This window comes from Corvus cornix, chromosome 4A (genome assembly GCF_000738735.6).
Source record: "Corvus cornix cornix isolate S_Up_H32 chromosome 4A, ASM73873v5, whole genome shotgun sequence".
NCBI lineage: Eukaryota > Metazoa > Chordata > Aves > Passeriformes > Corvidae > Corvus > Corvus cornix.
Genome location: NC_047058.1, coordinates 5649125 through 5721213, shown reverse-complemented (window position 1 = coordinate 5721213; position 72089 = coordinate 5649125). Strand labels below are relative to the sequence as shown.

Here is a 72089-nt window from a genome sequence, read left to right as displayed (position 1 = left end):
AAAAAAGGACATTTTATAAGGCACTGAAATGAAGTTATTCATTGCCACTGCAGCTGTTGTGCATGTAGTAAAAGAGTTGATTAACATAATGAGATTAAACGAAGAGAAATCGCTTTTAACCTGTGCTTAGCTTGAGTAGTTGTTTAGTTACCAGAGATGATAAAAGACTGTACCCAAAGATTGTCTAAACTTTCCAAATGTCAGCTGTTCTATAAAGGATGCGGGGTTTTTCTTCTCTGCTGTGTAGATCAGGCTTCTGTGTACAGAGGGAAGTTAAAATCAGTCTGAAAAATGAAGTGATTATAAGAGGGGTGAGTAGGTGGGGGGAAAGGTGAATACTTTCGGAAAAAAAACCTCTAAAGACACAGGCAAGCAGGAAAAATGAGCAATTTTCCAGCTAACAGATTCACTGGGCTGTCTGCAGACCTGCAGTGCAATGCTAATTTTGTTCATTAGCATTTTATAGATATGTGAAATTTTAGGTTTGCATAGAAATATCTGTTAAAATCAATATAATCAAGGCCTGTAATGACAAAGGAGACCTACTTGGAATACTTTGAGGCCTATTTAAAAAGGCTCTTTCCCCAGGAAATCTTACAGGCTCATTTCTAGAAAATATAAAGGGGCTCTTGCTGTTGCTGTGCAAAAGCAAATGCTTTCAAGTGATTCGAACTGGAGAGACCAGCATGGAGCAGAATGGTTTAAAAACTGAAATTCGATGAAAAAAGAAAGATATATAGTCAATCTACCTATAAACACAGACATTCCAAATTTAATTATCATTGTTTTCAAAGCTCATCTCTGTATGAGAGACAAATGCCAGCACTGGGTGTCACACTAATTACGATATATAATCTAGAAATATTCATCACTTTGTGGAGGTGTGCACAAAGTCAGAGTTTCCTGTCTTGGCAGATCCAAGCTGATGTTTGTTCGTTTTAATTGCAGCAGAGACATTTAGCACCGTGCCTGCCTGGTAATGCAGGAAATGTAGTGCAAGGCCTTGACATCTGAGAAGTAAAGACTGACTGAGCTGACTGGCTCATAAAAGTGATTCGGGGGAAATTGGCAAAGAAAACAAGTCTCTGAAATTCTAAACAAGCGTTTTAAATGCAGGAAAAAATAATCTAAAGGGTCACATTTGCAGCTTATGTGCTGCAGATAATGTGCTGCACAGCTCCTTCCCTATAAAGCAAAATTGTCACCATGAGGCAGGGTAAGATTGAGCCTTTTTGTTAGCTGGAGTCACTCTCCTGCAATGATTGCATGCATTCAATCTACTTGGGTTTTTAAATGCTTTTTATCAGATTTCAGCCTATTGACTCAACAATGTGTTTCTTGTCAGTGTAAAACTACTGAATATTTAAGAAAAGATAAAATTTTCCAACCCCAAAGCTGTCACTTCAGTCTACAAAAGGCAGTTATTGAAGCCTATTACTGTTTTGGCAGAGCTTGTCTGAAATTCCCTCAAAATATGCCACTAAAATTCAAAGAAAGGACTAGAAAAACACTAATATTGAAGATTTATGCTGTAAAATTTGAGTAAATTTGCATATAAATGATTCATTGAATATAAGAGATGTAATGAAAATTCAGGAATCTTAGTGTTTACTCTTTTTTAGAACATCTGATGTGAGTACCTGAATCTAATTACAATGAAAGTAAATCTACCCAGCAGGCTGAACACAAACAAATAAATAAATACACATTTGCCTATTACAAATTGGGAGAAAAAAAATCTCTGCGCTTCTAATTAGACACAAGACCCAAGGACAGCTACGTCACCCGTAATTTTAGGGAGCTTTTTTGTCAAAGTTCATTGTCTAAAGCATCCCTAAGCTGGGGGTGGGGGGAAAGGAACCTGCAGGGGTAATTCCTTCACTTGTAAAATTTCAGAATCTGCACGTGTCCACCTGAGGATGGAGAGAAGCTGGAAAAGTGAGATTACACATCTGCCTTTTAGATGGCTAAAATCAAATGAATCCAAACCCAGTATTTGCATAAAGGTTTCTATTCTAAGGATGAAAAGGAGTGTGATGAGTGAATACCAAACATGAGAAGCCCAACCCCTCTTCTCCAGCAAGCACGACCTCCCCTCTCAGGATAGTTTTCCTGCCAGGATGCACCTGGGTGTGTTTTGTGCTCGTGCCAGGTTCCTGTCAGAGGGGTGCAAGAGGCTGACATTTGATGTGTGCAAAAGAACAAAGAATAGGATTTGTGCTAAAGCCAAATTGGCAAATATTTTTGTTTTCTGTGACAAGTTTTGCTTAACTAGCACAAGAGGCAGCCGAGCAGAGAAGTGTGCTCCCATGGTGAGAAACAGAATCTGTTTAAGAAGCTGAGTGCAGTTGCTGGGTTGCCACTTCCCTTTCTTCACCCCTTTGCTCAGTGCTGTGCTGGCACATCGCTCTCTGTTCTGTGGCATTTGGAAAGCCCACTGTGCTTGGGCATGTGCACCTGTACCATAGAGGAACCAAACAAAAATATTAAATAATCTTTCTCTTTGTGCAGGGGAAATAGCAAGAGGGAAAAAGAAATCTGCGAGAAGTATTGCCTTCATGCCGGGAAATCAGTACATGGTCTTGACTCTCCAGGAAATAAAGCAAGCTCTTCTGAAGTGGGAAAATGTATTTTTATGAGTTTACCTGCTTGCTAACTGCTTAAATTTGAGCCAGCTGTGGCTTCAAGAAGGCAAGAAAAGTGTTATGTCAATGAAATTGCTTTCCCACAGCATCATTTGTCACCTGGACAGAGGTCACATGCAGAGGAAGAGCCCTGCAGTGAGGAAGTCATGTTGGACTGACCCAGGTGGTGTCACCAAGTCTTCTTAGCCTGGGAATCTCTTGGAATACCATCATCCACACTGCACAGCAGCACAGCTCTGACAGTGCCATTTTTAACAGGAAAAGTACTAAAATCCAGTTATCCATTAAATCCTTTCGGTATCCAGCAGCTCCTTCTGGGCACATCTCAAACTCCTTCTCACTGGAGTTTCCCAAGTTTACTTGGACAAACTCTGCACCATTAGTTTTAACTTTTTTTTTGCTAATTATTAATTCATTACTTGCTGGACTGTGTCAACACTACATGTTCTCCACATGGTCAGGAATGAGCTGCCAAAAGCCTGTAGCTCTATAGCAGCTGCCTTATTCAACGGGTATGTCTCACATGCTGCAGCACGTGGCACTAAAATTGGGATTTGTTGCCAAATTTGGCAAATTTCTGCTTCCCAGAAAGGCTCTCAGCTCATGAGATTGCCAGAAACACCTATTAGATAAGGTCATATTTGGCTGTGGTTGGCAAAAACTTAATTAAAGTAACACCAGCTGTAGTTATACCAGAGGTAGGGAGTTTGTGGCAGATGCAATGAGGATTTTAGTCCAAAAAACTTCTTTAGTAGTGTTCTCCAAGTCAATTCTTCAAGGATAAATAACCTGAGATATAAGTTTAAGATGGGAAATGTGCACAGACAGTAAAAGTCTGGGTGTTGGTATGAAAGAAATAATGTCAGAGTTACATTTACCTGGTTCTCAGCTCAGCTGGGCATAAATATGCACAGTAAAGTAAATGTGCACTCTGTATTTTTTTATATCTCTAAATCATTTTCCCTCAACTTTATTCTTTGTATCCTAAACCTTTTTAACTACCCCAAAATTTTCTTACTGTGAGTTATCCACCTTCTGAAGGAATTTTCCCCAAATCTTTAGTTGCTCAGCCATAGCTACCTTCACAGACCAGGTGTGACATGAAAATATCATAAGAATAGATATAAATTCAAAGAACTTCTACTTGGGGTTTCAGCACCACTTTCTGTGGTGCAGAAAGTTCATCTCCAGAGTAGGAAAATTATTCTTTTATACAACTACATTACACTTCTTACCTTGAAGTGCAGGTACTTGATAAAGTTACATATTCCTGTTGTAGTTCATGCAGACTTTATAACTTGATTTGGCATTTTCCAAAGTGGAGTCTGTGGCAGCTGTAATAACCAAGGGCTCACAGATTATTCTGCACAGGAATGTGCCCATTTTCGCTCAGTTTATGAACACTAATTTAAACAGGCTGAGTTTGTGACTATTGATTCCATAACTTTCAGTTACCATAAAGGGTTTAAAATTAAGTGATCAGTTGAATGCTGACCCTCTAGAGAAGCTTTGGCTATTCAGCATAAGTCTAAGAAGTTTTACATAAGTAGATTTTAACTATATTGCTTGATAAAAGAGCTGAATTAATCAAGGTTATTGTAACCTTGTTTATTTAAATTAAAAAAGAAAAAAAGCTGGGTGTTTATCACAGTAGATGGTGTAGTAAAATTGCATTTTACTCCTGAAGTTTGTTAATTTATAGTAGTACTATTACAATGGAAAATAATATGTGTTGAAATAACACTGACAGAGATGATTTGTACAAACCAGCGTTGCATCCCACACTTCTGTCCTTAAGAAGCAGAGGTAAAAAAAGATGGAGAATATCATAAATTCTGGGTAATATCTTTGAATACTGTGGCAGTTTGTTCCCTCCTGGCCTTTCCATGCAACTATCACAATTTCAGCAACAAATAAAACTATTTTAGCAAAAATGGAAACAGATGTACCTCTCAATTTCTATTTAAGGGCAATTGCATTCTGGAGTAATTTAAATTGGGTGCTAGAAATTAGGATAGCAAAAGTAATTGAGCCTTTCTAATTTTAATGTAATTATCAACAAGTGAAATTAAGAGAAACCAGTTAAGCTGAGTGCTCAGTGAAATGTAGTCAGTAGGGAAACTGTCAACAAAGCACATCCTGGTTTGTAAAGCTGTCATGAAGTTTTAGGGGTTGAATTCCATAATAGAATGAAATTAGCATTAAAATTTCTATTAACATGATAACTTTTACGGTTAAGTTACACTGTCCAGCTGTCCCTACCAGAGCTTCCATCTCCTCTGAATGCAAGCTTTAAAGTCCTCAGACTTTGCAGATGTGATTTATTTTTCATTTGCCGTTGCTAACATTACTACTTGTCCCAATAATTTTATTTGGCCTTTCCCCACGGCAATTTTCCAACAGTATTTGATAATCCTTGTGCTACTGCATAAGAATAGCTGAAGATTTTCTCCAGAGAGATACTCATCCCTGAGAATGCAGAGAACACGAGTGTCTGACTGTCATTTATTGCTCAGAAAGCAGTGCTGTAATTCTCTGTCGTTGCATCATCTGTTCAACCCAGGTTATTCACTCTTCTGCATTATCGAGATTGCATTTTTCCTCCCTGAGAAATAGCAGTTGTAACAGACTATTTCCAAAATGACAGCTTAAGTGACTCCATGGTTCTTTAATATCTATTCAGAACTCTTGTCTCCTTGCAAATTTTCATTGCTTTCTTTAAAAGCAGCCTGTGAGAAAGGTAATACATTATTAATGCTACATGTCATAAAATAAAATAAATACTTACCTTTCGAAGAACCTGATCCACTAATCAAGAGTAAATGAATGCACCTGAATTATTCAGAGAACCTCAAACAGTGCAACTTGTACTCAAATTGAATATTGTGAATAGAATATTCACAACATAACAAAAAGACTTTCCAGTCACATTAACTCCTCCATTTTCATAACAGGAAATGGGATTTTTATTCTTCTTTTTAATCACTGTAAATATTTTGCCCACCTTGCAAAGGCAAAAAGGTCCAGGGCAGGTTTCTGCACTTTGTTACCTTTAAGCAGCCTCCTAAAGTAATGTTTATGTTGATGAGAACAGTTGTTGGGGCAGGTGTTCCATGTTTCAAAGGAAGCAGGTGGGACTCTGTTCCTGAGCAGCAGAGTTATGTCTCAGCTACTGGGAGCTGCAGGCTGGCACTCGCTGAGCAGCTGTGCAAAGAACAGGGGAAATGCCACCACTTGTTGGGAGAAAGGGAGCACTGCTGAGCTGGCAGCATTTCCAGCCGGTGAGTGGCAGCATCAAGGGCAACACAGGAATGAGATCTCAGGCAATTAATTAAGAGCAGCTCCTGCAGCCAGAATTTGTTTCCTCCCTATTACAATCCATTCATGTCAATGAAGTTTCTGGCACTGCTTCAGGAATTTTTCACTACAGCACCCTGTTTTTCACACTGTGGTGTTTCTACCATACCCCTCACAGATATTTGCATTCCCCAGCAGTTTTCTTTGGGAAAAATAACCCCCCAAAAGTAGCTGCGCCACATTTCTCAATGTATCTGCAAAATCTTGTCCTTACAAATGGAAGGGACCCAAGTTCTGGGTCATGCTCATGTTGTCATTTCCTTTAGATGCTTTTATTGAATAGATTCTCCCGGATTCAAACAGACCTGCCCAGAAACAATTAGGAATGTCAGATTGGTAAAAGCAATGATATCCTTCACAAAGAAGTAAAGCAAAGTCAAGTCTAGGAGAATCGAGTTTGTGATTCTATTCCTTGATGGTTCTGTGGTCCAGTCTTGAATCCTTGGGATAATTGTCTCCCTTCTCAATTCACTTTGCCCATTCAGTAAATTCCTGATTTCCCAGTATTTCACAAACAAAATTTTCTCAGGGAGAAGACAGGTAGGAGGGGAGAAAGACATCTTCAAGAAGACACATATTACATCTCAAAATCTAAAAAATAACAGTATGGTGCTTCACACCCACAGTGTCTGTCCTCATTCCTTGGGGCTGGAGAGCTGCTGGAATAGTTTGGAACAGCCTTTATGTGAGACTGAAACCAATGCTGATATTTTCTGTATTCTAATACCAATGTAACCTCTGTGCTGCTCAATAAATCACACAGATATGTTTAATTTAAATAACCTGGAAGTGCTACACTTCTGAACAGGATTTGAAATTGCAGCTGCCATTTGGAATTTGAGATTTGGCAGGCATTCCTCGACCCGTGATCCTATTACCAGAGATTCCAAATCAATGCTTAAATCAAGTAGCAAGTTTGAGACCTCAAACCTGATCCAATTCCTGTTAGAATCAATGGGTTTTTTCCATGGAATTCACTGGCCATCTGTTGAAACCAAATGTGCTCTGTATTTTGTAACAAAAAAGAGTAAAAAGGAAGAGAATTTTTTCATCTCAGACAGTATTTTCCCTAGAGAAAAGCCACAATCTGGAGCTATGGGATTCACAAACCCCTTTTGTTCCATCCTGAAGGAACAAAATGTCTCCAAATACCAATATTCCCATTAGCTTTATGTGCCATGTCTCTGGAATAAAGATATTTTTTTCTGGTTGTGATTCAAAAACATTGCAAAAATCTGCAATAATCTTGAAGAAAAGCGACTTCTGCCTGGAGAATATGCCAGTTTCCTTCAGAACTTAGCATTAATCTAAGAACATTAAGTACACACTGAGATCTTTCTATCAGATTTAATTGAAATGTAAGACAGAGTCACTTAAGTGCAATTATATTTTTCTACTCAACTTTGATCATGTTCACATGCCTACAGAGGTGCCTTTACAAACTGTTTTAAGCTATAAACTCCGTAAGTGGTGTACTATCTGTATATTTATACACATAGAGACAAGCTGGTTTTCAATACAGAGTGAGCAGGTCAAAGCAGAGGCAGAGAGAATGTATTTGTCGCATCTTCTCCTCAATCTCATTTGTTTTTCCATCTACATGTATTCATCATAAATCTACTAAAACATGCTGCAATGCACTGGAAGGGCAGCCTCAATAATGTCAGGAGATTTATGTTAGCAAGACTAGATTTTAACAGCAGTATCACTTCCCATTTCAAGCCTGTGATAAAACCTCTGCTGCTCTTTGAGAGCTGTCTGACAAAACATTTCCTTGTTTCAAACATGGCAGGGAGATGAATGATTGGCTTGGCAGAATGCTGTAGATAAAAGGTTAGGAACATTCTTTATCCAGATTATTTTCTGAGTATAACTTGGAGTGAAATATAGATTATCCCATTTAAATCTTGACTCCTTATTCATATGTTTTGCTGGGTGTTGGAATTTTTGGGACCTGAGCAATCAGAACCAATATCCCGTGAAGCTTTCTAAAATATTTTCATCAGCCTTTAGTGGACCTTGAATCATGTACTAAATAAATAAGGTTTCTCTTACAGCATTGAAATTATGTATTTTCTTAATTTATTTTATATATTTTATTTAATATATCTCTCTCTACACAAGAAAATGTGTTTACTATTCGTTAGTAAAATTAATGGTTACTTTGAAGATTAACCACCTTTCTTCCTGTCCTCAGTAGTCTGAGTATGCCTTGCCCTGCTGTTAATGTCCTTCACACCACCTTTTTCCTGTCAGAATATTCAGGCTGAATATTAAACTAATCACTTTCTTTATTTGTAGTGTATTTTTCATACAAGAACACCTCTGGACAAATAATTACAATTTTTTTACGGTTCTATGCTCTCTTGGTGTGCTTTGATTTTGAGATCAGTGTCTGGCAAGCGTTGATCTAATCTCTGATAAGGCTGAATCTGGCAGCTGTACAGAAGGAGCTCTGCCTGGATGAAGGAAGGGCTGCCTGGCAGAGAACCCCCTTTTCAGGATGAGTTTGGTGTATCCTGATTGTGCTATCTGGGAGGGATTCAAAACCTAATAAAAATCCTTTGTAAAAAATGGTTTAAATATGATATAGAGAGCAAAAAGCATTGACAATTCTGGGGAAAAAGATCTCACTTTCCTGTCTTATCAGTCAGTCATAAAATCTAACTGGCCCAGCTGTACAACATGGCACGAGTCATTAGGGTGACATTATCCTGTCCTCACTCATTTCTTTTCCCCTCTATCTCCCAGGGTTGAGGTGGACAGCTATTTCTGGTTCTGGGAGCTCTCATATGCCAGGTCCCACATGAATGGATGCTGTCCTCAGTCTCACTCAACATCTGTCACGTCAGCAGCAGGCAGCAGGCGATGTTCCACACTCAAAAGCCAGCGACACCTGGCAATGCAGCTCATTTTTCAGGAGCAGCATCACCCAGCTCCTTGGGTGACCAGATGAGGAGCAGCTGTCTTGGGGCTTTCAGAAGAGTGAAAAACTGGGATCTTTCCTCATAAGCAGACTCAGCTGAAGCACAAGTTTCTCCAACCAAGCTTAAATCAATTCACGACCTACATCCAGCCTGCAGCCACAGGTTCTTTGGGTCCTGTCACTCTGTAATGGCATGGGCAGAGTGGCAGTAAACTCAAAAGTGGAGTGATTAGAAGTATATTAGAAAAATACTAGAAAATGATGAGTGGTGTCTGACAGGTGAAGGGGAATTAATTGCCCATCAAAGAACTAGAACAAAACGAGCAAAGAGTTCAAAGCATGGCAGAAAAGGTGACTCTTCAGAAGGCTGCAGTTCATGTCTGGCATTCCTGGCCGTAGCTGCTGACACTGCTTAGGGCTTAATGTGTTCAAGAGGACACACAACAAATCCTCAGAGAAACCCTCTGGTTTTTATTAAATATAGGAACGATGTCAGCTCAGCAGATGCTGAAGCTCTGAATGGTTGGATCCTGAGAGAGATGCAGGAGGGAGCACTGTACCCACGTTAGCATTTTCTTAGTGCCTCGTCAAGCTGTACCTCCCCTGGGGCAGTGAGGTTGTGGTTTGTAGCCACTACAGCCTCCCTAGTGGGCCTTGTTCACAGCCACCCCATCCCTCCCATCCCATCCCATTCCCATCCCATCCCATCCCCATCCCATCCCATGCATTCGGGTTATTGAGCTCAGGTCTGGGTGCCGGTGAAGGTGGCCCTGCTGAACCTGTGTGCTTGCACTGGCATAAAACAAAGGATGCTTTATGTTAGAAGGAACATCCAGAGTCCATCTGGCCCATCCCACCATCTTTGGCAGAGCTAAGGTTTGATTGGGTTGTATGGGGCTTGCCTTCCTCAGCTCCTGTTCCAGCATCTCATGCCCCTCCCTCTGAATTATTTTTCATTTGTAGCTAATCAGAACTTGCTCATTTAGTCACTTGTTTGCTTCTGGTTCTGTGTTTTCACCGTGTCTGCTTTCCTGAGAACAAGGCTGCTCTTTCAGTTGCTTCTGGGAGCTTCCAGGAGGTTCTGCAGCCCCCGGGTGGGCTGTGAGTGGCTGGCTGTGGTCACTGGGTGACTCCTGAGGGGGGCTTGAATAAAAGGGGCTGCAGGGCCAGCTGGGCTCCTGGTGCTGTGAGAGCTGTGCCCTGGCAGGTGAGTGGTGCCCACCTGGCAGGTGGGTGATGGGGATGCCCAGGAAGGTGTGGGAGAGCTCAGATGGGGAGGTGTGGGGTGGGAGGCAGGGCCTGGAGCATACCCCAGAACACCTGAGCTGAGTTTCCTTCAGCTCAGGTGTGTCTTCCAGGCACACAATAGCAACAAATAGATATGAAATTTTGGGCAGTTCTTCTTTCTCTGATTTTGACTTTGTTCTGTACCTTACAAGCTGGGCTGAACTGTGCTTCTATCACAAAGCCTTATCAAGGATCCAAGCCCGCATAAACAGAAGGATCACCCTGAAGGAGTGACACTTAATTGTGGTCATGGGTGTTCTTTGGCCATTGTAGCCTTCATTCTGTCTTTGGGAGAGTCAGAGAAATCAGTTTGTTCAGCATTTGGAGGGGAAAACAAATGGGTGATTTTATTGCTGTCAGCAGCTGCTTGATGGGAAGGTCTAGAGCAGAGAGAGCCAGAGTCTCCTTGGAAATGCAGATGGGAAAAAGCTGAGACACAGCAGACAATAAACCCAAGGATATTCCTGTTAGATACAAGAATTTTTTTTGCCATGTGAGTGGTCAGACCCTGGAACGAGGTGTCACAGGGGTTGTGGAATCTCTGTCCTAGGAGAGACTGAGGACCCAGCTGGGCAGCCTGATCCTCTCACCCTGTTCTGCTGCACGGCTGAGCTGCAGGAGCTCCAGAGGTCCCTCCCAACCCGAATTATTCTGTGATTTTATGAATCCTATTGGTAAGCCTATAATACATCTCTTCATTACTACACATGCAGTAGATTTGAATAAAAGTGTTAACAGAAATAGGCTGTGTGAAATTTGAATATCCTACTTAGCACTTCCCTATGTCTTTCTGCATGTTTTTGCTGTTCATGATTCCCCTTACTGAAGAGGAAATACTTTCTTGTAAGAATTTCTGAATACTCCTGCCAGAAGAAAAGTCCCTGTCCAAGACCCCCAAACTGATCTTAATTTGAAATTATGTTTAGTAAAGTTAATTATTCTGATTTGCTTTTTTTTTTCTTTATGATCAGTGCTGAGGGTTCAACATTCACATTGTGAATAAAAGGGATTAGTGAGAGGGATTGTTTAGGTTATGTCCTGGGAAAGCAAGAGAATGGAGATCAGCTTGGGGTGGTATCATTGCAATTCTGCTCTGTTTCTGATGCAGCAGCTGACATGGTGAATAGACAATATGGAATCTAGGAGTAGATTTATTATAAAATATAAGTTTCCTGCCATGAGCTCCTCAACACTTGCATTGACATAAAGTCTCAAAATCACATTAGAAAGATCTTTGCCAAAAAAAATGAATGGAAGAGCTTTGGAAAGACAAAAAGAGCCTTGGATCAGTCTTCTGGGATGTTATATTTTCTCTAAGATTAATTTAATACAACATATGTCTGAGGGAAGAGCCTGGAATAGGGTAAATAGTAGTCTCACAGAAGGAGCTACCCACTCACTGTGTAGGTGTTCCTAAAAATTTATAGGGCATTTTTACTTATTTAATCACTTTCTTTTCCAGCTTTTATTCAGAGGGATTGTTACTAAAAGAAAATAGAAGTGGCTGTATAAAGTGTCTTTTTTCATTAGTCTTTGCTATCAGGCCCTGTAATATACAGAAATTCTCCCTTCACTTTGTGCCAGTCCCCAGAACACCTCTGTGCATTAGAAAAAAAGAAATACAATAGAGATATCTGTTGCAGAAAGGCAGTGAATTTTATGACACGGTTAGGAGACAAAGAGGAGAAGATGGCAAACTGATCCAAAGCCACCTCCTCTGTGCCACTCACAGATCTCTGCTGCATCCAAAGGATATACAGGAGTCTTCCCTCACTTGATCATTTCTCAGAGGAAGCCTTTTCCCAGCTTTGATCATGCTTGTGGCCCTCCTTGGAACCTTTTCACGTCTAGCCTATTCTTTGAGGTGAAGGATCAGAAATGGGTGCAAAAAGCAAGATATCCATGAATCGAGGTTTGCTTGTGGTGTTTTATCTTGTTATAAAATGATTCACTTCTGCTTGGTCTTTCACACTGATCCTGAGCTGGTGTTTTCGTGGAACTATTTATTACACCCCCAGCATCTTGGTCCTCAACTAAAATAGTCACCCCAGAGCCTGGTTTGTTTGTATAAGAAGTCAGGATTGCTCTGCTTAGCCAACATGCACACATTGTGGGGTTTGTCACTGGGTGCAGCTGCTCTAACTCCTCCTGCTGCTCCTCATGGCTGCTTTTTGTCCTTGCTCCTTCAGGTGACTTTCTATTGTTGAACTGCCACCCACCTGCCTGACATCTCTGTCCCTTTTCCAGCCTGTAAATGTTCTCACCTCCCTGCAGAACACCATTAGTGACCTCCCTCCTTCAGGAGGGCAGATCAGTTATTCCTGCATTTTGTTGCCCATCTTTTAAGCCTTCATTTATCCCTGACATTCCCTCTTATGGCACAGCTTCTCAGCTCCTTGCAAAGCCTCAATGGAGAAATCTGTTGAAAGCCTTTTGGAAATACAGATAAACTTTTATTAACTGGATCACTTTAACTGCACAGATGTGATCTTTGGGGAGAATTTTTGTGTTTGTAAGGGGCAATTTCCTGTAGGAGAAGGCAGGTAGACTGTCTCAAAGTACATTATTGCTGTCAAGATGCCTGTTAATTTGTTTTTCCTTACGGTTTCTATAGAAGTCTGACTTCCAGGCGAGTTATTTCTCTACATCTATCCTGGTATCCAGGAATTTGGCACCATATTTGTCCCTTCCCAGTGCTCAGTGATTTTGAGTCAATGGTTGTTCACTGCTGTGAGTGATTTTTCTATTTGACTTCCACTAGAAGTGGTAGATGAATGTGGTTTACTTCTTGTAATTTGATATTGTTCATAATGTAAAAGTGTCCTGGAATGTCCTCTATAGCCATTTCAGCTTCAGACAGGTTTGGGGGTTTTTTTGAATCCTTTTTTTTTGAGGATTCTGCAGTAAGAATTGCCTCTCTTTCTTACACAGGGACCATGTATAAAGAATTCGGCTTCTCTGAATCCTTCTCTTGGAGTACACGTATTGACATTATAGATTTTTATAGGGTTTTCTGCTTTGTGCTTGTTGTTTCTTAAATTCTTCTTTGGTTGACTTATTGTGTTCAAACTACCAAAGCTTTATCAGCACCTTGTTTTTAATGGGATGCCTTACTCTGTCCAACAAGCTTTAGGGAAGGCTAAAACATTTTTAAGTTCTTCAAGGAAATGGAAACATGTTTGAATATAGTAAAATATGCTTATTTCCCCTTTGCTATTTAATTTGATTTCCCTAAAAGGTCACTTTTTCAATTTTTTTTCTTTACAATAGTCCATATTCTTTACAATAGTCAGGCACTTTGCTGAATAGGGAAAGATTTAATTAGAGACTTAAATATTCTGCTGAATCGGGCCTTCGTAACTCCAACTTCCCTGCAGTCTAAGTGATATTTAATATATTGACTAAGAAGAATAAAATTTACCCCCAAACACCTTGACAATTAGTTAAAGCTAGTCAAAGAGATCAAAGCTCAATTTAGGAACTTTCACTGCATTTTATCCCCTCGTCTTCCTTTAACTAATTCTTAAGTAGTTAGGCACACTTTCCTTTTCTTTCCAATATAGCATACAACATAAAATTGACCCTGAAAGCAGTTTTCTCCATTTCTGGTGAGTTATGAGTCGAGGGATTTGAAGTGGTTATCATAGTCTTCCCTTCCTTATTGTTTGTTAATTATAACAGTGCTGTTCAGATAGAGATTTATCAACTAAACTGAAACTCTCGCTTTCATTTTGGATGACTGGTTTTAGATTTCCTGAAGCTTATCTTGATCTCAGGTCTTCCTTTTAAATTAGTTTCCCTGGGGTTCTGAAGTTTTATCAGATAGGGGAATAGTAAACAGTTGTTCAGACTTCAAGCCTTAATGTTTCAGATTAAAGCCAGGAAAGATTTGCTTTCCTGCTATAAGTTCCAATTGAAGCAAAAATGCCAGTTCAGGATTTTCTTCACAAAGAGATTCTTCTTTATCGAAAGAAAAAAAAAAAAACCCCTATATTTATTCTTTGCTTTAAATAAAGATTAAATGAACTTGGAATAAAAACTGCTTACTTCACAGCTGTTTATTTGCTGTAATGCACCAAATCTTTCTAACATACTGTCCATATCTCCAGTCAGACCATACCCAAAATAGCTCTTCAGGCATTCAGCTTTATGGTATTTTGGTTAACTACCTCTATATCCCAAACCCACATACCTAGACAGAAATAACAGTTGAACATTGGTTTTGACATAAAACAAACTAGCCAGCTGGGGAAAATTTAATTCTGAATGCCTTCTTGCTACCAGGAGGGATTGGCTCACTGGTGAAGGATAGACTGGATTAGTGATCGCTGATGCTTTTGCTGGGGATGACTTTGGCATTGCTGCAAAGGGTGCAGGAGTAGCTTGTTACTGATCTCCTCCATGGAGGGAAGGATATGTTGGTGATATATGTGAGGTTCCAGTATTTGTGTATTAAAAGGGAACACTCAAGGATTAGGACGAAGGATTAAGCCAGGGTTAGGAAGAGAGACTCTGAAGTAAGATTACAGGTGGATTAAGTAATGCTAAAACTCTACAGAGCTCAGGTGATTATTTTTTGGGTCATTTCTTGATCTCTTCGTAGCTTATTTGTGCAAAACTCTGATATATGATTTTGTCTTTTAGTTACAGTCCTAAAACCGCTTCCTTCAAAAGGCAAAGAGCTTAATTTGGTAGATAGAGCTTCCAGGCCCCAGTGGACCAGCATTGGCTTCAAATTGGTAGGAATCATTCAACATTCTTGAAACTTCTCTAAATGTCACCTTATCTTTGCACTTTGTGTGTGTACAAACATGTATGTGCCAGTCTCTGTATTCCAAATAAATGATTGCAGTCCGTCTCTTATCAAATCTAATATCCTTGAGCCCATCAAAATGTTCAGCACCATCCTGCTGCCAGTTCATTTCCCCCATCCCAGACTATGTGTTCATTTCCCACAAAACACTGACCAAAGCAGTTGGAGAGTTTGGCCTGCAGGCGAGGCTTTGTCAGCCTCATTTTAGTGCTAACCCTGATTTTCGTTTCCAAATTAGAGGTTATGTGTTCTCATTGCCTCCTGACTCCTGCCGAGTTTCCTCCTCAGGAACCAAGAAGCCACCGATTTCTTCCTGAATGCAGAGGTGGCACTGCCAACAGCACTCTTCCAAATGGTTTGGGATGGGGGGGAGCCAAAAGCTGCGAGGGCTTGTCTCTCACAAATGCATTCAGCGTGCCATGGCTCCTGGCTGCCTGTGCTGTGGCAGGCTGATATGGGCTGCTGCAGTTTCCCACACCATAAATTTCTCTCCTGTCCTCTGGGCAGTGGCCAGTTTGAAAAGACTATTTTTGTTTTAAAAACATTTCACCAAAATGTTAAATTCTGTTTCATCTCAGTTCAGACTATGCACTAGCAATACCTGAATACCTGCTTCTTTTTTTTCCTTTTTTTTTTTAATTGCCTTTTTGCTGCAGAGTCAGAGTCATTTCAGGTGCAGGCAAAGATAAGAAAACATCAATCTTTATTTTCCTCTTAAAGAAAAAAAAAGTCAGATTAGCAAATTTGAGATTTTCTTTTGCACCCACCAGTTATGGGATTTCATTAAGTGTTTTTTGCCAAATAAAAAGTTTTGCTTGGTGTCTCCAAGCTTTAAAGGTTCTAATAGGAGGTTAGTAACTCTCATTTGTAGACATATTCTTTATACAATAAAGAATAAAATATAAGGCAATATAATTAATGAGAGAAAAAATAGTGAGAAATTAGTGACAAGCCCATGACAGCTGAATACAATTCATATAAACGTGTCTGGTACTGAGAGCCTCAATCAGCAAATAAATCTGAACTTCCTGAAGTGTTCCCTTTTATTTCTGCTCTTCCTTCATATGTATCTTATTCCAGTCAGGAAAGCCTTTGCTCTTCCAACAGTTCTACAGAAGATGTTAAAAACTGCAGTAAATGAGCAGACATGTACAGTAACTTCCTTACAGTCTTTAAAAAAAAAAAAAAAAAAATTAAAAATTGGTGGTGCCATCTGGAGCCTTGGAAAGATTAAAGAATTTGCTTTACAAAAATGTGTTTGCATGCTTAAAGGTGTTTCATTGTATTATCATCATAATATTAAATCCCCCAACAGCAAACAGAATAGGTGAAGGAAGTTTTAATTTTTTGATTACTTGAAGAGTATGCAGGTAGGGCTCTATAAATGTGCTCTGAAAGGAGCAAATCGTGCATTTTAGGGTTTTTTCTGACTGGAGTCTGGTATTTCTCTGTGGCAGCAGTTGCAGTCATCTTTAATGCCATTCTGCAGCTCTGCACATCACTTATGAACAAAACAATGGGCTGGAAGGTATTAAATAAGCTTAAGCATGGCATGAGGAATGCTGAAACGGGGGAATGTTGGGGTATTGCTGCAGCAATGCAACTCTCAGTGTCAACACATTGTTTCAGGGTTTACAGCAGCATTCAGAGAGTTATTTGGGTCTCCTTGGAAGAGGTTCAGTTTTGGCAAAGCCACCCAAAATATTAAAACAAGAAGAGAGAAAATGAAAGAAACAACAACTAAATTCCAAAGATGGCGTCTTCTACTGACAGAGAGAGTGGTACAATTCTATGGGTTTGAGTACAACAATACATTTTCCCTGATAGTCATTCTTTAATCATATCTTGGAATTTCTATTGATTTTTTTCTCCTTACCAGCGGCCAAAACAGGATTGAATGTAACCTCTCATTTATGTAGCAGTGCCCTGGAATGGCACTTAGGTGTATCAGCTCAGCCCTCAGTGACACACAAAGTCTGACCCCAAATTTCCAACAGCAGCAAAATGAATAATTAACTTTTCCTCTCCGAGGGAAGTAACAAGGCATCGACCAGTCCTTCGGGATCCTGCCACACCTTACATCTTACATCTTGCCTTTCCTTCACAGAGGTGTCTTGGAATAGAATGAATTTAAAATACTTTCTCTCAGCAGTAGAAGTAACAGCATCTGCTTTTCTTTTTCCCACATAAACCTGTGCAACTACAACTGCAGTTAAAAAAAAAAAAAAATATATATATATATATGTGTGTATGAACCTGAGTAAGTACTTGCAGAAATCCTAATGGTCACAAAACCCATCTGCAAGCCTGCATTTGTATCTATGTCTGTAAATTAATGGGAGGATTTGTGTGTGTGGAACATTTTATTCTAAACAAACATTCTGTGTTTCCATAATATTTTTGTACTAAAACCCTTGGTTTCTGCCATACCACCTCCCTCAACTCTCCTACTCAAGAAAGCCACTGCTGTCTTTTATTAAAGTCTACAGGACTAGTATGTCATCAAGTGGTTAAGAAAGGGAAGTACTCTGTGTTCTAGCAGAAGTAAAACACAAAATGGTCTGAATTTGAAACTAAAAAATACTGATAAGTTGTTAAAAATTTTAGGAAAGGTCTGAAACATGTCTTGTATTCCAATTTTCTGCCTTTTAAAGGTCTTGCATTAAGTCAGGGATTATTTTATAATCCATTATGCGTGGTGCCTATTAAAATAAAGGAGGCTGTTTTTCTTCCATTTAAAATTGGCAAATCAATATTTCAGGTTTCTCCCTCAATGAAGCAGGGTGAGAGCCGGCACCATTCCTGTGAGTTCAGCTTTGCCTTGAATGTCAGGAAATGCTGCATCCCTCTTTGCATTAGTCCTGAGCTCTACCCAGTCCCCAGCCCCGCTCCTGCCAGCAGTGAGGCCAATCCTCACTCTGCAAAAGGAAGAGTTGATGAGGAGCCTTTGCCTCTTTGTTCCTGATTCTTTCTCTGCCTGCTTCTTACATCTTCTCCCTGGGATCATCCCTGTGCTGCTCAGCAGAGCTCTGTTTTGGCTGTCCAGGGATGATGCCAGAGCAGCAATGAAGACAAGCAGCAATTTGACCCCCTCGCTGGTGCACTGTGTTGTCTAAGAAGGCCATGAAAGCCCAGAACATGTGGGAGGCTACAATTTGTGTTTATCATTCATATTTTATGGGTAACAACTTTGATTTTCAGTTGTGAAAGCAATAGCGAGTGATAGCTGGGAAGCTGTCAAAATCACTGAAGTGTTTAGCAGTGTTATTCCAGTGACTATGCTGAAGACTATCTGTGGAATTCAAAGCCATAAAACATAACTGAAGTCAGGTCCCTTGCTTATCTATTTAAAATGGTTGAATTCTTTCTCTGGAGACAAGTGTGAAGGAAGAAGTAAAAAAGAAAAGGATATCTGAAGACTGAAAATATATATATTTTCCAATACTTTGTTTATTTGGTATTTAATGCCAAAATAGAAAAAAAAGCTGTGACACAATGATAGAGAAATTTGTCTGGAAAAGCTCAATAAGTCACAAGGACCATCCCTCTCCTGTAAGTACTATCAGCTCTGTGTCCAGGCACCCGTCTCTGTTGTTGCAAAGCTTTTGGTGATGTCTGACTGGAGTCTGTCTGGCTGCAGTACTGAGCGATCTGCTGCTGTTTATTGTGATATTGTGAGTGTGGGGAGCACCACCTCCTCCTCTGCAGTGCCTGTTTGCACCACCTGCACTGCCGTGGCTTCTGCTCCACTCTTTCTCTCAGCTTGTCTTGGATAAGGAAGGAGTCCTCAGACTCACAGGAGCAGGGACCTGCTATCTCCTTCCTGCTGAGCAGGACTCGTGTCCCTAACACTGAAGGCTCTGCAGCTGAACTGCACAGGCGCCCACAGACTGGCTGTTAGAACAGAATTCTTGACAAGTTGAGAATCTTAATGTTGGTGTTCCCTAATCAAGTAAAATGGCTTCATTCTGTGTGAAATTTTCCTCCTGGAGTAATGCTGAATACTGAGCAGCCCTGTGAATTTATCAGAGATAATCTATTCCCAAATCAGACTGTGGGTTATCCAGGCATGGTGGAATATTTCTTTGCAGAGAACATAGGAGGAGTCCTATCTTGAATATATCTCAGAGCTGCAGTAAATCTTCAAAGCTCAATGTCATGAGGCTCTGGATAAAACATTTCTTGGGGAGAAACACTAAAAGGATTGGTGGAAGATGATGGTGCCAGGATGTCTTTGGAACCAGTAGGAGCAGAAATGGAGGTATGGCTTGGACAGATAAATTGCTGTTAGGGAGTAGTAGTTGGGTAAATAGTATGGAACAGGGCAAGGAGCATTTAAGCATTACAGAAAACAAATGTTTGTGTTATAGCACAATGATTGTGCCAATAATCTCATCTAGTTTAAGAGTTCACTGTAGTCTAAAGTCTGTGAAACACCAAAAGAATTTAGGAGCCAGCTTTAGGGTCTGTATGGCATGACAAGCTGTGTGCCTGGAAAGATTTAACTATCCTAATACCACAAGTGAGGTAGCCAGCCTTTGAGAAGCACAAAGAATGAGAATGTTGCATTGTCTTCCTCTCAAAGGATTTGTTGTCCACCCTGCTATAGCAATGCACTTTGCTGCTCCTTTATTTGACTGTGTTGTCAGATATTAACAAATTTGAACCTGTGAATTTTGCAGCTGGTGTCAAATGCACTCTGCTGCGAAAAGAATTTTATTTCTCCAGGAGAATGGATATTCTGCTTTATTTTATGCAAGAAAAAGGTATAGAAAGATGAGCAAGACTTAAGAATAAGGAAACGTAATAGTTGTATTGAATGGATGTATTTCATCCTTCTCTGGCAGTTCCCCAATTCTGATTTAACTGTCAGCCTACACCTGGAAATTCTTATAGTAGCTTGGGAAGATGAACAGAGACAAAAACCCAGAAGCTGGAAAGAAAAAGGGTGAGAAAATGAATTCTAGACCATGCCTTCAACAAATGTCTTAATTTAGGAGAAAGAAAAGTCTTGTTTACCAGCTAAAACGGGCCACTGCCACTTTGGCTAGTGTGCTCTCCAATTCCACCCTGTGTCATCTGTGACCTAAAGAATGTATGCTAGCATTATCTGCAGAAGCTGACCACTGAATTTTGGTTGTGCCTACCCTGACAAGACCATATTTTTATTTTATGTAGTAAAATTGGCTGGATTGCTGAGATGTGCACTCAGAGAGGAAAGCCCTGTTTTAAAACGCTTTAGAGATGTCAAACTTCAGGGCTTTATCTGCACATCCTGAGAGTGTCTTTGCTCCCTCCAGGGAAGCAGAATGTTTGTCATGACATTGGGGCACTTCCCCGTGCCTCCCACCCGGGACCTGTGCACAGACAATGCCCTGTAAGTATTGACCTGGTCAGAGCTTCGCTCCTGCAGTGCTGCTGCCTTGGGATAGACCCAAAGGCTTGTCCTGCTCCAGGCACACTGCTCTGCCCCTCAGCCACAGCTAAGCTGCCCCAAATGAGAAAATTCTCTGATATTTAGACCAGCTGGAGTAAATAATCCCAGAGAAGCAACTGGTAAGGTCAAGGCCAGGATCCGCTTCACTTCACTTTCAATAAATTCAGGTTTATTACCCATCGCCATTGAGGCTGGAGTTTCATAAGTGCTACAGATCTGGCAGGAAAGCTGTTTTCTATCAGATTTAACACTGCTAAAGGCTGACTAAATCCATGAGTTAGTGTGTCTACGTATTTTAACAGTTGTATAGTGGCTATAATCTTTTCAGTGTTCTTTTATTTTAGTAAGTCAAAATTATTTTAGTCTGGGGACCAAACTAAATGGAAACTTGGCTTTCTAATCATTCACTTATAGAATTTCCAGAGAATGAAAATGCAGAAACACCTTCTTCTCTCCACAGCAGAGGATCTTCCCTCATCCTCCCCTCCAAAAAAACCCAACAAAACACCAAAACCAGAAGAGAGGCTGCATGAATTCAAGCTGCTATGCTTCCTTCCATGGTCAGAATAATGAGCAGAAAAGTTCTAATGCATTAAAGTCAGGTGGAAAATAGAAGGACTGTGAAGATCAGACATGATTTTATGTTCAGAAAGCCTAAACAAAGACCTACATCTCAGTGTTTAACCAAGAGATATAAAAAGAAAGCAGAAATAGATTAAAGAGTATAAATTATTAAACTTAATGGGAGAGAAGAAACCAAATGACCTTCAGGAAGCACACAGTGTTCTTGGTTCTGAGTGCTTGCTATTCCCATCTCTCCTCTCCTCAGGCTTTGCTCCACACAGTACTGGAGTGCTTGCACCTTCCCTGGAAATTGCAATCATGCCAAGGGCTTGCATGACCAATCTGCATCTGCCCGTTATTTATATCATTTATACCAACAGAGTAAACTGCATCAGGGACCAATAACTGAGATTCATAGGGTCATGACTTCTTGGTAATTTTCCACTTAGATATGCTAGTAAAAATATGGAGCAAAACCATTTTGAGATCATATCTTAGTGTAAAATTGTTCTGTGGGTTTTTTCTTAGACACAGCTTTTTACAAGCTCAAAATGCTTCGGAAATTTTAGGAGAACATTTTGCTTTTAGCACACTGCTGCCCTTTTAGGAATGGTGCCTTGCAGATTAATGCAAGACTCCACTCCTGGACATCTGATTTTGGACACCTGAAGAATCTTATCAGACTCCTGATAATAGGGTCTTGCTTTTATAAAAGGAGAGTCCTTCCAGATATTCAGAGAAGAGCGGAGGAGATCAGAAACATAAAACTGAAAAAAGGAAAAAGGGAGGATCCTCACCCCCTGACTCATTAACCTCCAGCTCATCACCCCCACACAAGGGATGTTTCCAGACAGCACAGCACGTCAGAGAAATAAGATCAGAATTTTTTCATCTTGATACATTTTTTGTAGTTTTTCAATTGAAGACTATTTGTTTTTCCAAGCCCACTTGCCTATTCTGTGCAAAGTGTTCATCACCTCATTGTTTCTGTTCAGAGACAGGACTGCCCAAAAGTCTGGGACTCTGGGAAATAGTGAACTTATGCCAGTGAGGAACTTGGAAAACATCAGCTGCATTCATACAGCTCAGGGAGATGCATGGGTGATATCCCATTTCTCTGAGAGGGAAATACAGATTTTACTCAAGAAATATATAAAAAATTTAAAAATGATGTTGTAGTTCCAGCACATCAGGTCCATGTGCAGAGTCCTGGGCTGTTTCAGTGAGTTTACATCTCAAGCTGTGTGGGAAAAATAACACAAATCAATGTTTTGGTGGGAAAATATCAACGGGAGTTATAGACAGAAGAGGTTTTTAAGTTTTTCTGGAGGTAAAAGCTGTCTCTTTCATTCCCTTTCCTGATACATGACAAATCTCTTACTGCGAGGACTCCTTACCAGGCTCCCCTCAGTGAGAAAAAGAAGTCGTTATCCTGCTAAAACCCTTCAGATTTCACTGAGGAATGTTTCAAATCTTTCTCATCCTCTTAAGTTTTTCTTTGTAGCAGTATGAACTGTTGCTATCAAAGCAATCACCTAGTCTGTGTGTGAACAAAGAAAAGCATTTCACAGGTTTCACATCGTGATACAAACAGCTCAGACTGCTGGATGCCTCCTCTGTCTAAATCATGTCCTGATGCCTGGAAAGGACCTGGAAAATGGGATAAGGTGCAAGCTCAGTCTGGAAGCTGTGTGAGAGACAATACCAGCTGACTTCACCTGAAACTGAGCTTGAAGTGATTAGCCAGGGCAGTGATCACTGGTGTGGCATGCTTGCTTTTTTTCAGTAAATTAACAATTTTAATGGAAAAGTTTTTAGTTTTTAATAGCACCGTATCACAATGTGAGACAGCTTTATCAGGGTGACAAGTGGTTCTCAGCTTCCAGGCTTGTAACTGCTGTGGTGTTAAACTAAGAGATCCACTTTCCTTTGAAAGGGACACAAATCTCCCTTTAAGATGACATGGGTTTAGTTTTGTCATCTGCTTTGCAATTCTTACTGTCCTAATGGGATCCTTTAGACTCTGTGGAGTCCCCGAGTAGGCAGTGGTAGATATTCACCCTCCAAAGTACAAAGGGAGAGCAAGTGCAGTGTGGAGCTGGCTCCTCTCTGTTGTCTCATACCAAACCAGCCCATGGTTTGTGTGGACAGAGATGTTTTTCCACAATTGGAATGCTTTGGCAGACATTCAGAAGGTGCTGTTGCCCATTCTATCGGAAACCAGGAAACAGATGAGGATTCAAGATTCCTTGACTTTAGGGATCAGTTGATAGCAGTCCATGGCAGTGGCTGCTAAATAGGATGGAGAAATGCATCCAACTCCTTTGAGTTACCCTGTCAGGAATCACTGCATAATTACACCTTTGGGAGGGCCAGTTCTGTTTGGATTCCTGACTCTTCTGAGACTGTATTATGGGTCTGCTCCATGTAAAGACATTTTCCATTCTCATTTGAAGAATTTCACACTATTTCTATGCTGTTAATTTGTAATGTCTCTTTTTGAGAGCAGGAAAAATAATATTCCAGATCTTTTCTGAAGGTTGACATCAGCTGAGCGTGTGCAAGTTAACACAGAGTTGGATTTCAACAGGGAACTCTTTAAAGTAATGGTCTGTCAGGAAGAGTGATTTTTTACCTGGCCCTGCATCAACATATAACCTTCAGTTCAGCACTCGACAAGAGCACTGTTACAGACAGCTGTCACATATACAGTTTGCCACTTTGATCTGGTGGTGTCACATCATGGATTTTATATTTGAATTTGACATGCCAGGCTTTGGAAGTTTTCAGTGACTTAAAGAGTTGCACAGAACCTGAGGGTTCCTTTTCTTCAGTAGTGGATAATTCATGAACATGGGAAGGTAAAAAGGGGTGGCACAAACAAGAGTGTTGCATGAAGTTGTTGTGCCCGTGTGGAACAACCTCTTAACCAGAAGTGATGGCACTAAACTCTAGCAGATTTCTTAATGAAAATTAAAGGGGAAAGCATAAACAACAGCCCTCCACTTATGAGCTGCTGGGCCCTATCACACACAAGAGCAGATTTGCCTCCTCCTTAAGGTCTTGCAGGTAAATGTGGGTGTTTATGCTTCATGTTGGGTGTCGTTCAGGTATTGGATTTGTGGGGCAAGGCTTTAGAAGCAGGATGGCTTCGGGAGAAGCTTACCCTTCTTCACTGAGAAACCAGAAGTTCCTACTTGTTTGATTATGGGATAGGAAAGAGAAATGCTATCTGTGCTCTATTGTGCTGCAGTAGACCATTTCCCAAGCTTCTGTCTAAATCAGGTTTTCTGATCTTTAAAACTCTGAGCACAAGCCTGGACCAGTAAGTCACTAGTAGAGTTTCCTGCTGGCTAAGACAAGTGATGATTCAAAAATAGTCCAGGTTTTTCCTTGGCTCCAGACCTGAAAGGAAAAATCTCAGCTCACCAAGAATTGATTCATTATAGAAAACCACCCTCCACTACTGAAAATATTTCTATATTTTAACATAATTCTGTTTGAAAATGGTCTGCTGAATGTAGCAGTTTCCTGTGTAGCTAATCTGGAAGCTGCATAGCGCGTACAACAAAAGGAAACCCTTTAAAATTGGTTCCTTAGGCTGCTCTGGGACTTTAGGGGGTCTATTTAATTGGCAGGGCTTCTCTCCACCCCACCCTGCTCGGAGTTAGAGGTGGCTGCATCGGCCCCAGCTGTGTGTGTGGGCTTGTGCATTCAGGTCTTGACTTCTGATATGTTCACCCAAGGATGGGAAAGCTTGGTTCAGGTGACAAACTTAATTAGGTCCTTTTTTTCCATCAGTTTTTTTAGCTTTGTAAATATTTTAGTCTGGTCTTCCTCATTAATCCAGGAAGATGGTGAGGAAGAGGAAGCATGGCCTGGGAGACTGAGCACGTGAGGGAAATACAGGAACACTGCAGCAATGCCAGGATGGTTTTAGGCAGGTTTCCCTATCTCCTTTCATTTTCAGCTTGCCTATGCGTGGTAAGAATGAATGAGTTAATGTCAGCTCTGGAAAGGTGTAAGTCAAGATGTGTGTAACTAAGAATTATGAACAACAGAGATGAATTCCACTGCATCCATTAAAGTGAAATGTGCTGTTAAAAATCCTGCACATAAAGGATAGAATGTGTCAAGACTAAAAACAAACAAGCAAGTGATTTTTAACCTTATTAAGGTCTGATGCCTTTCTGTCTAGAGGGCTTAATCTTTTAATACAGAACTATAAAGAACAATTACTTTTATAGGTTACGATTACAATCTAAGATGATTTACTGTTTGGCTTATATTGCTGATGAGAGCTGGGCTGTTAATTTTATTGGGTTTTTCTGATTTGGTGGTCTATCTTGTTCAGGCTCTCATTGCAATTTCTGTTACCTAAAGCTCCTTCATGCTTCTGTGTCAGCAAGTAACTCAGCTATGTAGTACAATTTGTTGAGGATGTAGCAGTAGAAAAAGCATTACCCCCTTCAGATGTGACATTTGGTGTATTACCTGCATGTGCAGTATTGTCAGGGGTGTAGTTTCTGACCTGCAATGCATTATCTGCTCCACTGACTTTGGGGCTGTTTATCACCAGTGACATATTTCTCTGCAGGAACCTGCCATTCTTCTTGTGTCTGCTTTAAAACCCTAAATGCAGACATACAGTCTGCATTTTCGAGAGCAGAATGAAACCAGATTTTTCTTCTTTTTTTTTTTTTTTTTAACAATTCCCTTCAATGTTGTCAGTTAAACAGGGTGCTTCGTAAGCTGCTTTTGCTACAGTAACAAATGTTAAAGAGCAGAGGCACTGTAAGAGTGAAATTAATTATGTATGCTTTATGCTTGTCCAACTAACCACACAGTATTCCCAATGAAATACTTAACACATCTGTGCATTCCTAAAGTCAAATAACATCACTATAATTTGAGACTTATTTTGAACAGCCAAGGAAATATTTTGTTACACCTCCAGGAAAGCCATTCTTTTGGAGGGGGCTTTTTTCATTTGTATGCTTTGATTGTGAGCTACTTAATTTAGTCAAAGATTCTAATTGAGCTTCTTGGCAGACTGCCTGATGTTTGGCACAGTAGGAATCTCTAAGTTTGAACCTTTGGGGATGTTTTCAGAGGAACGTATGTCTTCTATTTCATGCTTTATTGTGGCAGACTGATGAGAACTTCTAAAGCAAATGACAGTTGAGAGAAAATAACTCACACTGGAGTTTGTTCTCCCACTGTTGCTATTTCAATGATGAATTTCAGATAGTCTATTTTGTTTATAATATGTGAGGTTTTGAAATTATGATAATAGATGGCAATGGCAGCAGAATAATTCAGTCATGGAACCAGAGGTTAAGTGTGAAAAGAGCTCTTTAACAGGAATGATTTTTGACTAAGCAATCTGTGGCAGTCACTGGAGCAGCCTTCAGCAGCTGAAGGAGTTAAACAAGATAGATGTTATTTCACAGAGCAGTGTGTGTCATGGTCTCAGCAGACATAATAGGATGAAATTAAGAAATATGAATATTTAGGCTACAGACAAGGCTATTTCCTGATACTAAGACCTGTTCTAGTTTAAATGGTCTCTCAAGGAAAAAAAAAAAGCAGCTCCTACCAGGGAATATTTAACACCATGCTGAACTGCTGAACAATATGCTAATCCTCAGAGGAACATTACAGAATTGTCAGCAGGATGAACTAGCTGATCCCTTCCATCTCTGCTCTGTTTAATTTCAATATCTCAAAGTTTCTGCTCGGGAGAATATGAACTCCACAGCTTCGTTTTCCTGTTTCCTTGAGAACTGTCAAGTCTGCAGCCCAGAGAACGACCCAGTGCTGCAGGACTTCCTCCTTTGTTTCCCACTGCCCCTGATTTTCACAAGTTGACTTGTCAGTGATGGCTCCAGCTGAAGCCTTTGAGCTCAATTTACCCTGTTCCATACCCCGTGAGCATCTCTGTGGTATCAACCAGATGGTTCCGTCCTGGAATCACCAACTCTCCAAAGATCCAGGACTTTGAAAGCAGATACACACAAATCAAAAATGTCTTTGACTTCTCCCCTCTACTCACCAGGGAGAAACTGAAGGGTTTACATGAATATCTGCCTCCTTTTTTGCCTCTGGAAATGTGTAGATACTTCCACTTAAATAGACTTGTGTGAAAAATGAGACAAAATTATGCTGAGAATATTTTTTTTAAATATTCTTAACTCTTCAAAGCATTTTGTGTGAGATGAAACTGCTTTTCTGCCAGATCCAGTGTTGCAAGCACATGTAGTCATACCTTGGATATTGAGATCTGAATTATTTCTGAGGATTTAGCAAGTTTCTGAGGGTAGTGATGACAAAAAACAGGAGGAGAAGAGGTTTGCCCATCCAAAGAGAAGGCATGAAGGTGTTTGCAGGGCTTTTTGGTGATGAACTGCAAATGTTCAAAATAAGACCAAAGGGGAAACAGAGAAGTCCATAAATACCAGAGGCAGCCATAAAACCCAGACTCCCAAGCACCACTGACGAGCAGGCAGTTCCTCATTAAGAACTTGTTACAGTACATATATATAGTCTCAATCAATTTGTTTTATTTTAACAGTGCACCAGGTGCTTCCCATAAAATTTGAGGGCACTGAGTACTTAATTGAAATCAGCCACATATAACCCCTGTGCTCAAATAAATCTTTTTTTCCAGAAGTAATCAACTAGACCTTACCTACATAATTATATACAGAGTAGCATCAAATAGAACCTAATTGTTTTGATAATGATAATCCTGTACGTCCTGTGTACTGATCAATATACTTTTAATAATTGACCTGCCCATACTGAGGACCACTTTATTCAGAGGGATTTTTAACAGTTTTGAGAACGGAAATAGTCCAAAGCTCCCTGTGCTGGTTCTAAACATACAGGGAAAAAAAAAAATCAAAAACATCTTTATTTTGTTCTTAGAAAATCTCAGATTTATTTTTTCTCTCATTTTACTACAAAACTGCTTACGTTGTTACAGTCTTGATAAAAAATATGATATAAAAAGAAAACTTCCATTTTGAAGGCAGTGACCTCAATTCTTCACTGTGTCACACCCTGAGAAGTTGCCTGCACCTTCCCAACTCCTCCAGGTGACTCTCAAGCACCAGATTTCTTTGGATGTACCAACAGGGGTAAGTAGAGATGTCAAAGGCAAAACGTGATCGTGTTAAATTTATAATGAGAATATTCATTTCATTAACAGGATGCAGTTGCTTCATTTGGACACACCACGAGAATAGGCTAAATAGAACCATAAATAAACATTTCTAATAGCTTGACCATTTCTCAAAGCAGACAGGCTCTGTTGCTGGAGGACATAAAAAGGAGGTTTATTTAATAGAGATCTGTAACTTCATGTACACATTGGAGCATGTAAACGGCTGCAGTGCCCTACAATGTACACAAAACCCAACGTGCTCTCCACAGAGCCCCACCTGCTCCCACTGTGCTGATCCCTGATCACGGCAGGAGCCTCACGTGGTGAGAACTGTTTGCTACACACAAACCAATACAGCCTAATTACCAGTCAATAAATTCCAGATCCAATCCAATTAGATGTCATAGAGACTCTTGTGTTTAGTAAACGTAACTTATCTGTTTCAACTTGGGAATTTAAGTGGACTAATATTTAATTTATTTAATTGCAGAGTGATACATTCAGTGTATTGTACAACAGAAACAATAAATGCTTCCAAGTACAATCTACTTAGGTTTGTTTGATAAATCAAGTGACTTCTTGTGGGAGAGGATACCCTGAAAGCCTTTGAAGTCCTCTTCCTACCACTCCTCTTGTGGTACATTTTTTTTGCAGGAAATTATCTTTAAGTCAGGGTAAAACACAGTTAATACAAATAAAGCTTTAGGATACAGACTTGCTCTTGAGTGAACTTTCACACTTGGACTAACCCACACCAGAATGGCTGTAGGAAGTCCTTTTTAGAGATGTGAAGAGGAAAAGAATTGGGATCATCCACTACAGTACTAGTGGTTTAAAAAACCAGAATCTCTGTATCTCTCCCAGAGGTGAAGCATTTCCAGAAACACTAAATAACTTCAAGAAAAAAACAATTAGAAGAAAACAAGGCTCTTCACACTGGGAAAGACGCCATAGGTGACTGCACTAGTCTGTCAGTACTGCTGCTCTGGGGAGAGATTAGAATCCAAAATCACTGTGTAATGAATAGAGTCTAAATGTAAAATCACACAGGGCTGCCTAGGGAGCAGACAGGCTGCGGCAGCGGATGCTGGCTGATTAAAAAACAGCTGAGATTACTCAGAAGGTGTGGGCACCACGTCATTGCACTGATTTGGGGCAGAGAAAATCCTGAGCAGTAAGGCAGGTCTTGTCCCATGTTCTGTGAAATTCCCTTGAAATGTCTCAGACATTTTTATTGAAGGTCATGAGCACTTCACCATTTGCACCCAAGCCGATGTTCACTATCACCAGGTGGAGTTCCTTAGGTTCCATAATGTGAAGGTCAGCTCTGGGGCTGTCTCATGACATATTTAGCCATGGAAAATTTACCATGTGTCAACTTGGGGCTCGGAATTGTAGGATGAGATTTGCTGCTGGGTCAGAAGGGAAGAAACCTCCAGTTCTGTTCCAGACTGTTGCAGCTGCTCTGAATATTCCAAACAGTTGCACCCAGCTCATAAACAGCAGTTTATCTAGGGGAGCTGAATTGAAATCTGTAGCCTTGTCTCTGGCAAGAGTTGGGAGATAAGCTTGCTTTCATTTTAGAGGTGTTAGGCTCAGCATTAGTAAATTCACAGATAACTTTTTCCTCCTACTGAATATGCAGAATGTGACTCAGAACTGCCTTAAATGCTCCCCAAAGAAGGAAGATGACAGTACGGGGGAATTTATTCCAAAGCAAAATTCTATTGCTTGCAAGAGAAAATGAATAAAGTTGGGAATTCATAGCAGAGAAGCCTTAAGACTCCTCAGCTTAAAATTATTCCTCTTTACCGTTCTAGTCTGATCTCTGAAGAACAGCGAAATTACCTGAAAAAAAACCTCTGCATAAATAATTGATTTCCTTTACTCTACATATGGATTCTTTCTTCGTAAAAATATTCCTGTGGAGTACAGTTTGTCAGGCTGTAAGAGTGAAGGATTTGGTCTTTTGCTTAATACACAATGGTTCTTTTTGGTTTTCCTGGCTGTGCTTCCCAGTTCTGGCAAAGAGAAGCTCTTGCACAGCAATAAATGATGGGTTTGGTCCTGGGCTAATGATTTGAATTTTTATCACAATTTATTTCTTCTTGGTTTTATTTTTTGCTCGTGCCAGGGTTAGGTCTAGGTCATTCTGCAAAATTAAATTCCAGGCATGGATATAAACCCCCAAATGAAGTGAGAGAATCATGTTAATGGTGCCTCTGCAGGCTTCTGGAGACTGGAGAGGGAGAGCTGATTTTATCCTCTACAGAAAGAGCAGAGGCCCCCGTGGCTTCCCTGAGATGCGGGTGCTGTATCACACACTCCCTGAAAACGTGCATCCATGCACCTGATGGCAAAAACAAGAGTGGTTATTTCCACAGGTCTCTGCACCAGAAAAGAAATATCCTAAAGAGCGCCAGAAAAACTCTTAACACATATCCTGGTTTTATTTTAATGGAACCAGGTCACAACTGGGACTCACAGGGCACAGCAGGGAACAGCTGAATTTTGCAGGGATAGGAGCAGAATCACGAGAATTAGCATTTTGTGCAGTTTTGTATTCTTCTGCTGCCTCTCTGCCAGCACGGATGGGTGACTGGTATTACCTCTGGTCCACCTGGAACTCGGGCCTGTCAAAAAAATACAAATCACATTGTAAAATAATCAGCTCATGAAAAAGTTCAGGCTGAGATTTGTTTCTCATTTGTCACATCAAAAACAAGAAACCTTTTATTCAGGAAGCTGGAGAGTATTTGACATTAATCCTGCCGATATGCAGGGAGAATAAGTGAGGAATTTTTGTTGTTCATGTGTTCATGTAGCATATTAATGATTTTGATAACAGCATAAGGATATTTAGCTACTGTCTAAAACTAAATTCTTAGGGTCTTGAGACTGCTTTTTTGCCATGGTTCCAGTAAATTTATACAATTGATTGTTATGTGACTGTTAAAAGTGTGAAGAACAAGATCAAGTGCAGTTCAGACAACAGTAAAAAAAAGATTATTCTCTTTAAGTTTTATGACATCTATTTAGTTTATTGATTGACAGATGAACACACCTGTTTCCTTTTCTCTTTTTTGTTTTTATCAGCAGCTCACTTCACCTTCTGTGGTATTTGTGTGTCCTATGTGTGCAATAGTTGTTTAATGACATTAAGTTTAAAAGGAAATAATTCAGCATGCAAATAGGAAGTGAGAGAGGCAAAATTGCAAGGAGCCGATTTCCTTTTTAAAAAAGACGTATTTTTTGTTTAGACCAACAGTCCTCCTACGGAGGTTGAAAAATGTAGCATGGACTAAATTTAACTTCACTACTGTCACCAAAGATAATAATGTGTCCACCTTCTGACAGAACAAACTAAATGACACTCGCTCCACTAATATTTACCAGCATTCGGGTCTCACGGGAAGGGCTATCCATGAGTGACGGTAGCTGGAAAAACAAATCCGTGCCCCTCATCTTGCAAAGACACATTATTGGGTGAGACTTATGGGCTGCAGCAGGGATGCAAAGCACAGAGCCATCCCTGAGCTGTTAGGGGTGGCTTGGAGATGCTGAGTTTGTTTTGTCAGATATTCAGAACAATTTCCTACAGCTGAGTGATTGCCTGCAATTGTTACAATGCAACACCCTGCTGTGGAAGTTTCCCCAATGGAATCTGAGAGCAGAAAATCTGCTTTCTCACCTATTAAAAGTCAGTCTTTTCCTTTGAAGGACTTGCATGCACAGGAGACTCAGGTTTGTATTTTTTTATTGTAATGTTTCTTCTTGGCTTGCCAAAAAAAAAAAAAAAAAAAAAGAGTTCAGGATAACCCCCTCTTTCTCCAGCTGATTGGTTTAAGAATCCCATCTTCATCTCTGCACTTAGGAATCTACATGTGTATTCAGATGTTCAGCCCCAGAAGGGCAGACCTGGAGCTGGGCAGAACCATTTCCAAACAGAACAAAGAAATACCTGATGTGTGTTAGACACCACAGTTAAGAAATTTGGGTGCTGTTGCAGCAAAACAAAGTTAAAACCAAACCTCTGAGCAGTGCATGTAAAGCTGGGGAGAGCCTGACCTGTCTCAGCCCTGACACCCTGCAAACAGGACAAAACCTGTGGCCCATTATTATCTGTGGGGATCTTGTCCTCCTACAAAAATGTGATTTCTTTGCAGCTGTGGCACGAAGATTACAGAATTCAGACCTGGAGCCCTGTAACCATGAGGAAGTGAATGAAGCGCTCGTTTTGGTGCTGCTGATTCTGGAACACTTTTAGCAACCGTGAGCAGAAAATTAGGAGTTTATTTAGGATAATGAGCCTTACATCACTTTCATCATGGAAATGCAACAACCACAGACATACTCAAATCAAGATGATCAAATTTTATTGCATTAACTTGTTAAATTCTTTTAATGGTGTTAAAGGGAGTAGGTGCATTTTTTTCAAAACTCTGTCTGAAAGACAACAGCAACAATCAGTGACTTGCACAGGTCTCCAGTTTCTGTTCTGCTCTTGAGCATTTTCATGCAATTAGAGAAGCAAACCAGTGCTACAGCTGGGGGAGTATTTCCTCTCCTGGACATCCCATCTCCACAGCCTCTCTCAGCTGTCACCGCCCCTGAGGATGAAGGCTGACCAGCCATGGTGACAACATTGCACTTCCACCCCTGTCTGTGTGGTCTGTGTGTCAAACAGCAAAATTTCACCTGCATCTTTCAGTGCCTGAGTAGGTAACAAATACAGTCTCATAATCAGAAGGAAATAGGGGATGAAGTGAAGAAGCTGTATGATAATGTTCTGAAGGGAGTTAAATTTACTTAGTTATGCACAAGGATGGTTGACTAACATAGATACACCATAGGTGTAATGGCAATTCTGTAGTTTCTGACCCCATTTTCAGTTTAGCTTTATGCTTATGTCTCTTGGATGGACAGCTAAAGAGACCCAGCAGAGGCACATCAGTCTCTGTGGTTTGTACCGCACACGAAACCTTTCACAGAAAATGCACAGAGCAGTGGGGGGCTTGAACACAGCATCCTCCATTTTCTTAGTCATAAGATTTCAGAGCCATGCTTAAACTAGCCTATATTTAGCTCTATTAATTTTTATGCTTTAAAAGGAAATAGAGTTGCTTCAACAGGAAGACAAAGGTCTTTGCTATGCTCTGTAAAATTGTTACAATGCCTTAGAAAGTGGAATGAGGTGTCTGGAAGTTTAGTTCCAGAGGCCTCTCTTCCACCATGGGAAGTGGAAGATGTCTCAGATGTAAAACATGGGAAGAGCTGTTTCAGAAGAGGATCCACATTAAATTATTAGAAGTGCTCAGCTGGGCAGAGAACACTGAGGACAAGAGGATGCTACCAAAATCTCTGAAATATCAAAAAAAAGTGCAAGTTTTTAACTCAGAAAAAATTTAATCTGACTCTTAGAAATCCAAGTCCTATTCAAGGTTAACTTCACGTGACACAGATAAAGTTCTCTCTGTGTATTAAAGGCACTTGAGTGCCACCAAGTAGAGAAAAAGATTAATAAGGTCTGCTCAGTTCCCACCTGTTCTTCCATGGATCAATCTGTCATGGCCTCCTCTGATTTTACTGCAGCAAAACATAACTTTAGACTTGAATATAAATCTGACTTGCAGAGTTTACCCATTGAAACATAAGATATGAGACTAGAAAAGAAAAAGCCATATAACAGAGTGCCTTCTCTGCTGAAGCAAATCTTTTCTCTCTCCTTGGAGAGAAGGATGGTGTAATGTGGACAGATTGCACTTCTCACATTCTGGAAGAATGGTTTATTCCATGTTCTGACAGCATTTATTTGGATGGTGAAGAAATGGCTTATAAGAATTAGGGGGAAAACGTTATATTTGCCATGAATTACCCTCCTTGGAAATCTGTAATATAGAATAATATCAGTCAGTTGGTGCCTTTTGAAAAATATTTGTCATCAGATTCTTATTTCAAAAACCAGATGCTAAGGGTGGTTTTAGCAGAAAAGTCATCACCGCAGCCCCTGGATAAAAACCCAAACCAACAACACTGGGAAAACCTGTACTGGTGAGAACAGTCTGGCTGGGGATACAAGCAACCAAATACCTGTAGATGCACAACTCTAGGACCACAGCAACATCGACTATTTCAGGTTGGAAATGACCTTTGAACATTTTCTGTTCTACTCCCTTAAAAATAAGGCTTAGTTTGGTGAGGTTGCTCAGCATTTTCTGCTTTTGAGTGTTGAATATCTCCAGTAATGGAGATTTCCCAGCCTCTCTGGGCCCTTGCTCCAATATTTGACCGTCTTCAGCATGAAGAAACTCTTGCTTAGATTCAATAACACCTTTCTTTTGCTGCAACTTCTGCCCATAGCCACGAGTCTGGTTGGGAATCTCTGAGAAGTGTCTGGCTTCATCTTCCCAGTGAAACACTCATTAGTGATCTCTCATGAAAAAAAGTCTGGCAAGGTACTATATGTCCACAACCAGGCAAATGCCTGGTAAAAGTGAATAATCCCTTCTCCTGAGCTGCTGGCTGTGCTTTTGCAAGTGCAGCAGAGAACGAAGCTGATGCACTTCAGGTCTGAATTTTGCTCTTACTTTATTTTTAGAGTAATTTCTTTATCTATTTAAGGAATCCCAGAAATTAAGTATCATTTCATTGCTTTTTATATGCGATAATAAAATTAGTTCTTCACAGAGCTCACTGAGAGCACAGCTAAAATAAGTGTTGCTTACAGAAATGTCCTGATTTTCTACCTGGGAGTATTCCACTGAGGCTCTATGGAGCTATATGGGTAAAATTTGTCATGTTCATTTATATCACAGATGACATAATGACATCATAGAGACCAGGGCAGAATAATAGATAAGTTGTACCTTTTAATCCGAAATTTCTGAATCCAGCAGTCCTTATGGTATTGTAGTGCCCTCAAACTTGCTTTGGGAGTCTGAGTCAAAAGCAATCCATACTTCTCACTGTCTGTACGTGCTGCTTGGCTGACAGCTCCCAGAAGCTCAGATGACCAAGACTACCATGAATTTTTATCTTAGTTCCAGGCTTTCACCATTAACATCTTTACCTGACAATCTTCAAATCAGAAACTTTTGAATTTTTGATACAGAGATATCAATTTCTGGTGTTAAAAGTAGTGAAAAGGGATTATTTTAACAGTATTACAGATGGAGTCCTTTCACTCTGCTCTCTACTGCCTCCAATGTCAGCGTTCCCTCCATGAATAAAGCAGAGTGTAAATAAGAGACCTGTCCATGCAGAAGTTGAAACACGTTGTAATGAGATGACAGCACATTCCAGATAGCAAACATTGGTAATAAACAACCCCTGGCTCTATTTATCACGACTCTGGGATATCTAGGCACAGACAGAAGTCTTGAAATGGCACCATGAGAGAGGAGCCAAGCACATTCAGAGAACCTTTTCTGATAAGCCCAATCTCACCGAGGTTTTTGCATGAGCAAAATGAATGTGCTTGATTGAATGGTCCCAAACAGCAGATAGGGAAGCTCAGCAAGAGATTATCAGAACTTTGGGGGGAAAAAAACCTAGTTGTGTTAGAAAAGAGTCGCTGCAGGATGTTTGGCAGTAAAACAGGTATGCAGGGAAAAATAATTTATTTTTTTTACCAGTATTCCTGAATATATGCAGGTGAATCCAGTCTGAAAACTCACACAGCTCTGTCAGTCCCACTGAGAACCACGGAGCTTCTTATTTCTGAAGTTTCAGTAAGGAAACTGCCCAGGCTTCCTGAAAGATGCAGGTGATCCAGACAAGGATGTTGGTGCATTATTCGATAATCACAGGTTGATTTAATCGAGTGATTTAATACACCATGCATGAGATTCAATTCTTAATGGACCTAATTCAATCCAGTGGTGCTTCTTGCTTGAAAGGTGATGCAGGCAGAATGGAGTGAGGTGCTGGATGCTGTGGAAACCGTATTTTACAGTTTTACACTTTTACAAAGAGTGGCTGTTCTGCTGAATGTTATGTAAGGTTCAGGAAATGGCATCAGAAATTTCATGCCATTTAAAGTCCGCTGCACGGAGGGTATTTTGCGGCAATTCAGTATGAAATCACACATATTTACAGTATGTTAATTTATTTTCTCTCTTAATTTTGTCACTGACATGTTTTGACACCAAAGAAATAATTATTTAATGGAATAGAAAAATCATCTTGTGAAAGAGCTGTTGTATTTGGGTGTCCAAACACACAATCTGCTTTAATAGCAAACAAAAATGACTACATTTGGAATGGAGATGCTTGGGTTGAATGTGGAGAATTCTCACAGTTCACAACCACCTTACAATTTTAAGAATTTGCCAATTTTTTTAATGCTAACTTAGCAAACCAAATTGAGAAAATGTCTTTGTAGATAATCAACAAAATGTAATACATTTAAATGTCTAAATGACAGATCAATCAAGCTCAGTCTGGAATCATCCTTAATCTCCCTGTGACTCTTCACAAGTTTCCTGGATCAGAAGGGTGAGAGAGGCTGGGGGTCAAGGACAGGAATAGACTTTGCACATAGGCAGCAAAGAGACAAACCCATAAATTTTACAGTAATATGAGTCAAAGCTGCTGCATTGCATCTTCCCTCTTCCCTGCAGTGCAATTGCAACAGGTGCAATATGGCAAGAAAGGGCTGGGTTTCCTAAAGCAGCAAATGGAAAAGTGTGCTTTTCCTGTTAGTACCGGGATATTTTCAGAAAACGTCTCTCTGAAAAATATCTCTGTTTTCTGTTTTGTTTGACATAGTGATCATTCTCAGAAAAGGTAGAGGCAATAAGGCTTGAAGAAGCTGTGCTGCTTCTGCCATTCATCCAAGGTCTGTGTGCTCCCTGTTATCCTCAAGTCCTACTGACACTGAATCTCTTCCCCCAGACTAATGAGAGCAATGAGAAATATATTCCTGTCCTGATTCTGTCGTTTGCCATCAGTGGAGCCACAATACAGCTGAGCAGTTTTTTTTTTTTCCCAAGGGATCATAAAAGGCAACAACCTGAAAAAGAAAATGCAACCCCAAGGATTATCCTGCTGTACTTCAGGGTAACTCTTCATACCGTAAAACAAAATATAACTGGAAAAACAACAAAAGAATGAGTCCCTGTCTGCTGTATGGATAAAGAAGTGTAATTTCTATGTTATTGCACGTGTTCTGTCTTGTATTCAGAAGCTTTCTCATTTCTCCAAGTTTAGGTGTAAGAAGATGAAAGTTTTAACCTCTGCTGCAACTAATACATTAAGCTCAGAAAGCGCCACCATAAATTACCTTTTCTTTACCTTTTTCTGCCATTGTACAGATAATAAATTGTCTTCCTAATGTAACCAGTTTTATTACATTCTTGAACTTAGCAGAAGGCAGATAATCACCTTTGCACCATTAGACTTGATTAAGTTAAACTCAGAAATTGGACCTGGAAAGCACTGAACTGTACATTTCACAGGCCGAGTTTAAACACACATAAATATTTTTCAATATTAATGACTCAAAGGGGCTTCGTTTTTACAGTTATGCAAATAGTTTTCCTGGTTGTTTTCTACAGAAAATTAATGTCAGGGACATATTTTACAGCATGTAAGATGACATAATGCAGAGCATCAAAAGCAACCAACCATGCAGGTGAAGTTCTGTTCTTAAAACCAAACCTAAAATGGTCTTTTAGACTTGTGTGTGTTAAGTGCTCTTCATACAAAGTAGGGTACAATAATATTAATTCCATTAATTCAATTTAATCATTCTAGTATGAAATGATTTTTTATGAGTGAAGTTGGTTTTTTTTTTTTAATTAATGAACCTCTGATTTTCAGTTTACACTGTGCATGAAACCCTTGTTCTGAACTTGTATGAAAGTAACAATGAAGTGGAATATTTTGATATTTTGGATCCCAATTTAGTTCACTACACTGCGTATTGAAGGATAACATTAGAGAAACTTTTCTCACTGCCTCTATGTCTGAAAAGGAAGACTTCCTTTATTTTCAACTCCTTTTATTTTCTCTCTTTTACTCTCTTTCATGCTTTAACTTTCCATTTAATGCATATGTATAACTTTTTAGGCTTTATAATAATGCAAGTTATTATGAAAATCTACATTTTTTTCTTGCCTTATAGCCTAACGAGTCTCAGATTGTTCCCTATGTGTACAGATACATATATTAACGATAGTGAAGCAAATGAGCTGTTAGTGAGGTGAGAAATACCTGGCAAGTGCTTTTTGGTCCCTGTATGAATTCTCTTTACAATCCAGTTCCATGCTTTGTCGGCAGTTAAGGCTGTTAACCAAGCTAAAAGAACTTCACAGCCAATTAAAAGGAAATTTCTTTGAATTCCTTTTCTTTACAGGAAGGAATAAGCAAGTGAGAAGGTTCTTGGCTATGAATGTTCCAGTAGACGTTGTTAAACTGTGTGAATGCAAACTGAAAACTCCATATTTTGCTGCAGTAATCGTAGGGTGGAAGGTGAAGAAAATTTGGCAGTGGAGTCAGATAAGTCTGAGACATCATCTTTTTTTCTCTAATGATTCATCTTTCACACATTTAGCTTGAAAGAGTAGCTCTGATTAATTCTGCTTTGGAATGAAGTGGCCTTCCAATGCCAAAAAACGTGACAGACTTGGACTGAAAGCATGCCCACCGCCAAGGCTGGATGTGAGTGCTGTGTTCAGGACTAGCAAAACTGCTTGAAAATGTGTGGGTTTTTTCCAAGTGCTTCCCTGAAATGGAGCAACTTACTTTGGTTGCTCTGCAGCATTATTTGATTGTGAGGATGCTCAGACATTGATTCATCAAACCCAAATTGCTTACAAGGAAAGGTCACAGGTGCCTACTAGTTCATAAGATAACTATTAGCCCTGATTTAGGGTTGAAATTGCTATGGATTTCTCACATTTTCAACAACCTGTGCCTTTCCAGGAACTTACCAAAAAATAATGAAGCAATGACTCAGGAAAATCACATTCATTATCATCTGTACTTGTCCAGAATAAAAGTTTGATCGCAAACACTTGTACTTATAAAAGATTTCCTGTGTTCTCCAGCACTGTTAGGAGAGTTATGTACTGTTTCTCCATCGCATTTCTGAGGGCAAAAAGGCCATTTTCCTTGCCTGCTGCTATAAACCTCTGATGAGAGGTGAGTGGGACATGATGAACTTCCACACTCCAGAATTTTTGAAGGTGTTCCTCTTCCTGGGTGTGTGGCTCCCAGTGTTTAGCACAAGATAAACCTCGTGTGTGCAAACAAGTTCATTAAAATTGCAAGAGCCTGTAGCACATTTGTAACAGCTTGCCCAAAGGTTAACATTTATGATTTTGCACTGCCAACATCCTTGCTTTTATGGGGCACATTTGTATGCTAAATTGCCTATTATGTTAAGCTGTAAGTTCCCATTTAGCAGCATCAGGAATAAGGTTTGACTATAAGTGTTCAGATTTTATTAGTGCTGTGCTAGTCTTCTCAACAGCTCAAACTTCCCACAGCCTGAAAATTTGCTGCAACCTCTGGCGAGGTTCTTGTGTACGAGATGGGTTTAGGAACAGCTGAGTTAGATAAGGAGCATGGGAAGAAATGTGAGGCACTGCTCACTGGTGGGAAAAAGATGCCTTGCTGTGGCTAACCTCTACACGAATCCTAAATGTCATGTTTAAGCAATGATTGCATCTAAAACAATCTCAGTAGCATCCCTTTCTTCATTTAACGAGACCAGAAAGGTCAGATGAAAATATTCCAGGGGAAAGGGTGTTTTATTGGCAGGTAAATATGTCCAGTTGCTTTGTTTTTTGCTGTAGGTTACTTCCCAACGCACAACCTAACAGAACAACTGTGATATACCAGCCCTGTAAGCAGAAATGGCAAATTTCAGCTGTATATGCAGTTCTCAAAGGTAAGAGAAATGTATTTGCTAATGAAACCGTGCTTCACTCCGTCTTCCCTTGCTACCAGGGATTTCTCAGGAGATCCTGGGACTGAGGGACTTAAAAATGTCACAAAAGCCTTTCAGTTCCAGGTCACCAGTTTGACAGAGCAGGGACCTGATTTCAGACAGTGTTTTAAAAGCCTCCATGAATATCTGCTAACGTTAGCAGTGACTGTAGTCTGCCAGTGGTGACTGACTATGGAAAGTAACTTAAGTAACTTGACAAAAATAACAGAAGCTCAAGTCTTTAGCCCAGGCTTTCTCTGCAATTCAAAAAAAAAAAAAAAAAAAGGTGGGACAGATTTCTTTCTGCGTTCCTTTGTCAAAAATGAGAATGTGAGAACATACAGATGCTGCTCTGCTCCTAAGCTTTTCCTACCATGCTGGAAAACAGCATTCAAAGCAGATGCACTGATGTCCCTCACAGGCTGACCAGGCCAGGTTTATTTTGCATGGTGCCTGTAAGGATGAGAGTCTGTGTTTGCAAATTGTTACAGAGCTTGAAAAATATTATCACTGTAATTATTAGAACTATTATTAGCTATTCACCCCAAGCAAAAGCAAAAAACACAAAAATGGAGTTTCAGGTTGGTCATACAGAAAAATAAATATTTTCCAAGATTGACAAACAATCTTTTTATGTAACAGGATGTTCTTAGAGGCAAGCAAGATGATACAAGTAATGTAAAATCCTCCAGCGCACAGTCCATGGCTGAGGAGGGCTGCCTCAGTCACTGATTAAACAGGCTTGCAGAGTTGTGTGTTCTGCAGAACTCACCATTTTTCAGTGATTGTAACAGCTGGAGTGAGGAAGGTGCTTTTTTCTGTGTAAAATACAATATCATTTCCAGGAGACAGAGGTCCCACATGAAAGCCCCGAGGTCTCTGTAGGAATCTGTCTAGCTGAACACACTGACTTTGTCGCTAGCAAAGGCTGCAACCTCCAGCAAATGCAGACAGTGCTTTACCTATTAAGACAATCCGTAGGGGAGAGACTCGAGGAAAGAAGCTCAGAAAGTTGGTGGGTTTTTTTTTTTTAAATGACCTATTTAAAGTTACATTTTTCAAATAATTTAAGGAGAAGACTTAGTTAATGCTACTTAATCAAAGTTCCCTGCAAATAACTTAAAGGTGACAGGTCAGCAGAGACATGCTTACTTAAAGACAGTATTTTAAGATTTAAAATGCTAAGAGTCTTACCAAGTCTAATCTGCTAAAAATTATAATAAAGCATAAGAGAAGTTCAAACCTTATTTATTTCAAGATCAGATTTATTATTCTTTCAAGACCTTGCAGGCAGAGAAACAGACAAGAATTAACACAGCAACAATTTGTGTAAAAGCACACAGCCTATATACAATGGTGGATGGATGATGATTGATCCCTTTTGTTATCCAAAATATTCGGGATTTCTGGTCAATTATTCTCTATGGCCTAAATGGGGTTTGTGTTTTAGGCAGTTAAAATTATTTACTTTGGGAGTTGGTTTTCTTTTTACTGAGAAAATGTGACATCTGTAAATACACTGCAGTACTGTGCTATTTCCAAGTTCTTCTTGGTTGTAAAGTTATTTTTTAAATGGCTGTTGCTGTAGTTTGAAATGAAAATGGTGACCTTAACAAGCACTATCATTATTATGCCTTCAAGGGACTTACCCACTCTCTTTCACTCTGATACTCAGTGTCTGACTAGCTTGGAGTTCTGGATCTATTATTTTGCTGAAATCACTAAAAAAAGGGGACTCTGCTTTGTCCTCTGTTGCTTTCTGTGGGTACATTTCATATTAGCATACTGCACAGCAGGATTCTCATTTCAAGATAGTAATTGGAATAATATTCTAATTAGAATCACACACCTAGAACTTCACTTTTCCTAAGTCAGAGTTGCATGGTGAATAAGTAATTGAAGAACAAACCCAAGTGATTTTCTACTTTTTATTAGGCTAAGAGAGTAGCGTGGAGTATCCAGTGGAGGCATCCCAGACTGCTGCAAGGGGAGAGTTCACTGCTATAACGTGGTGGGAAAGGAAAACAAAAAACCCACCAGCTAATGAAATGGTGCAACCCACAAGCTCAAAATTCTGAAGAAGACTTTGACATAACCACTGATATATTACTAGCCTAAAACCAAAATATAACTCAGCCTTGCAGGCGGGGCTGGGAGAGTGACAGGGTCTGAGCACCCTTTTTATATCAGAGCACTCCTGGAATTTCAACCAGCACAGTAAGGGAAGAGCAGGGTTCTGAGAGAGGGGGAAGATCGCACCTTTGTGCATTCTCTAAATCAGTGCTATCCCAGCCAAAAACAATCCAGGACACATTTTAGAGCCATTTGAAGATTTGTGAGGCAGATGTGCCAAGCATATTAAGAACAAAGCAGCAAATCCAGACAGTTCTTAAATACCAAATGATGTGATTTAGTTTAGAATGAAGCAATCAGTGTTTGGAGAATGCTTTTAATAACACTGTGTGTCCCTCTGGAAATTACCTATTCGGTGCAGGAAATTTCTGTTTGGTTATATTTCTGCAGGTAAACATTGTATTTATTACATTCACAAAGCAACAGAAATTTAGATTGCTGAGCCTAGAAAAGCTCCTGTAGCATTTTCTTTCTCCTTTACATTTATAATAAACATGAATTATATATGGAGACAGCCATGCTTTGTTTAAACTGCTGCACTAAGTACCCCGTGACAGCAGTAAATCAATGGTTTGCTTTCTCATACATTTGAAAGAATGTAATAACTGGAATAAACAATTAATCTGATGGGTACAAGGAAGTCTCTGGAGCTAAGTAGAAGAATAATACTGTTCTATTGTTCATACATTTGTCATTTGTTGATGGTCACACTTTATTGACTTTACATATTATTTGCCCAATTATTTGATTCTCAAAGTTATTTTGAATAATTTATTCAGTATTCACTTAAACTGATGTCTGAAATTTATTTTTTTGCTTGATCTCCAACTAAGAAGCCAATTATGATCAGCTTTAGAAGTTATTAACCAGACTTCAGTTTCTATTTTTGCTACCTAATTAAATCTAATGCTCCTGGTACTACAATGACACTTGGGCACTTAAGGTGTTAATGTGGTTTTTTTTTTTTCTTTTAATGGTAGTATTTGTATAATATAGATGCATATACATAGAGATGAGATAATGAATACATATATATATATATATTTATAAATCCCAGTGGCTACTTGCTTATTAACTTGAAGGACCAGGATGAGCTCCGGTTGGGCTTTAAGGCTGTTTGGATGTGTCAGGAGACAATATGGGAGTGAAACTGTTCAGAGGAGCTTTCATCAGGCTTCTGTTACCTGGTGCCCTGGAGGTGCCATGGACATTATTAATGGGGGAAACACAGATGGGTGCACAGTGACATTCCATGGACAAGCAGGAAATGTTGGATAATAAATTCGCAGAGCTTGCTCCATTTTGTATCTCCTGATTTTAGAAATGGAGGAATTTAAACCACTCACATGAGAGAAATAAATGCTGCGTGAAGCGTTCCTGCTCCGGTTCCTCTGTCTTTGCTAAGTGAAACCAAGGAACAAGGAAAATTATCTCTTTATAGGACTATTACCCATCATACTTACTGAAGCTCTTGGGGTTTTTCATTAAATGCAGAGACATTTCACTTGAAGTTCCAAACATTTCTGATTGGGATTGGCCTTGCGCATATGCAGACCTGATTGAGCCTTACCCAGACATTAAACAGGGTCAGTTAATAGCTTTGTCCCAGACAAACTAATTGTTGACCATGGGTGAAGGGCTGGAACAAGCAAGCAAGGCTAGGACCCCACATGTAGGGAGGATAAATGAAGTATTTCCCCCCCACGAAGCTTCATGACATTTTTACACTGAGAATATCAACCATGACATCTACAGTCACATAACTGAGACCACAGGAGACCTTCCTGGTTTCTTTTTGAGGCTGACAGGGACCAGATCCGTTTGGGACAGGACAAGTCCAAAAACATGATCCTGCCTTTGGGAGGCAAGAGTCTTAATGGATATCACTGCTGTGAAAAATATTTATCTTTGCTTCCTGCCAACCCTGGGAAAGGATTATGAATAGTTTCTGTGTAGCCAGTGGTATTGATGTTTAAATGATCAAAAACATGGCTTTGAACATCTTTGTCTCGAGGCCTGGATAATTTCTTCTTCAGAAATGAAACCAAGCCATTGTAAAGCTGCTGAAAAAAGGAAAAGAAGCTCCCATGGATGGACTCATATGTTTTAAAATATTAAAAAATCTCAGAGTTACAAGTTTTACTCTTTTTATCCAGAAAGGGGTTTATGTTTGGGGAGGATGGGGCAAAGTATGTCATAAATTCCTTCTGCTAGGAAAAAATAGCATTGTTAGGTTCACTGTTTCCTCAGTAATATTTCTGAATAAACACAGATTTCTGTATTGATGAAGGAAACATCAAGAGTTGTTTAATTGCAGTCTTTTTTTTCCCCTTTTAAATTCTCTCACATTCTTTTTCCTTGTACTAGCTATCAATTTATTCATATTGCTTAGATTATCCTGTCTGCCTTTCTTTTCCCCACTCACCCTCCATATCTTCCCTAAACCAACAAATTTTTGAACCTTTTCGCTTAATGTGGGCTTTTATTTCAGGTCTGTCACCTCTTGTTATGTACCCAAAGAGGGAGGGGAGCGTTGGAGTTGACCATGCACCAAGGCAGCAGGCAGAACTTGCAGGCAGCCTGGATTTCCTTCATGCCTGTATACTGTAACCTGAAGGTTAAAAAAAAACCCCAGACAACAAACCCTCTTCATTTTGTCCTTGAATGCTCAGTGAGAGAGCTCCTTCACGGAAGGCACAGAGGGATCGATGGCGGGCCGGTGTCATTTGCCGTAAGGATCTGAGGCGCTTTAACCCTTGAGGTTATTCACTGCATCCCACTTGTCCAGGCACTTACACTCCCTCTCCCCCTGCCTCCTGTGCTGTCTCATGCACTGCTGTGCTTACAGATGCACGTGGGCACACCTGGCTGCACTGCTCCTGTCAGAAGATAATCTGCCATTCTGGTTTCAGGCTATGCTAAAAATGTCTCAGAAATTGTCATAAATACTGAGCACCAGGTTTGTAACTGGATGTCTCTTCTTTCATACCAATTTTAACATTAAGTCCTTCATTTGCTAACATAAAAAGTATGGTAACTCTGTATTTTCTTTTCCCCCATTTCTATATCTTTTTCCAAATTACTCAACGTGAAAAGGAAGGTGAAAAAGTTGGCTTGAAAAATTTGAGGAGCTCACTAGCTAAAAACTCCCAAAGGTAAGCTTTTCCATGTTTGCAAGATCAAGTGAAAGAGATAATCCAAGTGTGATGGTTGGATAAGGCTGATGATTACAAAAAGCCAAATGACAATGAAAATAAAATAGAGCTTTGAATTAAGACGACCTAATTTTATTTCACTTCTCCCACTGACTGGCTCTAATAACTTTTAAGGACAAAGCTGTTCTGCATGACCACACTGGTATTGCATCCTCTGCTGAGATGTGAGTCCTCCTCTGCATTTTTCGTGAAATATAGTGAAATTAAAATGACAGATAATTGAGTGTGTAAAAGAGCTTGGCAATCACAAAGGCGAGCCTGGCTTCCATGCAGCCAAGAGACTTGCTGGCAATAATTCTTGTTACATTAGGAGGAAAAAAGTCAATTCCAAGATAACATTTCCTGGCTGATCTAAGGCCTGGGTGTCCTTACATTTTGTTTAGCCTTGTTACAGATGTTTGATGGAATGTGGACAGATAATTGAGTGAAGGATCAAGTCTTATTCCTGGAATTGCTTTCAGGGCTACCAAAGTAAATTTTCTCAGTTCGATAACATCAAGAAAGCTTTAAGTAAATGAAACATCTTGTACTGTGGTCAGAGACATGAAACGTACCACTGCAATAACCAAAGCAGTCATATTATCAAGAAATACGCCAAAGGAAGCCAGTAGCATTCTCATTTGAAAAGAAAGAAATAAAACAATTATTGTAATCAGAATTCAGGGAGGGAGAATTGATCCCACTTTTGAAATCCATAAAACTGCATGCAGGAATAAAATGTGTTAAATGCAGTAACACCTGTAGTCACTATTTCCTCTCTACTTACGCACAACGTAGTCACAGTGTGCCTCAGTCCTGCAGAAGGTGATAATTGCTTACTGCCAAAACAAAACAATAGCAAATCATTATTATTCTCATGATAGTAACAGGGTTCATTTTTTTGTTTGTTTTCTTTTTCTTGCAATGAAGTCGTGTGTGCACTCCATTTATTTGACTTCCTGTCAGAATATTAACTCTTACTCTGTTGTTTTTCTGCTTCCCAGTCACTGCACTTCCAGCACTGCATTTTCCAGTCTTCCTGGTGCAGGCGCTGACATTGCAGCAGCTCAGGGTAGTCTGTTCCCTTCTGTCACATCTGCTCAGACCTAAGGTGACGTGGATATACTGAGACACGACCTGATGAAACACAAAACATCGGCAACAGGAAGTTGTGCTCTCTCTTGGCCTTGGGGACAAGCATGGAAACTGAAATTCTAATGCAAAAGACACCACAGGCAGTTGTACATTTATTTACTGGATTCATTGATTGAGTGAGAATATTCCATTTCAACAGGGAAAGTAGTTGGTAATATTTAATGAAAGCATTGGCTGAACTGTGTGATTTCAACATATGTTTTTTTCTCATTGCCTATTTTGCAAATGTTAATGGGAAAGTCATAAATGAACAGAGGGTCAATCTAAGTCATTCCTACTGCTTGTTAGACACCAATTGAATACATGATTAAACAATGTGCAAGCCTTGTTCTAATCCCATTCATGGAATGATTTTTATTCTGTAGAAATATTTTTTTTATAGGAAGATCATATATAGAAAGCATGTCATGACAGATTTATCAACAAACTCAATTAAACTAAAAGCTAGAATGCCTGGGCTAGCAAAATTGTACAAGAGAAATTGCTTCAGGAAGTTAATGATAATGCATTATATCCAGTGATGATCCAGCCTTCCTTCTGATTCAGGCAAAGATTTAAAAAAGAAAAAATACCGCAAAGCCAAATCAGAATCCTTTGCACTGTATCAACACAAAAGAATATGACCCTTTTAATCTTAACATGAACTGGAGGCTCATAAAGCTCTTTCTAAAACCAAATCCTGAGTGTTTATTGCTGGTAATGGACGGGCACAGTCAGGAAATGAAATTCTCTCAGTGAGAGGGGTCTTTTCTGCAGCCGTTTCAGCAGAGCCCATTGAGGGGGTTCATCCTTTGTCTTTCCCAGGTAGAAAAACCTGCTAAAGTACTCTAAATTCCCTTTTCCCTGGTAGAGGATGAAGCTGGGGGAGACACAGGTCACAACTAATATTTATGAAACCTTATTATTTATTGAGCTGGTGTTGCTAATAGAATCCAGTCTTTCTGATTAATTACAGATATCTATACATCCATGCACTCCCCCAGACAGCTCACTCCAGCCACCTGGAGAGCCACAGTGACAGGTCAGTGTGGAAGAGGCTCAGGGGTGTGTGTGTGATGCTGGTCTCTGTTTGAATAAAGCAGCCACCACCTCCTTGGATAGGTTCCATTTTTAATGCTACTGTGCGCTGCTGGCTCTGGACAAACCCAGCAGCTGTGGAGCTTTACCCATTTTTGCAGGTTCAGCCAGGCAGACCCCAGAGCTCATCAGACCTTGGAAGGCTTTCACAGGATCACAGAATCAATTAGGTTGGAAAAGACCTCTAAGTTCATCAAGTCCAACCTTTGACCCAACCCCTCTGTGTCACCCAGACCATGGCACTAAATGCCACGTCCAGGCTTTCCTTAAGCACCTCCAGGGGTGATGACTTCACCACCTGCCCAGGCAGCTTTTTCCAGAGCTTGACAGTTCTTTCTGTGAAGAAATTCCCCCGAATGTCCATCCTGAAGCTCCCCTGGCTCACACTGAGGCCATGTCCTCTCATCCTGTCACTTGTTGCCCGGAATCAGAGCCTGACCCCTCTGGCTGCCCCCTCCTGTCACGGAGCTGTGGAAAGTGATAAGGTCAGCCCTGAGCCTCTTGCTCTCCAAGTTAAAAAATGCTCTCTCTCCACATTTCCTTACCCTCTCTTTTGGGACCTCCCTGTCCATCCCCACACATCAGCAGCTCTGGACTCAGCTCACACAACTTCACCCAGAGGGTCTGGCACCCCCTGAACTCCCGGACAGGCACACACCAAACTCTGTGTGAGGGATAAAATGCCATCTGTACTCCTGCCAGGGCGTGCACAAAGGGCTGGGATGCATATTCATGGCTCCACTCTCTGGACTGAAGGGACAATATTAATTCATAATCAAGATTAATTTTCTGTGCCCGGCTGGATTAACATACTTGTAGCCAATTTTGGGACAGGTACCTGAATTCAAGTAATTAATGTGTGCTGAAAAACCTAAAGAGCTTCCATTTGAATTTATTTCTTAATTTTTAGAAACCCTCTCCCCCCACCTATTGATGATATCATTGCTAGTTGAGAAATAAAGGCCTCTGCTTTTCTATTGGGCTGCAGCTGGATCTTGGCTTGCTCACAATATTCATTATTAGATGAATAAAAATGTTGATTTTGCTATTTGAGCACTGCCTGCTTGTTTTTTTTTCCATGTTGAGTGCAGGTTGGTGTCTGTTTGTTAAAAGACAAAAGAAAATCAATACAAGTGTTGAAAAGGAACCTTGGGTATTCAACTTTGCAAACAAAGTTCTTAAATAAGCACCAAGAAAAGTAGTAATAGAAAAAATATGAATACCTGACTTAATTACCAGTGCTCACCTGAGGAATATTGCTCTTTCAAATATAAAGGACCAAGTGGAAAAAGCAAAAAACTGTTTTTCCAAGGAAAGTAAAAATGGAATGATCCTATATATTTGCATTTCAGCTATGGTTATATTTTATACCAATATGTCTTCAATTATTCGTTGATACAGAGAAAAATAAAGAGAGAAAAATTAATCCCTCATACTTAAAATTTAAAAAAATAACATGATTTTTGTTTTAGTTGTTGCCAAGATTTATTGAATCACCTGTATAATCTTTCAGCTTCTAGCCTTTGAATATCTCAGAGCATTCATCTGGGCATTCTGAAGATGAAGAAATTTTAAATTATTGATGATCCTCTCAGGAAAAAAAATGGCAAGTCTGCAATCCTATGTTTTGGTGGTTTTCTTCTTTTCCTTTAAGCTAATTCTGCAAAAGAAGTAAAACATAAGGATATATTTCCTGCCTGCTCCTGAATTAAGACACTGATATAAAAATAAACAGCGGAAACAAGTTGGATAGTGAGTCACTGGATTAAGCATAAATTAATTGTTTGGTTCTTTTGAATTAATTTCTATAAATTTCAGGTGGATTTTCTCACTGATTTCTAATTAGTTGTAAGAATATATTTTATATACCTTAATTGGTATCACAGTGCAAAAGGCTTAAAAAAATACAGAATCTTCTTAAGTAAGGAGCAAAGCACATCATTCACAGGAGAAAAACTTACCTACAAAAGTAGAATTAATGATGTCTAGTTCCATTTCATGTATAATTTCAAAGTTGCTTGCCAGGACAGAGCTGCCCAGCACAATTAGGCTTTCATGTACTAACGAGAGCAGGAAGGGCTGCCAGCAAAAAAAAAAAGAGAAGCCAACCAATCCTGAAATACAAAACATTCTTCTGTGAGGATGAAGAAAGTACATCTGAGGAGGAGTTGGGGAAATAAGAAGTCATTCGTTCATTGACAGCGTTTCACAGGAAATATGCATTAGGGGAGAACAGGGAGAAGGACACCAGCTATTAGATACTGATATTTACCAGTTCTCTGGCTTTCAATTACAGCCTTGTGAACATTTGGATTCTGAAGAGAAGCAAGAGTGTAAAAAAAGAGTCATAAGAGCTACAGTGATGTACCACAAGAAGTTTTAAGCTTCAGCTCTCTTTCCCATTTCTTTATCAATTTTTTGTCCTCCTCCCACTTCCCCAACCTACTTTCTTATAGTATTATGTCATTTAACAGTTGCTATTAAATTCTCAGATGAGAAACGAGTAGGAGAGAAGCGTTTGTACTTCCTATGGATATTTAAATAGGGAGCACCAGAATTTAGAAACCAGCCAGAGAATAGTCCTCTGTGGATTGATGTGGAATCATATAGAGAAGAGAATTTGGTGGGTTTGAAGAGTTTTGTTAACCTCTGTCTTTAAAAAGCTGACACAAAAGAGCCACAAAGTTTACTTTTTTGGTGCAAATTAACAAAATTTGTCTATTAGACTCACTGGACACAAAATGGTATCTCAAGGCAAAGTTATTCCTTTACTTCACTGTAAGAAGAAAAGGTATTTATCTACAGCTGATTTTGCACGGAATAGCCATTACTTTTGGTACTGTAAAACAATGGTTTTGTTAGTGGTTTTGAGCACTCTACAATGCACACAAAAATAATTTTTCCACATCACTTTCAGCCCCAGCCACATTTAGCAGTTTTAGAGGTGCCTTGGTAACATGCCACCAATGTGTACCAAAAAAATGAGAGAAACTGCTGATCCAGAAATCCTTTTCATTCAAGCAATTAGGTACAGTTCTGAGCAAAGCTGTTTGTGTTTATACTCTACATGTTATGCAATTAAAAAAAGAAATCAAAAGCTCTTCGGGACTGTGCTTATTTTTTAATGAAATCAATGTCAGCATCTAGTTACTAATAAGAAACTCTCAATAACAGATCCTTGCAAGAAAGAAAGTTGTTCCAGCTTCAGGCTGATAAAAGGATTATTAGAAAACAGCTCTCTGTGTGAGTGTGCGTAGCCAAATGTTTAAACAATCATGAAAAATAATACTTTGAAATCATTCACCTGAGGCCCATATAAAGCAGACAGCCTGGCCCCACTAAAATCTAAATGTGATGGATTCAGGAGAGAATCTTGAGTGGATGATAATGGCTGTAATAGGGACACCCACTCAAATCATCCTTTTGGAACTCTGGTCATGCTGAGATTTTGGGAGAAGTTTCCAGAGTAGTTTTTTTTGTCACTGTCACTGTCAACTTGCTGGGATTTTCTGCAGTAGGACCCTGCACTCTGTGCACACTTACTATGTAAAATACCAGCAAAAAGGGTTGACATAATGAGTCATTACAATTTAAATCTTATTACACAAAGCTTCATTTGAGTCAATACACACAGTGCAGAGCTGCAGGGGTGCATTTCAGCTGGGGAGAGAGGAATGAGGCACACAATTCTCATTATGGGTAAGAGAAGGGACACAGCCCCTGTCTCCTGTAATCTCCTGGAAGAGACCTGGTGCTTCGTGTTCAAATCACTCCGGGCCGTGGCTGCTCCAGGAAACACTCACAGGAAAATTGCTGCATTCCAGACTTTGAAATTCATCTGATTCAGAATTTTTTTGGAAATGACATTGCATTCACTTAGTGAAAAATATAATTGGCAGTGATGATGACTCCTAATTGCCCCAGGAATAAACGGAGGCTTTCAGAAACTGGGAAGGGCAGGGACACAAACCACACTAGCATGGATGATGTATTTCCTCTCCTGCCATTATCTTTCCAGGGAGACTGCTAAACTTTCTCTTCCTAGACTCTCCTTGCTGTCCACACAGAAAGAGCTGTTACTGAACCTGGTCCCACCTTTCTTGAATTTTAAGATGTATTTTTAATTATTGCTTTTTCATAAACTATGCGAGCTTGTATGCTTCTGGTTTTAGTTGCTTGTTTTACTAATGGCTTGTTCCAGCTAATTAAAGGAAATCTCCAGGAAATCTCTTTCTTCTGGTAAGTAGGTTGCACAAACAGCTTCAAGGAGAATGCATCCTTCCAGACATAAATCTGTACTTGGAACTGCCAAGTCTGTTTGCACAGGCTGGAGTGCTGTGCTTGTAACTTCAGGTTTATTTCATTATTGTAGATTCATGTGCTGTAAAAAAGAGATATTTATTATTAATTACTGGGGATTTCTGAAAGAGCCTCTTGTAAAATATTCTTAATTATGGACAATGCTGCTGCAGATTAGAACCAGGCATAGATTTACTGGGAATATGTACATAAAAAAGGATTGAATTCCCAAAAAAGTGCATCGTAACTTTCAAGTTAACAAAAGTGATTCTTCTTTTAGTACTTCAGTGCAATTAAGGGATTTGATTAATGAATGTGAACCATCTAATCTTTCCAGCTTTTTCATTTTTCCTAGTTTTTGCAGACAAATTCAGTTTTAATTCAGATAGCTTGCACTGCTTACAGAACTTTACACTTAAAAAAAAATCCAATTATCAGAATGATATTTTGAATAACAACTTTGCATCTGTTGTGAAAGCAGTCTAAATAAAAAAACCCCAGACTTTATTAAAGATGAAAGCTACACAGATCGTGAGTTTGAATTCATTTTCAAATGAACTCAAAAAGCTCTTGCTAAGCCCTCCAAGAGCAGAAAGGTGCAGGTTAGCAGTGCAGTGCTGCCTCTGCAGAATGGAGCATCATCAGGAATTCAGCTTCACTGCTGAGATTTAGCAGAGAAGCAGAAAAACACCCCTTATCCAAGGGGCTTGCAAAGGCACTTTGGAAAAGAGCAGGATTTCCATTGTGTCTGTTCTGGGCTTGCCAGAGGTATTCATCAGCCATTATTGATTTGGAAGGAGGCATGGCTGGAGTGAGGAGGATTGATCTGAACTCTCCCTTGGCTGAGTTAACTATTGAGGGATCTATTCACATCAGGATGAAGCACTGAAGAGTGACCTACAACGATAGGAAATGTGCATCTCTGTCCCTTTGCTTTACAGTGCGTGTGAAAAACTCTGCCTTGCTCTTGGGATGGGGTTTTTTCTCCCTCCATTAGCTTTCAGAAACATTATCTTTGCTAAGTTTAGCATTCCTTGATTTTCCTGGGCGATTCTTTAGGGAATTACAGAGCAGCACTTTCCTCTGGGATGGTCTGGTAAAGGGATAAGGCAGAAGGAGCTCCTGACTTTCTCTTCAAGCTGCAGTCTTGTGAGAAACCGAATGTGGCAAAAGGTATCCATCAGCAGTCTGGCTTGGCTGGGAGTTCTTAGCCAGCCCCTCTTGTCCCCAAATGTGCCAGCATCTCCCCAAGGCATCCCTGTGGTCACTTTTGCCATCCCTTCCTTCCCCCTGTGTGGGTCACTTAAAAGCTGGACACGGTGATCCTTGTGGGTACCTTCCCACACAGAATTTTCTGTGTCTCTGTGACTCTGCTCCTCTTCCAGAGGAATCTGCAATTTGTGATCCCCAGAGACAGGACCATGAGCTAAGTGGACCCAGGATTGTCCTTGCTGAGGTCTCTCTCCTGGGAAGCAGAGGGCTGGGACCTCCCAGCTCTGTATCCACATGGGCTACACCTCACTCACCCAGCTTTGCCCTCCATCTCACATCTGCAGTGTCTTCCTGCAGATTTTACAAGTCCAGATTTGGCTCAGTGACAGCCATCTGAAGTGCTTCTGCAAGGAACCTTTCTCTATTCCTCTCTTTGTATCTTTTCCTTTTTTTCTTTCTTCTTTTTATTTTTTCCCCATTTCTGTCACTTTTCAGATAACCTGTCACGTGCCTTCATGGCCTTTCCTCCAACTCGTCATTCCTCATGAGCTACTGATACATCAAGTGCCACCACAGATTAGCTTCTGATCTCAGCTTGTTCAGCTTTTACTGCACTTAGGGACAAACAGATTCATTCTTTGTCTTGTGCTGCTCTTCACAGTCTAAAGGTCCTTTCTACAGACAAGGCCATTTCAGGGTTTTCCCTGCAGTCTTTTTCAGGGAGAAATAAACACCTTTTGCTTATCTGTTGCTCACTCCCTCTTTGTAGCAAAGAAATAAAAGGCATACAAAGGCAAGACCAAGAAGCTACAGTTTTGTAAGCATGTTTTGTGATAGTTTAAAATGAATATGAATTTGGTATTATAATTTGGGGTGTTACCTTTAAAAGCAGATCATTCAGACCTGTCAGCTTCACAAAGAAATGAACAGCAGATAACGTGGAATAAAGAATAAGCATGAAATTCAATGAATCTGAGTAGCTTAAGATCTCAAGATCTTTATTTCATTACTTGGGTTACCTTGTCTCAAGGTCTTCATTATTTTAAGACCTTAAAATAACCTAATTTTAAGTATTTCAGTTTTAAGAAATTTACATATAGGAACTTACTTTCCCCGCTTATTGTGCTTTACTTCACATGATGGAACTCCAGCTGAAAATGGGAATTTAGTCCCAAGGATCAGACTGAAGTAAATCTGAAGTAAATGTCCCTCAATGTGCATAATTTTGTTGTCAAGTTTACATTTCAGGGTAAAAAATTAAATAATCAGACAGACCATGCCTCTGAAATTGTTAATCGTGAGAAGGAAGGTTGCATACCTACATTTACATGGATTCCTGTGAAGGGAACAAAGGAAATCACAGCCATTCTTTTAATGATTAATCAAACAAAGAAGCCTCTATTAATAATCTGGTTCTTACTGAAAGACACACAGGAAGAAAAATCCAGAACAGTGAAGGATCTGATACATGGCTGACAGTTGTTCTTCCCAAAAAAATTTGCGTTGTGACCCAACACAAAGCTCTGATTTCTGAGAGTTTTATTACATTTGATAAACTTCCCATCTTTACTACTGAAATAGACTATAGACTACTTACTGTGTTAAAAAATAAAGTGATCACTGTAGTGAGTTCACCTTCAAATCATCTCATATTTCTTCTCTACTGCCTTTACATTTATGAGTTACAGCATATTGATTTCACTCTTCCCTTGCACTGAGCTTGACTCTCCCTTAATAGACAAAATGACTATTTGCTTTCTATAAATCCCACTATTTGTATTTCTTTTCTTCTCTGAGCTGTAATCTGTGACTTACAATAGGCCACTGCTCAGTGAAATGATGAGGTGCTAGTTCAGCCTAATATTGTTGAAATAACAAAAAAAGTCCAAGTGCCAGTCCGTTGTTACTGGAGCTTTTCTCACGGGTGTTCTTTAAATTATCTGACTTCCCAAGAAGCAGAACAGTGCATTCTATTCACCTGAAAACTGCTCAGGTAATTATCTCGTGGCACATTTGATTCCCTCACAATGCTCGGTGTTGGCTCTTGTTCCTTGCTCCTGCAGCTCCAGTTTCTCACTCCCCTGCTGTAGTGTTGTCTCTTACTCTGAGTTACTCAGGACACTGCATTCATTGCCTCGCTGCCTGGACGTGACATACAGCACTGGGTTGTCATTGCAACACCCTCCATCACATCCTCTTTTCCTTCCGAGATCCTCTCGGCTCTCTGGGGTGGTTGCAGGTTTCTGAGCTGTGACCTGGGAATGCAGTGCAAGCTCTGTTTCTTGCAGGTAACAAGAGAACACGGTCCCTAACATTTCCTACAAGGGCACACATGTCACCAGAGCCCCAGCAGCTCGTGCCTCCCCCTGGGCCAGCCTGCTCCTTGCCTCGCCTGTTCCCTGTCAAAAGCTTCTGTCATATTTCTCACGGCAGAGGTGGAACTTTGACCATATCCATTTTTCATTAAGGCATCAGGTGAGATATTGGACCTCCATCACTTTTGCCTTTTCTACTCTTGTGTGGAAAGAAAAAAGAATTTCAGGCAGGGTAGAAAGCACTTCACACCATTGAGAAAGATGGGTTTAAAGTAATAATTTAAGACAGAGCTAGATGTAGTTAGCTCATTATTCTTTAAAGCTGCACTCTCTCCATGCTCACCTCAATGTTTAGCCCACAATCCCAGTGAACTGAATTTAGGGTTTTTTTAAAGTAAAATGAAGTACATAAAGGTCAGTCCAAATGGAATTGGCGGGATTTGGCTCCTTTAAAAGGGTTGAAAAGAGGAAGGAAAAGCCTGTTAATAGAGCATATTTTTGTTTGCTTCCTTCTAAGCGCGCCATCCATAAATAGCTCCATTCAGATAACACAAGAAAAAAGAGACTTAATTAATGTAATTAATGCTTGTTATTCAGTGTCAAACTGTACTGAATGGGTCCAGCATCTTGGTTTGCCTGTGTTTCTCTTTTCTTCTGCAGAAATTCCATTTTCCACCACTGACTGTCCTCGACCTTTGGTCAGCTTTGCTCTCCTTACAGCTTTTACAGACTTCTTTTGGAGAAATTTCTTCACCAATAGTGAAAACAAGATCAGCACCTGTTTTGGAGAAAACTTTTTAACCCACTGAATAATGAATGCAAAGGGAAAGAGCGCTGAACTTATGAAAAACTTGTAGGTCTCATTGGTTTTAATTTTTTTTTCTCATTGCTATGCAACTGAATTAGTATCTATGACATTCCTTTTTTTAACTTGTTTTCAAAAAAAGGTGTTTTGATGAAGTGACAAATGCATCTGCAGTCTGCATAAATATAATAAAGACAATTATCAGCTCTCACACCATTAAGATGTATTGGCACTTTTACTAAATTGGAAAGACTTGACCTAACTCCTTAATAAATAGTAAGATTTCTGTAAGTTAGTAAAAATTTCATTTAACAAGAGTAAAATTTTCATTTCCTTGAATTAAAATAGATTTTAGAAATACAGCCTCATGCCTCATACATCAAACTCCAGAGGAGCAATCATCACAATGACTGGCGGTATAAAAAGCTGGTTTATAACAGACAATTTATTATACAAAACAGTACTGGAAAATCCTACTCTAACAATTTTAATCAGGGGCTAACATTTTAACAGGCCAAAAAGTCTATAAGTCAACCAAGGAACAGAGGAACTGAAAGGAAGGTGCAGTTCCTGCGTGTAGAACAGCTGCTCATTGCCTCATTCTAAAACAGTTTAAAGCTGTGGCTGCTCTGGACCCCCTCCACTAAATGTTAATCCTTCTAATGCAGCTCCCAAGGCATTTTTCAGATGGTCTCCAAACAGGAAAATGCTCATTGTTGCATAAGGCTGCTGTTGTCTACTACAGGAAAAGCTGTGCTGCAGAATTGCATCTGGTTTTGCTGCACTGAGAATCCCCCCTGTTCCTTGGGCTCCTTCCTTCCCTGGCAGTGGATGTGGAGCAGAGCTTCACCCACCAGCAAAGCAGCCCTGGCATGGGATGGAAATTCTGCACCTGTTGTTCAACACCTCTTTCATTTCACCTCCAGCCCAAACCCACTTGCTACCAGATAAATTCAATTAGCTCTTAGGCGTGGAGTTATGGGAACACGAGAATGTGGGGAACCATCACAAGGGAAAGGAGCTGGTTTGAGTGAAGGTGCTCTCCACCTCTGCCAGTGGGGCAGGAAGGAGGCCTGGCAGCCTGTGTTATCCAGCACACAGATGCAGCACGGCTGAACAGAGCTTTCAGACGGTTTAATCTGGTCTTTGATCATCTCTGAAATAGATCAAGGCAAAACCATTCCTTTCCTCTCTGACAAAAAGAACTTACTGACTTCTCTGTATTAAACATCCCCTCCTGCTCTGAAAATTGGGCTCAGGAATGTCACGTACTTACTCCATTCCTCTGTGCTCAGTCTAAAGGCCTGACCTGGGAGAGCTGTGGGGCCAGTCCTGCAGTACCTCATTGAAGAGCTGGAGTAACTGGGGCACGTCCTTCCCGAGCAGGGCAGATGGGATTGATCAAAGAATCCACACAGAATCCTGAAAGGGACTACTGGGAAAGAGCTGAATTGGTTGTGTATCAGTGCAGACGGCCTTTAAAACTAACCAGAGGAATTCTAACAAATGATGCCAGTGGTGAAAGTTGATATTATAAGAATCAATAGATACCTGGTATGAAAAAACAGTGGCGGCTGGAGTACATTCATCAAAGTCCTTGCACGCCCAAGAACAGATAGTGCCATGGTGTATATTAAAGATGGACTAGGGCATAAAAATAGAGTAGCACAAGAAAAGAATCGATTTGGATCAAAATCACTCTCGAAAAGAATGATAAATAGTCACTGAGAGACTACAGGGATTCTTTCTCTGTAGTCCAAAAGGTTACCTTAACCAATGATTGATATCTTGATAGTATTTATTACACACAGGCACAAAACCCACCTGCAGTTGTTTGATTTTCTCTCATTGGAGAGAAATGCTACGGGCAGCAGACAGGCCTATGCATGCAGCGCTGTGAAAATTCACAGGGTTCTTCAACAAAAAGGGCCCAAACCCACTCAGGGGGATGTTACTGGAGTCAAAGCTTTGGTAACCAGTGAGGATATTAAATGAGGGATAGAAAAATAACCTTGCTGATGATGGCATCCTGTTTGCTCGTTTTAAATGTAATGAAGAGCGGAGAAAAGAGGGTCCATGATAACATCTCCAGTTCCAAAAGGCAACAAAAAAAGGTAAGGAAATGTTCTTTGAGTTGGTTGTGGGTCTCTCTCTTCCTGCATTCACAGGTTTAATCCCTAAACTGCTTGAAACAAAGCTTCTGGAGAATGCAAAGCACAACATGACCTGTAATGAGGGAGCAGACCAGTTGTCCTGATGCTGTTCCCTGGTTCTTCCCTCCATTTTATGATACCTGGCAGTTTTGAATACCTCTGCCATATGCATGCACAGGTATTCACTTTGATACCTGAAAATAATTCCTATCACACCTCTGGATGCTAAACACAAATCCTGAGATGGCTTAAAATTCATCAAGTTAAGAGTAGTAGCATGGATACAGCGCATAAATCCATATTTTGACATCCTGAAGACACTGTTAAGCTTTTTGTTATCTTATTAAATTGTATCAGGCTTGCCTTGCAAGGAGTACAGCCAGGATTGATAAATGCTTGGCTTCAGCTACACTCTCCCATTTATTTTCACACTGTCAGACTTAATCCATAACTGCTGTTCAAAGGCAACGGGCAGGAGATGAGGGTGCATCTTGACTCAGCTGGTGGCTGGCTACTGGCAGCCAAAAGCTTCAATAATTTATTATTATTGTTATTCAGACTGCATCTTGACATCATTTATTTTCACTTTTTTATAATCTATTCCCTGAGGATAAACACTTTATAATCACATTATTTAATTAGTTTTTATTCAGTGTCAATTTGCCTAATCTCATTGACCAGAAAGCATGGATTTTTATGGAAAGAGAAAAAAAACAACCCTTAAACCTAACCCCAACCACAGCATCTGGGAAGCACACAGAAGACATAAATGGAAAACTTGGAATGCTGGAGTTAGTATAAAAGTCATCTTTTACTCAGGCTGAACACTGTACAGATATCACTACCCCATGGCCACAGACAAGCTGGATTTATGTTGAATATTTCAAGTGATGGAGGGGGTCTCACACTGGGTTTCGCCTCTGATCAGTCTTTGACTGGAACCTTCTTTATTTTCTGTCTGATATTTAATGCTAGGGACAGGAACAAGTAAAGAAAGCTCTTTTTCTCATGACAGACGCTAACTGTGTTCACCACCCCCAAAAAAAGTGTGTTTTCCTTTGTCTATGGCTGAAAAATTACATCCAAAACCACTTCCTTCAGTGGGCTGCCAGACAGATGTAAATAAAACAACCAAATATGGATTTTGAGTGTCAGTTCTTCCCAGACAGCAGCAATATAAACTCCCTCTCACTGGAGAGCTTTTAGATTAGATTAGACCAGTCTCTTGATAAACAACTCAAAATCACTGGCAGCCACAGAGAATCCCCTTTGCAAGCACAGCTGTAGAGGAGAGAGGAGGAGAGTTGTGTGAGCCAAGAGTTTCCACATTTTCATCAAAATCACACCAAATGGTACCAAGTCATCTGAGCAGGAGGCAGAAAGAGAATCTTGCCTGTTTGAGAGACAGTAAGGTATGCTCTGAGAATATTCAGTCAGTTCCTGAATGATTAATAGGTAGGAAAACAAAAGAAATCAAACCAGACAGAATTTGTCAGTTTGCTTCCAAATTATTTCTACCAGTGGCTTGTTCTACTTCTAACTCTGACTGTCAACACTGAATGTGGCACAAGTGCTGTACTCAAGCTTCAGACTAAATATTTTAAAACCTTATTCAAAACAGAAAGATCACTGATTCTGAGACTTACCACCAGTTTGGTGAAGAGGGATGAGCTGAACTGACTTGCTGTGCCTCTGCAAGAAAACACATGTGGTGGAAAGGACTTCGCACTACAGGGGACAGGAGGAAGAGAGAAAACAAAGGGAAAAGTGGAAAAACCATGATCAACACAGACTGCAGAAGGAAAGAATCCATTATTATTATTATTATTATTGTTATCACTGAGTAGCATAGAAACAAAATGTCCCTGCAGATCACGCTTGGGGTTTGTGTCATCCAGGCAGGTCTGGGGTGATCAGCAGTGTCTGGAGTCCCCACAGATAATTGTGTGTGAACACTTCTGTTCCAGAACCTCTGTATTAGGACTTTCAAACTAGGTAATAAAACTCCATGGTGTTACCTGGCAGGGACACTTGATGCTTGAAAGCAATTGTTTTTTTAAATTTAACTTCAATCCCTATTTTCATAGAGAATGCACTCACAGGAGTTGATTTTTTTAGGGAGCCTGACAGCTTTTATGGTCCTGTTGGTTCTAAAGGTCACCTGCTCTCCCTCCCTCCCCCCATAATTTGGGCAAAGATCTGATAAGGCTGTTTTCCCCTGCTCTGTCCTGAGCTTTGCATAGGCTGGGATAGCTGAGCACCTTGTCAGCTCGACACCTGTATTCACTCCTTTTAGGTAACACAAGATCAATGGCCCTATAACAACATTTTCTCTTACTCTTACTTTTAACATGTCTTGCTGCAAAAGTGCTCCATGGGGGGTATCTGTGTCACTGTGGTTGTATCATAATTTCCCAGCTGCTACACTGCAAGGGGAGGAAGACTCCCAACGCCACAGAGCCTATTTCCCTGTTTTATCAGGTATATTCACAGGGCTTGTTTATTACCAAGACATGTTAAAAGTGAAAATAAAACAAAATAAGTGCTCCTGGATGCTCCTGTTCATCATTAGAATCCATCTGAATTGAAAGGATGCCACTGCATCAAGCAGCTATTTCCTTAATCCCTTGAGTTTTTGAGAAAATCTTATTAACAGGATCTCAATCGGTCCCTTGATTTGGGATGTAAAATAAACATATGCTGATTCTTTAGCAATGTAAATGAATCAAATACAGTGTATTGTGCACATGCACAGAGAGCTTCTTTCTCACCTGCAAGCTGCCAAAAGGCTGCCTCATAGTTTTTTATACAAGTGCTGCTTAATCTGCTCAAAACTGCCAGTGCTGTGGTTCACACCAGTTCTCACAGGTTACTGAGTGTGCAAACCAAAATGAGCTGACCAATGCACCCCCTGTCACCTCCTTACCACCTGGGAGGGGCTGCTGGTGGCTGTCCCTCACTCACCACAAAGCCCCAGGAAACAAAAAGCCTTCCACAGGAACAAGCTCCAGCTGAGGAAGATATTTGCACTTTTTCAAAATCTCTGTTAAAATTTTCTGCTTGTGAGAACGAGCCAGGAGGGTTCCAGCACTAACAGGGCTAACAAAGCCCGTGCCTGGTTCCAGCTTCAGCAAAAATCCTGTGTGCTCCTTATCTTCACTTAAATAAGGCATTCAACCGCGTTGATTTACGAGCAGTTTTGACCTGCTGGAATTCCCCTCTCTCTAACCAGTTGATAGTTAACCTACCAATTACCCTGGGGGCAGAAGAGCAGCCGTGATCCCAAGAATTTGTTGCGCAAAAGGCTGAATGACCCACTTATGCAGACAGAAAAAACTGAGACAAAATTGAAGGAATTCTGCTGTATGTCAGGAACATCGACTGCCATAAAACACAAGCTCTTTTTCCACCTCACGCTTACTTTTTCATCAGCATAGTTACAGAAGAACTATTCTGAGGTCTGAACCAATTGATAACCACTGCTGCAATACCACCTAAAAAGTTGGTGACACACCAGAGAAATGGAGCAGAGGATAAAGGAGTGTCATCTCTAAGCTGGGAGCAGTGGGGAAATGTGAAGATCTATTCCCTGTCTACACTCATTTGTGGAGACAGAATGGTGAAAGGAGTCCAAAACTAAGGATTCGCATTCATTACCAGGGAAAAGAAGGGGGGAAAGAATTTTCTCTTTACTTCTTTTGATTTCAGGAGTGATTAGGTTCACTTGCATCACTTAAATTGCTCGGTAAGTGTTCTATCTCTCTCCTTACAATAAAAGGGATAATATATTTCATTGTAGCATTTTCACTCAAAAGAGATTGCAATCATAAAGAACCAGGAGAAGGGGGGCAAGGTGGTATTCTGAGGGTATGACGATGTTTTAAGAGTTCTTTCGCTTTCTGTCTGAAAGCACTCTATCACCCCTCTCCACAGGCTGTAAATAAGAGAGCTGCTTCTCCTGAAAAACAGCATTAGTGGTCATTATAGGGTTCTTTTCAGGCTCTATTATGCTCTGCTGGACTACTGAACACAACTCATCAGGACGTTCCTCAGTAACATCAGCCCGAGTTAAATCTCACTGCAGACCCCAGTGCGCTGTCACAGATGAGAGCAGCTTTAGGAACAGCCCTGTGCAGCCACCAGCAGCAGAAAAGCTCCCTGAGAGTGGAAACCACTTGGCCTCAGCGTGGCAGCGTCAGAAACACCCAAAGCTGCGGGAGAACTTTTCTGCAGAGCTTCCTGCTGGCCTCTGGAACGCTCTGCATGCCCAGGGTGGGGCATGGCAGCACCAGCAGCTGCCAGAGCTCTGGTTGCACCTCTCACCTGCAGCCTGGCCCTGGCACTGCCCCAGGGGAGCACGGAAAAGCACGGAATTATTGAGCTTTTCACTGTGGCAGCACTAACAAGCCTGGAATAATAACCTGTAGAAAGAAAAGGTGGAAATTAATTGAGGAAATGGCTAATATTAGAAATACATAAAGGTTGACATTTTGACCTGCTCGTAAGGCAGATCTGCAGGATCTTAGCATCAGCTGAGGCTGCTCCCATCCCAGCGCTGGAATGAAGGAAAAATTGGGGTATAAAACCTTATGTCCTGATTAAATATTCTTCTCTCTGTGACACCTGTCCCAACTTATTTTTAGAAGAGCATAAAAATAGGGAAAACAGATTTAAATATGCTGTTTTGGAACAGAACCCTTTTGTAGGAGAGTATTTGCAACAAACCCCCAGTGCAAGCTGAGAAGGAGACAACACACATTAAAATTGTTTTCTCTTATTCATGAGTGACAACTTCAGCTGCTCCGTAACGTGCTCTGACCTCCCAGCAGAAATATGAAGGGGCCAAACAGGAAATAATTATTCTCAGAGCCACCAGTACTTTGAAAATCAAACCTCCAGACATAGAGGAGAGGTCTTAGCATTTAATAACCTTTAATTGGTTCCCCCTCACTATCTGTTGGCTCTTCCCGAACTTGCAGCCCCTCTCTTTGTTGGCTGTGACACAGATGGAGCCTCTTTCATGCAATTGGTGCTCATGGCTGCACACCAGATATCACTTTATGTTACTGTATTGCTGAGCCTGGGAACATTGTTTGAAGAAAGGAGATATCCCACGTTAGAAAGGTTTATTTTAGGATTTCAAGGACACAGGCTGTCATTAATCCATCATGCACATATGTTCTATCTACATGAACAAACATTTTGTGATACTCGCCAGTCTCAGACACAGGATCTGACTTCTTCAATAAGTTACAAATTCAGATTTTGATCTTAGCTTCAGGCTCTGCCCAGGGAACACCGAATCTATCTTATTAACTTCATTATATTACAAGGTTGGATTTCTTTATTTTTCTGAAACCAGGAGGAGAGAACAATAATATTGTGCCTCCAATATCTGCACTAAATGTTTTTAGATATGGCTTGGGACAATAGACATGTTGTCTACTGTACCTGTTAGGCAAAATATAAACATATCTGGCATTATTTTACAGAAAAATAAAATGAATTATTATGGCAACAATGATTTGGAAGATTCAAAGTATAAATTTTACTTCCAAGGAGCCATTTATTCCTGCCATCAATTCGTCACCCATTTCCCTGACTCAGGTGCTAACCCTAGAAAAGCACATGGAGTGTGTAATTTGGAACAGATCAATAACCATTGTCCTGGCTACTCATTTCAGAAATCAGTGGGCATAAGGGCAGTCTTTGAGCCATAAGGATGCCTCCACTCAGCTGTCAGCATTGTCAATTAAGGGTTGCAACCAGAGCTCCAAACTACATCAGATGTAAGTGAAACCAGAACCAGGCCCCCACATTCCAGCACTGTTGTTTTTAAAGTTATGCAATAGCACTAATTTTGCAGTGTATGGCAAAGGCCAACAGATAAAATATTTGGAACTTTTACTCATGAATGTATTTAATTTGCTCCTGTGAGTGATTTCGATTACATTTCACAAAATACATGGCTGCTCCTCGTTTTGCAATTAAAGATTTCTAATAATACAGTCAAACCTTCTTAATCATTGTTCATTCTAGCATAAAGTAAAGCTTGCTGTGTTTAAAGAGAACCAAGTCATCTTAACAGCATCCCTTTTTGTTCCTTTTTATTTTATGAGATTAGAATACTTAATAACCTTTGCCATATCTGGCTGCAGTGCAAGCGTGAAGAGTAAAACTTGCACAGTGGATTATATGGCTGGGACAAAACTCAGTTTTGTAATTAGGTTTGGTTCTGTTGCTTAGGTTTGCAGAAAAAGTCAAAATTAATGGTTCTTTGCCTAAGATTCCCCTGCAGAGTCACATATAATAATTAGAGACAGGCATATCATATGAATATTTGCCACAACCATTGATTTATTTTTTCTTTGCTAAAACCCCATCATTTTTGAGGAAAATAAATAGAAATGCTCAGTGCCTAAGCAGTCATCATTTTAATTGCCAATAATTAAGACACTAAAAGAGTCTTGGAACACTCACAGACCCTTACACTCATTCTTATACAAAAACTTAACTTGAGCTAGTCTCAGATGCTTAAAGTCCAGAGCTGGTGCTGCAGCACCTTCAGAGCTGTGCTGCAGAATAGTCTTGGGACAGATCAGTGAGACTTTACAGATTCCCCACTAACCCCTCAAAACTGAGCATGGAATTCTCTTTAACAGAAGCTTCATTTTCGTTCAAAAGAAAAATGTGTTCAGGCAAGTTGATGGAGAAATGAACCAATTTGAATGTATTGAAGTTCTTCGCCGTGCTACAGTGCTTTTTAAATGGTGTCTAAACAGTTGGTCACAGATTTATTTATGTTTCCGTGTAAAGAAAGAAAATATTGTCATTTTCTATACGGGAAACAGTTTCCCTAATTATTTGGCTCCTTCTTCTACTACATAAACAGCAATTTGTACCCCTCTCCTTCAACTGGCTGCAATTAACAGCTACATTGCAATAAGCAGATTATGTTAATTAAAAACTCAAAACTATGTAAACAATGGGAAAGCTGACTAGCCATTTTCTATTTTTGCCAACTGGGAGGAACACAAGAGAAATTAGTACCAAGCTTAATTTTGCTGTTTATAATTCAACTTATTTGTAACAAATTACAGTATTTTAAAAGTATTTTTAAACAATTTCCTGTATTTCTCCACACTATTTGAACCACATCCCACTTGACAAGTTTACAGCTGTACAAATTGAGGGGAAAAAGGAATTAAAAAAAAAAAATATCTAAAAAGGTGTTAAGGGAAGAGATTTGCACACATCATCACCAAAGTGGAATATTAAACACAAATTCCCTACCTTGCCTGAGTCACACTCTCAAAAAGTCATAGCCAAGGACAAAAGTGTAACTTAGTTCTGCTTCTTCGGCAAAAAATGTGAGCAAACTGCAGCAACAAACATTACCCAGCTGATGCCAATAAATTGTGAAGTTTTCCCATGTTGCCACAATTTCACAGAATTTTGGGTTTGTCCTTCCCTTTCCAGACCAGGGTTGTTTAAGGAGGTGGGAGGCAATGGTGGAACTGTTAAATATTTTTGTTTCCAGTGCTCCTTTCTGGCCATGGAATTGTATTCGATGGACAACTCTTGGACTTTCTGTCCAAGATGTCCAAGAGTTGGACTTTGATGATCTCTGTAGATCCCTTCCAGCTCCGGATGTTCTAGGATACCTCTCCTTCCCACACACTGAGGGGATGTCACCACCAAGGGAAATAGAAGCACAGAGAGGCTGTGTATAGAGAGATTTATTGACTGGAAACTTGCCCTTGACCAGACTTTGGGGAAAAAGAAACAGAATAAAGGATTATAGCCTTCTTCACTTTTATCCAGGAAATACTCCAAGCTCTTGAGAGAGAGAGCACATTTCCTTCCCCAGCTTTACATGGCTAGAGATTGCTGATTGAGCACAAGGAGAACACCAGAGTGGGGAATGGTCACAGCTCCAGCTGAGGTGTTGGACAGTTTCCAGGGGGTTTTCCAAAGACTGTGTAGAAAAGGAAGATGACACAACACATGGAAGAGCTCGCTCAGTCTGCGACAGACTTTCAGAGTGGCCCATATAAAAATACCAGTTCAGTGCATGGTTTCAATTACAGCCCTGAACCAAACTGCTTTAGAAAATGGGAATGGTCTCAGAAGATGCAAAAGTTGCTGATGGGTGCATTATTCACAGCCCCTTAGGAGGCCACGTAACGCTCAGTGCACAGCAACAAACAGGAGCGGGGGAAGCTTGAGGAGGACGGCATTTAGAGGCACCCTCCACGTCGTTAGAATCTGCGCCTCCTGTCTTCGAGTCGTTTACAGAGAGGGAGAGTGCTGGGGAGCTTCATGGATATTATGTTGGAAAAGACATTTCCTCTGTTTTAAGGGCAACACTGATTTCCCATCTCCTGCTCCCCGCAGAGCTCACGGCCGGTGGGAGGGCTGCTCGAAATAAAAGTACAGTTGATCATTTCGCTTTCTGTATTTCCCCTGTTTTCCTTTTGGAGACACGAACTTTAAATGAGCTGCTGTAAAAGCTTCTCAGGGTCAAAATAGAGGAAATCACATCCACCACAGAGACAGGCACTGCAAAAAACCCTAATATGACCATTATGTTCAACTCAGCAGCCTTTTTCCTGTTGGTAGGGTTTCAATACAAGTTTAGCATCAAGCCAGGCTGTCAACAGCAATGAAATCTATTTCTGTGACATTGAAAGAGCTCTTGATGAAAGTCAATCAGTTTAGGGAATGTGTTTTGTTGTTTTTTGGTTTTTTTTTTTTAATAGCACCTGGAAAGAAGACAGGAGAAGAGTTGGGTTTTAACAGAATTGCTGCTCTTAGTTTCAACAAGGTGAGGAATACGCACTAAGTAAACCCATTTATTCTACAAGCAGCACATGTAGTGTTTGATGGGAACAGCAACATTTCCATCTGACCATTTTCTCAGAGCCTTGTTTCTTACCAGAGTTAACCCTTTTGCCAGGTCTTTTATTCTGAAATTATTGGAAGGGTTTAGATCTTGTTGTGGCTCTTTTTCTGGGTCAACACAGAGCTCCTGGCTTAAACAACTTTAGTTTTCATACTATAGAAGGAAGGGTAATCCTGACCCTGCCACTGAGCCCAGGACTCGAGGTCACAGCTCTTTTCAAGCTCAGAAAGAATTCACTTTCTGAAGTCTCTTCACCTCAGAACGGGATGATGATGATAGTGAGGATTATGACGCCATTCATTTTATTAAGAATCATTGTATAAAGCCAAGTGGTGGACTGTGGGAATATTGCAGTTTCAGACAATGGCTGTGATGGGGAGTTTTTGTTTTCTTGTTAAAACACAACATAGGGAATTATATTGAAGCAACGTAAAAGGTGATTTCAGAGGGAGGCACATAAAAGTGACAAAATAGCGCCGTCCATATTTCATTGTCTCTGTCATGGGAATTATGGCTGTATTAAATCATCATCCATTGTTTTTCCTTTTGGTCTCCTGACTCAGTGCCCGGAGTGAGAAGCCTGCTCAGTACAGCTGAAACCCTGTTCCTGCTGCCCAGCCCACTGAGACACCCTCAGAGCAATGGCGTTCCAGAAGCTCCTCAGGGAGTGCAACATTTTCTCGTTTGTGGAAAAGATTTTGTTGTTTTTGAGGTTTGGGATAAAGAAGGGTTGGCAGAGAATCACACCCATCGCTGTTTTCCTCCCACTCCCATTCGCTGCCCCAGCAGGGGCGATGAAGAAATCCAGGGAGATGTGCAAATCTCACCTTCAGTGTGACAGCCCTGAGTGACCAGAATTTTGAGCTGACAAGGACATAAACCCTTGTAAGTGAAGTGTGTTATTGATTTGTATGCAGCTACAGTGCAGAGATCAGGGGAAGTTCAAGGCTATACAGTGTCATTAAATTCCTCTCAGATTAGGGGAAAAAAAATCTAATTACTCTCATTGAGGTACACAAAATGAAAAATCTATTTCAGCATTTTGAATTTAAAATTGATCAATTCCTTTGTACCATTTACCTCTTGAACTGATGGAGGCTTTGATACATTGTGTAAAGAACAATTATATTTTAGAATAAATTAAAAGCAAACATATTGTTTGTAAAACTGAACCACAGATGTTCTCTTCTTGTGGGTATTTTAAAATAAGTAAAATCAAGATCGTAACTCAAAAAGACGCACAAGAAAAAAATTATTATTTAAAGTGCTCTCATTACTGTTAATACAGATGAGCCAGGAGTGATTCACCCTCAGAGGAATCATCCCTCATTTTATTTTTAGTAATTTTCAGGCTGATATTTTTAGTAATTTTCAGGCTGAGTCCAAGGTTCTTTGCAGCCCCAGGAAGGTCTGAATGGTCTGATGGTTCATTTTTGCTCTGCTCATTGGTATTAGTATTTTATCCACCACTTGCCTTATAATCAATGCTTTAAAAAATATGCATTCTAAGTATGCAGAAACTAATTAATTCCACTTGATTTTCAGAGTCTTAGGCCTATTTAAAATAATCTCATCTGCTTGATACAAATAAGCCTTGTTTAGCCCTTCCTTTCCCCAAGTTTGATTCAGCTCTTCCCCATTGTTATGGCAGACCTTTCAAAATGTGTTTGATCAGACATCCTTTCTGCCTGATGTCCTGTGCCAGTGATTGACAAGAGTCCTTTGTGAGCAAGCATTTCAGTAATGATGTACAGACTTGTTAGGGAGCTGCTGTGTCAAGAAGAGAAATGAACAATAAATTAGAATAAAATGGAATTGCATTTGAAACTTGGCTGGAGGATTTTGCATTTGTGAGGACAAAGGACATTTGACAATCTGAGTCATCTTGCAGCTTTGCCTGTAGCAACTGTCAAATTAGTTCTTAATGCTACAGGGAAAGGGATTGAGTCACAGCATCGCTTAAAGTTAAGAGGCTCATCAGTAAATCACTGGCAATATTAACAATTATGAGCTGCACATTAATATGGCAAAAACACTCTGAATATTATACTTACAACAGAAAGCCAAGAGGTGAACATAATTTTGCTTCCAGATCCCTGTGCCTTCTCCCAGTAACTACAGCTTTAAATTGGGGTAGGCAGAGCAAAAAGAAGTGAGTCGATTCAAGATCTTTCAAACTATGTGTCCTCAAAATGATGTAATAAGAAGAAAATCAAGGGCTAAATCTGGATTTAGCAAGGTATAAAAGTGAGGTGAGGAAGAGAAGTGCTTACCTGCATATAAATTCAAGATTCACATGCTTGTCTGTCATCCCTAAACTTACACTTAGCAGGATCCTGCAGCGCTCCTCCCTCCTCCCAGGCACCTCTGGCTCCATCCCTTCCCGGCAGCAGCTGGAAGCTGTGCCCAGATTCCACAGTGGCTGCATTCCCACCATCCCACGGCTCAGATAACTCGGGGAGATCATGTGCCCACGCTGGGGATGGGGAAGGGCTGTGTCACGTACTCCAATTCCAGTCCACTCTAAGAGAAAAACATCAGTTTTCTGTTATTTATATTAGAGAACGATATTGTTTTTCCAATGTCCTCATGCACACAAGAAACTCTCAGAGTGTTACACTATTTTGCTGCCAGTTTAGTTTAAGTTGTTTTCCAAAGCACAGTCCCTTTGGAGGATTTGGGTCAGCGGGTGCCCTGGTGTTAGAAAGGCTCACAGAGAATCATTGGATTTGAGCTGTTTTGAAAAATACGGTGTAAGTTCAGGCCAGCCCTTTCACGATCATTTCATGCATCATTTTATAGAGTGGCTTTCAAGGAAACAAGAGAATGCCCATGTTTGATTTGTAAGATTGAAGATAAGACTTAACTGCCCCATATGATGATCAGCGTAATTTCATCCCTTTCAAAATCCCCGTGGGTCTGGCTCAATGTGCTCTATGACATTATAAGGAATCCATTGTGCCAGGCTCTCCACCACTTTTCAAAGGCACAACTGCACAATTCTGCCATTTTCTGGCATGAAAGGGGTCAGAGGGGAACAGAATTAGATATGTTGTGGGAATGGCCTGAGGTACAATTGCATTGACAGCTCATAATGACACTCTAGGACACCTTCCCTCACAAGATGCACGGGTCTCTCGCTCAGCAGGCTCTGCCCTTTCAAGTGCTTGCACACCGTAATGAAGTCCCGTTGCACCGACAAAAGCAGGATGATGAGCACATTCACCACCTGAAGGGTCTCTTAAAAGTGACACCAGAGAAAGAAATTTCCTGAGCTCTGCAAACACTGCACTAATGAAACATCGAGTGGGATTGGTTGGTCAAAATTCATCCAAAAAAACCCCCAAAAGACAAACCCATAAAACCTCACAAGGCAAGCAAAGAAATTAACTACTGTGTGGAACTCCACTGATGCATACTTTTAAAGGACTGTTTCATGCACCCCAGCTCCTACATTGATCAGAGATGTCTTTTTACTCACCAAATTCTTTGCCTGGCACACAAAAATGTGATCACAGGGTTTTTTTGATAAGGTTTTTTTGTTCAGTTTTGTTCTGTTTTTCTTGGATTTTTTTCTGTGAGAATATTTATCTACTTCTAGGCAAAATCTCTAACAAGGTCTGAGAAAATAGCTCACTGCATAGAAAATAATTTCCTTCTCTTCTTCAGAAAAAGTCAAATAGGTCTAAGATACTCATTTCTGAATACCAACATCCATGCTTGAAAACACCTGCCACCTACCTCCTATGTTGGCAAAGACATCAAATTCAATCCACAGCCAGGAATTTTATCTTTCTTTTTGTCTTTTCCAAAAGAATCCCAAAGAACTCAGGTAATGCTGTTAAATCAACCTGCAAGAGCTAACAAGGGTCTAAAACCTAAACTCCAGAAATGTGTAAACTGAGGAAGATCAGCAACAATGTGGAGACAAATCCCTAGAGAAAGGGAAGCATGGATCTAGTTTTCTCAACATCTTCTTTTTTGTTTGCAAGTGGAACATTCCCTTTTTCTTGGACTTTTTTATGTGGATTAATAAGCCAGGGCTCTTCTGCAACTAGAAACAGGTTAAGCACCCGAGAGGAGTTCAGAAGAAAAACCAACTGAACAAATAAATAATAAAAAAAAATCAAAACAGAAAAAGAGTAATTAAAATAATTTGTTTCTCTTGTACTAAAAACCCTGAGGAAAGGAATCAAGCTTTATACTAGCTTGATGTAGGGCCTTTTCTCTTTCCAGGGAAAATATCAATGAAAAACATCCTGAGGGACAAAAAAATGGATGATCTGAGTTTAATGAAGGTTGACAATGACTATTATTGATGTCCTTATCCCAAATGACAAGAGGTTTAGGAGACTTTTATAACATATTGACACTGTACTGGTTCAAATGCTCTTTTTTTTTCTTTCCTTTTTTTTTTTTTAAAGCTAATGTGCTGTCTGCTTCAGGGGAACTATTGGAGAACTTGATGTGCAGAATGACATTTGTCACCCTTTGTTCCCCAGCTCAGAGCACTTTCTTCCCATTAGATATCCCTCAGACTGAATAACAGCTGCCTTAACACGAATTATCCTCTGCCCATCAATTTGAATTTCAAGACAAAAAACAAAGGCAAATCTCAAGTGGAGGAAGAATGTTTCAAAATTAAGTTCTGCCCTACCGTCCTTCTACCTGCTTACTTTTGTGAGGGTGTGAATTAGGATGTTAGGACT

The 72089-nt window shown here is 40.1% G+C and overlaps 1 long non-coding RNA gene across 2 annotated transcripts; it reads right to left on the bottom strand.

Moving 5' to 3' along the window:
- Positions 1–30623: 30623 nt before the first annotated feature.
- On the bottom strand, positions 30624–49440 carry LOC120412049. 2 transcript variants are annotated; one of them, XR_005604724.1, is made up of 4 exons: positions 49189–49440; positions 46441–46596; positions 46247–46298; positions 30624–30830 (listed from the first exon to the last, which is right to left on the bottom strand). It is a non-coding gene; the product is annotated as an uncharacterized LOC120412049 (long non-coding RNA). The 2 variants fall into 2 exon arrangements; XR_005604723.1 differs by lacking the exon at positions 30624–30830 and having other exon boundaries at positions 41343–46298.
- Between the last annotated feature and the right edge of the window lie 22649 nt (positions 49441–72089).